The sequence below is a fragment of the Vanessa cardui genome, chromosome 1 (genome assembly GCF_905220365.1).
Source record: "Vanessa cardui chromosome 1, ilVanCard2.1, whole genome shotgun sequence".
NCBI lineage: Eukaryota > Metazoa > Arthropoda > Insecta > Lepidoptera > Nymphalidae > Vanessa > Vanessa cardui.
Window position 1 is genome coordinate 6,724,998 of NC_061123.1, and position 72,089 is coordinate 6,797,086.

Below are 72,089 nucleotides of genomic sequence, written 5' to 3' on the forward strand. Positions count from 1 at the left end.
TTTTTTATATAACATAATTTTATAAGGTAGATTTGCGAAGAAATGTCGTATTAAACTTATATTAGACTCATATTTGGAACTAAAGAAATGAATTCATATAAAGATATATTAATCAAGCACTGTTGCACTGTATTACTTAATATATTATATAGGTATAACTAAATACAATTGTTTTTAAATGTTAATTATTTACAACTATAATCTATGATATTGGTAGTAAGACTATCAAATAGCCCAACTTATGGTAAGTGGTCACTACTACTGCCCAAAAACATTGGCGTTGTAAGAAATATTGACCATTCCTCACAAAAGCAATGCGCCAACAACCTTGGAATCAAGACGTACCTTGTAGCTGTAATTATACTGGCTCACTCATCCTTAAAACTGGAATACAATAATACTAACGATAAGTTTTGCTATTTGCCGGTCAAATATCTGATGACTATGGTGGTACCTACTAAGACAGACTTGCACAAAACCCCACACGTTGATATTAAAAGAACGCAAATATAACTTAAAAATTATCCGACGGTCTCAGGTAGAAATAACTTTTTGCTGCAGTACAATTGTAATGTTATAATTATTCAAGTAAAACCGCTTTACCTTTTTGTAGTCGAATGTTTAAATTACTCGAAACACGTATGACTTTAAACGTAATGTATTTTAACAAAAGACATTAAGCGTTGCGCTCTCAAAAGCTATTATATATTATAGAATGATGCTTTCAGGTAAAGTTAAGTCTCTCGGTCCATTACCGGAGCCACCAGTCGACCCAGATATCATTGTGCGGAACGTGGAGGATAGCTCGGCCCTTTGTTGTCACTTTCGCGCTGACGAAGGGAACAATCTTTAGGACATACGTTATATTAACGTACAAAAATATTCACGTAAAACTAAATATAGTGCAATATTCTCAACAGAATAAGAAACGAATAACACTCACAATTTGATAGTATTATTAAAATGAATATAATTTTTTTATTTAAGGTATCACAGAGAAGCCAATTCTTTTGTTTAGCATTTTAAAGATAATTGAATATACTCCTCCACTATAAATTTTATTATAAGGGTTCAAAGTAGAATGCATTCATTAAAATTGAAAAGGAGACTTTGCCACAAGTAAAATAAATTATTACATAATTTTACTATATACCTTGTAAATATCAATCATCGTATATAAATTAAAGGTAAGGTAATAATAATCGTCAAACATGGCAGCCCGTTGAACTGTCATGTCATTGAATTTCATAAATTTAAATATCGAAATATCTCGATTTTCGATGTATCGATAGTAAGAAGGATTTTGCGAATATGTATTATCGACAAGAAATAATTACTTTTTTAATTCAGGATATGGTTCGACCGGGTCTATTGTGGACCTGCACGAAATTATTAATACAGATCTGACTGACTGACTTCATGTTTTAAGTATTTATTTTGTATATGTGTTGTGATTGTTGATTTATTGATGTATAATAAAAATGTTTGATATGGATACCTTGATTTACATTATGTTAAATATAACATGTGTAAATTTCATTCACTTGATCTGATGACAATTCTAACAAAAAAAGTGAAGGAAGTGACGCCATGTGAATCAAGTATTTTTCTTCAAATATATGAATTTGGAGCCTCTCGGAAACGGCGGCCGGGGTACTAGACACCGGAATGACACACGTCAATTCGTACTTTCTCTACGTTATATTGATGATAAACTGTTCAATCGTTGTAAAATATCAGTATTTTAGTAGGATTACAATTTAAACATCGAATTTATTTTAATTGTAGCATCACGAATGTCATTATGATAATCACATCACCGCTGAACTCCTGTTATATAAATTGTTTTTTGTTTTATACGTACACATCGTGTGCGTCAATTGAAAATGGTTTTGAGAATAGGTTCCCATAAGCGTCTATTGTTTGAAACCAATTTGTGTTGCGGAAGAGTACTTCCTTTAAGAATATAATTTTGTGTTGACAATATTTTCAGAATCGTGGATATTACATCATTGAAATAACTAACAATTTTTAAAATCTAATTTGTTAGCAACATAGATTATGTAAAAAATATTGGTTATCTGTGATACTTAGCATTGTTGTACAATATAACGAGTCTTAAAATCATTAATAATTTAATTCAATCACTAATAAATATAGAGTAAATAAATCCTCCTTGGAACAAGGAATTTGATTTTATAGAATTTATTCTTTAATATCTAATCACTGCTCCACAAATCTAGATTCCGAACCGGTTGTGACTTTACATTTTATTCATCTTGTTAAATAACGATTCCAATATTATTCTAAGTAAAGTTTATTTTTGATTCTATTGTGTTTTTCGGAGAGTAATTTATTTCTGTACATTAAAAAGTTGGAAGTAGTTCTTATAATAATATATAACTAATCTTTGATTTAATTTTATATGTTCCTTTCTGGTTTCATACATTTTCCTTATTAGAGGCAGTGAGCACGATTCCTTGTTCTTATAAGTTTCATTCTTTTAAGATCGAATTCGATAATTTTATCGATCGATCTATCATTTTATTCAAAAGTTAACCTTGCTATATCTTCTATTGACAATAAATGATTATCCGATTTAAGTGTCAAGTTGGTTATGAAAAATTAAATCGACTCACTCTTGAGAATTAACAAAATTACTTCCCGCACAACCTATTATCTGATAACGTTATTTACATAACCTTATGTTTATAATTTAACGTTACATTGGCTGAATGTAAGATGTCCGAGCCATAAATCTGTATAAAAATAAAAAGTTTACACATAAATAAGGAATAATGTTTAACGCTCTAATAATAGCATCGATTACGTGCGAATATTCAAAGTGGAAGGCGTCCCTTGATTGATATCCTGGAGGCACGCAGGAATCGCCATTATTGGTTTGTTACGCGTCATTAGCTATTAGCTGGATACCATTTATAACCATGTTTTAGAACTAAGTCATTGTATAAAATATTTATTTGCATGTGTATGTACATTCTAAAATATATTGAAAAGATAACTATTAATTTGGTTTTTTCGTCTCAAATCTAAGGTCTGACGATTGTGTTGTTGTCTTTGAAGTTTTGTATTGTATCGTATTGTTGTTATTATACCTTCCTCTTATATTTCCAGGCAATTTTATAATTACGGACATATAATACTACAAAACTCAGATGTGTGTCTTCATAATTATCAATCTTTTACGTGAAAATGATCTTCACGGGAAGGTATGTATAATCTGTAATGTTATATAACCAAATACATACGATAAGTTGAGGATAACTTAAAACAACAAAAAACATTTTTTTTTTATTCACGGTTTTTAATGGTCTATAACTGCATACGATTTTGACATTTATAATGATGTTATAAAAGGTTTGATTTAGTAATTTTTAAAAATATACGTGTTTTCAGGTAAATGAAATGTGCTTATTCCATTAGTAAATGGTGTTGAAAACTTTATCAAATACACTTTATTTGATAAAGATTTCAATACCATTTACTAAGACTTTCTTTATTTTTACGTATTACTGCAATGTATAAGAAATTAAAGTCATTTTATATATAACTTGCATTTTATTGTTTTAATAAATTATATGCCTCGTATAAAGGAAGTTATTGAAAGGAAACATAAAACTCATTGGCGGATGAAAGTCAGAAATGACCGTTGGATATTGCTTGTAAAGATTGAATCTTTCTTAACGTTGACTTATAATATTATATTATACTGGCTAATGACAGCCATGTGCTGCGACGGTGCTTTAATTTTTTTTTAAATAGATGTACAAAACGCCTCGCGTGCCACATATTATAAGGCCGATATTATGACAGAAATCGTCAAGAAAAAACAATTGTGCAAAGTTTCAAATGAATCGAATGAACGATACGTGAACTAAACGCATAGAATACTAACGAAAAATTGTTTATAGTTATTTTTATTATATTCATACAATTAAAAAAATAAATCGGCCAAAGTAACAATAGGTTTATTGTAGGTATTTTGTGATACATCTTTATTAAAAACAATACACATAGTGTAATCGAATTAGTGTGTTTTTTGTTGCAATCGGAAAATTATGCTGATTAATTAATTCGGTTCGACCTGTCGATTTATTAATATGAATGGTCTAGTAACGTCCACAAGAGGACAGTGGTCATCATCACACATAGAGCGACCACAGTAAGACCAGGACAGAAAGATTACCGGGAAGGAAGGAATCAGTGTGCCTGTAATAAAACTTCACGTTGAATCTGAAAGATACAAGCTGTGTTTGGTAATCTATCGTTAGTCGAACTTTTATTAAAACCTAAGATACTCATTTTATTTTATTTACTCTAAAACTGTGATTCCCAAAGCGGTCCAGGTGGATCCCCAGGAGTTCGTGGGAGTTATGATGGGGTCTACGTAGGGGTCCACGAAAATTTATCTGCTTTTGATAGTAAAGAGCAAAATTGTTATATACTTATATTGACGACCTCCATGGTCGAGTGGTGTGTACACCGGTTTTCATGGGTACGCCACTCTGAGGTCCCGGGTTCGATTCCCGGTCGAGTCGATGTAGATTACCATTAGTTTTCTACGTTGTCCTGGGTCTGGGTGTTTGTGGTACCGTCGTTACTTCTGATTTCCATAACACAAGTGCTTAAGCTACTTACATTGGGATCAGAGTAATGTATGTGATGTTGTCTCATATTTATTTATTATTTATTTTATTTACGTTATTAATTTTCTCATGTAGTCTATTCTTATTATAAGTAAAGTGTGAGAAAATGTACTTTTTTTCGTTTTCATTTTACGTATCGGAATATAGGGACAGAACTCAGAAGCGACACAATTTTTATTTTTTGGCGACTTTAAGAATATGGTAGAAATATCCACCGAAACAAATAAAATTTTGAAAGTGGTCCACGTGAAAAGTAAGTTTGGGAACTACTACTCTAAAATAAATAATAATAAAGAATAGCGATGAATATAAACAAATGCAATAATTGAATCTACTGTCTCTTTAATAAACGCCCCACTTCCTCTAGAGAGGGGTAAATATTAAATATCCTTCGGATATTACAATCCTCTAGACGACAATACGGTCTAGGGACCAGCCTATCTTAGAGGCCAGTAAAAGCATTTCCTTGTTACTATGTAATAACGTTATGAAAGGGTTACGCTAAAATCTTATTAGGCCTGAAACAGTGTAGATAATACTTTGGAAAAGTTAACAATTTAAATGAAAAAGATAATAAAATGCACAATTAATAAAATTAAGGACATAATTGCGATTCGATTTTTAAAATATATATAAGTATTAACGTGACTGTACCAATTGTTTTAAACCTGTAAACCTCGATAAGAACTTGTATTCATGTGTGAAATTTCTTTTTCGTTGAAGAAAAGTGCGAAAAGATTTTTCACGATGAATACTAAGCGTATATATAAGCATACATATGGCTAGATGAGTACGATGTACGCTATAAAATACACGAATACTCCGACATATAAGTACGCAGTCGAAAAAAGTACAATCACGACAGTCACTGACACTCACGCAACGATCAGGTAAACAAACAGTGTAGTACAGGAGATAACGGTAGATAGGACGTTCTTTTTATTGATAGACATAACTGGTAATTTAACGAAATTAGTTGTGGGTTTAAATATTTTAAATAATACTTTAGATTTTTAATATTTTAGTAAAAATATACGAAGTTTGCGACCGGTGTCCAAGGTATATATCATGTGTCATATTCAAGCGTCGAAAGCGAACAAATGAATTCGAGGTTTCTTTGTACTCTCTTAATACATTTAAGCATTCAATTAAAAGTAAAAAGTAAGTCTAATAAATGTAAACATTGATTGGCAGTCACTGGCCCCTAAGATACGGGGTCTCATCTCATCTTAGATGTACAGACCTTGTACCCCTAAACCTTTGATATATGTCATTTGATGTATCAACAATAAATATATCTGATATTTGTTTTGAAATTTGCATATTGCGCTAATATCTTATACATATTATGTCTAAAAATGATCAATTTGCTGCTTTGAAATAACAATACATGATTCATTACATCTACGACAGGAATTATGTTAAATTATAAATAACCGATAGCATCAAATGATTTTGTGTTTTCCAAAGCTGCCTCCCAGCCTTATTATGTCATTGATAAGAGAACGTTGCGACTCGAGAGATTGTTCGAAATAAGAGATAACTTCACTGACAGTGATGCTGTAAAAGTAGTGCAAGTTTAGACTTAAATGTGATGCAACGCTTGTTATCAGTAATCCCGTTGATAATACAATCTCGAGTTTGAGGAAGAGTTTAAGAAGAATCTCGAGGATTTATAGATTTGGGCTTTTTATGTGAAATATCTATTGACGCGATTTGGGTTTAAGACCGACTCGCAGCGTGTTTGCGTGATCGTGAAAGGCACGACAGACAGTAAGATATAATGTCATTTTTTTTATGTTATAGCGGGCAAACGAACAGGAGGCTTACCTGATGGAAAGTGATCACCACCGCCCATGGACATATGCAACGCCGGGGGGCTTGCAGATGTCCGGCTCTTAAGGAAGCAGTACGCCCTTTTTATGAAGATTCCCAAATCGTATCGGTTCGGAAAAAACACAGGCGAAGGCTGGCCACAGAGAGTTGTGGATTTTCGGACATCAAGGTGGTGGGGATGGAACAATATTTATTTATTTTCAATCTGTAATTATGTTAATTTATATCTACCGGGTAGATGACATTTCACGTTGTTTAAATCATTTTAATTTCACATTTTTAGGCTGAATATTTTAGTCTGTGCCAATTAATTAAAACTGTTGACATTATTGAATAACGTAAAATATTAGTTCTATTACTTAAATATTAGATGAAAATATATTCCTTTTACTGATATATTAAACATTTTAAATTTTTGATTTTATAACAATATAATTGTTTTTTTTTTTAATATACTCAAACACATTTTAAATCGATAAAAATGTATGATAATAAATATTCCCTGCATCATCTGTATCGCGTGATACTAGTTTTTCCTAGAAGTATTTATTTTAGATAAGAGTGAAAGTTTCACACTGTAGATAGAATCGAAAAGAATCTTATTCAACTATGACGCGATCAAGATAAACCAAAGATTAGCAATATGCACAGGGCTGCCAGAACGTATGGGACACATTAAGTAAATATAAAGTCATCTCTTGTCTGCATTTTGCATAAATTATTTTGTAAATAAATACAAAATTAAATACTCAAACATGAACATGATAATTATTACAATAGATTTTCGTAATTTGAAAGACTATAGTGAAAATATAAAAAAAAATGTCAATAACGTAATGACTGAAGTTTTTTTTTCTGAGTTAGTATAATAAGATTTGATTGTATATAATTTTAGTGACACGGCGTTATAAAATTAGTCGGCTCTACTGGCAACCCTAGATATGGATACAATACAGATAAAACTGGCACATAAATTGGAGTAGCGTTCTCCATTCTTAAAATACTTCAGTAACATTTTAAAAAAAATTGACATTGAAACACACCTGTAAATGTTACGTAGGGATTAGGGATTGGTTATTAATGTTGCCTCTTCTTCTGTTGTATGACATATCAATAATGATAAAGAGAGACAACAGTTTAAGACCTATTAAACAGTATGTTACCGAATGTGACACGAGAGTCGAAAAAATTGAAGAGTACTTACTTCGATGGAATATCTTGGATACCGTCGTTGGCAGCTATGTAAGGTATGGTCTTCATTTTGTATTGGCATAGAGCTCTAACGTTAGCTATAAGCTCCTATGCTCGCCTATCCATCCATTTTTATTACCTATTACTTCTTGTAAATGCGTCACAAATTTCTTTTTAATAATCTTTTATGAGCTTGACCTGTTTGTTTACAGTTTGATGGTAGGACTTTGTGGAAGCCTACCTGGGTAGATACGACCCACTCATCAGATATTCTATCGCCAAATAGCAGTACTTAGTATTTTTTTATTTTTAGGGCTGAGTGTAAATACAGGCACAATGGACAACATCTTAGCTCCCTAGGTTGGTGGCACACTGGTGTGATGTAAGGAATGGTAATTGACGGACTTCGTGTTCTTTTTGTGTACACCGGTTTTCATGGGTACGCCATTCCGAGGTCCTGGGTTCGATTCCTGTCAGAGTCGACGTGGTTATCATAAGTTTTCTATGTTGTCTTGGGTCTGAGTGTTTGAGGTACCGTCGTTACTACTGATTTTCCATAAAACAAGTGCTTTCGCTGCTTACATTGGGATCAGAGTAATGTATGTGATGTTGTCTCATATTTATTTATTATTATTATTATTTGACAACTTACCATTAGGTAGCGATTTCCAGTCCAACCTACCTTTTACGTACTTACAACAATCTCTAGACAATTTTAATTGAAAAAGAAGTAGAGATAAACAGGTCTTAGATTAACGTATTCCATTCGACAATAGCTCAGCTATTTTGTCCTCTAAGCAGACTTTAATGAATATCTTTATTTGTAATACAACACTATTCCTTTTAACTACTTATCCACTTTACGTAAAAAATAAATGTCAAAAATTTTATTTAAACTCCGTATCAAGTTAATTTGATGTAAAATTTTGTTATTTTATTATTTTATTTTGCTCTTGAGGTAATTAATCTGTTTCTTTCAACGTGATATATCACCTTCCGGATAAACTTGAAAATTGAAAAACGTATTAACAGCCAAAAAATAGTGTTTTTAAAAAATGTCCACTTATGCAAGACTACACTTTGGCCAGGGCGTCACGGTAGCATGCGTAAGCGATCCCGTGGCGCCCGCCGAAAGACGGAGAGGGTACCGGTGGTCCTGGGTGCACTCGGCGTCCAGGAAACTGGGGAGTCCCACACACCCCCCCACTTTCATCACGTGGTTCCCCCACGTAAGCGCGTAAAGCGTTATTCCAGCGAAAAAAAAAAAAGACTACACTTTGACAAAAAACCTAGTAATTGAAACTTGCCTATGTCCTCCTACCCACCTACTAGGAGGATAGTTCTCCTTGTACGTATCGGGAAAGATTTTTTAAACTATTATTTTTCTATTACGTACGATTTTTTCATTGTCTGTTTTTAAATACTTCCAATAAAACATATTTTATAATATTATGTTTTTATGTATATTACATTGAACCACATATGAATAGGTTGTTTCCTATTTGTGTAATTGCGTAGAAACTTAATTAAATTACTTAATTTCGGTAGTTTTGATTAATAATTAATTAAATCCTGGAAATCTATTTATAATTTATAATAACACTACACTATTTTTGTAGAAATAGGATATTAAATCGTTATTGCGACATTTGTTAAATGAGTACTGCCATCTCTTGATGACATTATATAATTCCAAAAGTCATAATTCCGTTGTATTAACGCCATCTATCAAGCAACTGACGTACTAGTTCTATTGCATGACACCTCTTAGTACAGATCGGCAAAACTCGATGTCTCTGCTCAACAGTAATTTAAAAGATAGTTTTTGGAAATAAATAATGATTTTAATTCTTGTACTATGAACTGCTTCCATCGGAAAATGGCAGGCAGGTTTTCGAATACATTATATCTGTTTTAAAAATATTATAATAATGATGTTCTATTTCTTGAAATGGTATTAATATAAAAGGTAGAAAGCTCACCTGACAGATAGTCACTACCACTACTCATTGACATTAGTAACTACGAGATATTTTGGGTACGTTGTTGCCCCTTATTTAAGGTCATAGTCATTAATACTTGTGTGTTAACACAGAATTTAATAAATAAATAAATAAGAGGAAATTAAAATCTTTACTTTTATTTCTCCGCCGCTGAATCAATTTAGATCAAATCTGGTATCGAGTTAAGTAATTTTAATTCTGAGCAGGCCTTGCCTTTTTTGATTGCGTTCTTGAGTGGGCAGTATAAAGGAGCAGGTTCAGCTGTCATCATCATTTTTATACACATACAATAAGGCTTAATGTTTGGAAGTAAAGTTAAAAGAGTACTTGGTGGTAGGCCTTTGTGCAAACCCGTCTGGGTAGGTACCACCCACTCATCAGTTATTCTACCGCCAAATAACAGTACTCAGTATTGTTGTGTTCCGGTTTGAAGGGTGAGTGAGCCAGTGTAACTATAGGCACAAGGGACATAACATCTTAGTTCCCCAGGTTGGTGGCACATTGACGATGCAAGGAATAGTTAATATTTCTTACAGCATCATTGCTTATGGGTCATGGTGACCATTTACCATCAGGTGGCCTATATGCTCGTCCGCCAACCTATACCATAAAAATAAGTTTAAAGAAAACCACACGTTATTTCAAGGACATTTTAAAACAATTTTAATTTCATAATTACAGTAAAATAAATGATATGTACAATAAAATAAGTTTTCAAGAATTTAATTCTACTAATAACAGTTTCTAATAAGCTTAAGCATATTAATTATTGAATCTTTATTAAATAATATTGGATATTATCATGCAGGTAGTCATTTTGAATCAGTTTTTCAATATGATATTTAAAAACAAATGAGCATTGAGCAAACATAATAAATATAGAAAAAATACAGAATTGATTGAAGTTGTTTTTTTTTTGTTTTTAGGGAATCATGAATAGGCATAAAAGTTATTATGTATAAAAATTCATATTGGAAACCATATTCCAAATGACTATAAAATTGTGTTTGATTCAAATTAATTTGTACAAAACATTTAAAAAAAATTAAGAATTTATATTTTCATAAAATTCTAATTTTGTTCTATTTTCGCCATTCGTCATTTTTGCTCTGTAATTACATATTTGATTGACATAATGTAGTGCTTTTTACTATATTGTATTCAAACCGACACAAACTATCACAGTAGGTAGTCAGATCATAATCACACTACACACATTTCATTACATGTAATTATTTGTTCTAATAGAGTGTTTAATATCTTATTGCATTTTGTGTTCACGATATTGTAATCTAATTACAAAACATTAACAATATATTTCTAATGGACACCGTCTACCCTCTACAAAAATTTAAAATTTTAACTATTATATAATTTAACATTAATCTTCATGAAGTTTAACAAAAACTGTTCAGAAAACTGTTAAGCAACAAAAAAGTTGTTCACAATTTTTTAATTTTTTTATAGACGTTGTCAATTGTTTTTGTTACTTTATTTTATTATTGGTATAACATAATAATTAAATATACAATTTGCATTGTAAATTATTAAACAGCACAGTCTTAAGACGCCCTAAAATTATTAGTAACTAACTGCATTTAAATATATTATTATTTAGAGAAAATATCGACTTTTTACAAATCGATATTTTCTGTAAATGCTAAAGGTTAAACGATAGTTACCTAATTTTATCTTTGGGATTAACCTTAATTACAATGTGCACGATGATTGAGCTTCTGTATTAAAAAAAATCAGGTACAGATAATGACGTACAATTTTGATACTACAGATTATAAATAATTGTTTATTGAGAGCGTGCTTTACAATATAAATGGCACAATTGATACATTTTTTTTAAATCTATTTATCAAATGTTCACATAATAGCTATATATAATTTGCATGTAACTACATAATGATTTTGCAACATTTGATTGAATTTCAAACTTAAATAATTTTATAAGCCTTTATTTTATTTCATATTTTAAAACGTGGCTCAAATTTTTGACTGAATTTTAAATCATTTACACCGAACAGATAAAATTGAATTTTTGCACACTCATTTTGACATCTGTGAAAATACAATTTACTTATGGCAGTAAGCATAATTGATTTATAATTCTTTCAAAATGGTGGTTCAAATGCTTGTCAAAAATGTATTCAGCTTATTATTTCACACGGAATGAAACGTCAAAAAATTAAGCTAGAATACTATTTGTAAGTATTAATCAAATACATTGATTCGAGTTACCATTAACTGTTGTTGAAATTAGATTCAATCGTCGTCATTAAGCAGATCTGTGCAGGATTTTGCTTTGGTAGACCTGAAAATACAAACAGAGGAATATGTTTAAAACATAATTATAATTATCATTAATTGTTCTATTTAATTGCTTAAAGGGTAATTTATATCGTTAAAGCAAAACAATGACTCCGATTTACTCCAATTATTTTCTTTTGTTGTGACATTATCGGCTATAATTTATATGATATAATTGCAAATGGTGTCATGACATATGATTATAGAATGTCGTTAAATGTTCAAGATACATTGTATTATTATAGATAAACAAAAAACGAACACATATTGCATTTTCACTTTATATTAGCTGTACCCGCGACCTTGTGCGCATTTGAATTTAAGAAAAAAGAAAAAATATTGTAGCTAAGTTGCTCCTTATTACGACAGTTATTTGCCAGTGAAAGTCCTGACAAAATCGGTCCCACCGTTCCTGACATGAGCCAGAACAAACAGACAGACAAAAATGGTAAAAAATATTATTTTGATATATGTACCGTGTATTATACATACATATGCAATGAGTAAAAAAGGGCTGTTATAATATTACAAACAGACATTCTAATTTTTTGTATAGATAGAATTTTTAAATTTCGAAATTAATACAAATATCTATATTTTAAAACACTCTATTTACGTACTGGCTCTTTACTCGGCGACAAACTCTCAGCTCTATGGGTCCTGTTCGCACAGCTTTGAATAGAGCAAGTGCTTCCACGTGAGCTAACTCATGACATGCTTGGCCGTTGACTGCTAACACCTCATCACCTGAAAATGAAAATTTAAAAGGGTCAGTGCGAAATTAACACTTTGGCAAAAATATATTTCCGTGAATGTTATACTTTATTTATTTTAGATTTAACTACTACATGGCAAGTGGTTACGGCCACCCATAGGTAACCTATACCTATACCAATGCATATAGGTATAGGTATAGGTTGTAAGAAATATTAACTGAATAAATATTCCTTATATCACCAATATGCGACAATCTTTGGAAACTAAGGTGTTATGTCTCCTGTGTCTGAAGTAACACTGTCACAACATTGTTTTTTGGCATTTGAAAAGGTAAAACGTGACTGCTTCCTACCAAGGTGGGTCAGCACAAAGCCAGTGTCATCAAATGGTAATCGAGTTGTGATGAATACATTTTTTTTTCTATAATCATTATCGAATACTAAATTTGTTACAAACGTTTTATCGCTAATGCGAATCGTAATCAAAATAGAACAGTCTTTTGTAATAGTACATTACGATTTTGATAACAAAGTGCGATCAAAAGTAGGTATCGATCTTAGTTTGACATTATAATAAAGTTTGGTGAGTTACCATACTTTCTTTTCATATTAATTTACATACTCGAATGAGTGCTCGGTAAACATTATATTTGAATTTACGCAATAAATAAATATTTTGCAACTTACCCGCTTTGAGTCTGCCATCGTCGATCGCTTGACCTTGGGGAAGGATGCTTTTTATAAAGATTCCCAAGGGGCCTCGGGGGGAATCACGTCCTCCTACTATTGTGAAACCGAGTGGTTTCTTACCATGTCCTTTTTCAAAAGTAATGGTGTGATACGTATGTGTTGGTGCACGCGGCCTTCGGGGAAGCGTGCAAAAATTATTGGTATTTTGGGTTTGAATATCACTTTCACCATCATTTTTTTCCGTAGTCCGTTCAACACCGTCCGGTACATCAACGTCAACAATATCGCCCGTACAACTGAGCGTTAGTCCGTCTTTATTTGCACCACCGTAACTCACGACCTGCCGACGCAATAACTTGTTGTTCATACTGCTATAGCTTGCGTTCTGACCTTTCAGGAAGCGAGTATGCGTGTCCGCGGGACCATCCGCTTCGTCCGTCGCTGATAACGAGGCGCGATTACACGAGGATTCGTCCTGGGTGTGACGTGGGTCTATCCTGATGTCATACTTATCATTACGTTTCTCTTTACCTAATATTATTGCATTTTCATAATCTACGGAACTTTCTCGCATTAACATGACGTTCTTCTGCGTGTGTTCTCTTTGTCTTGTTTCAAGTGCAATTTTTTCGCGCTGTCTACAAATTACTATGTCGATTTCCGATGATCCAGATCGTAATGCTTCCTTAGCTTCAGACATCGTAAGATCACGAAGTCTTCTACCATTCACGTTGAGGAGTTCATCTCCGATACGTAATGTTCCTTCCCTGAAATAGTTAAAAACATATTTTATAACGATTGAAAACCAATTAATCTTATAATGTTAAATAAACAAAAGCATTGAAACTTTTTTATTTTGAAGATTTAACAAACTTAACTTACCTATCAGCTAATCCACCAGGAACTACGTGTGCAACTAAATATCCAACATGGCCTTCATCAACGAGCTTTGTTTTAGCGATGAATATACCTAGCTCGTCACAGGGATTTTTTCTCATAATTCTGACAACTTTAAATTCTGATTGTACTTTATTAGAACTATTTTTAGCAGGTTTGCGACAAGGAGGTATAGGAGGTATCCCACAGTCTCCATGACTAGCGTCTCTTTGCCGCATCTTCTGTTTTTCAGTCAACTGTAAAAATTGGGGTTCAGCATGATCGGGATTTTTAGGCATTCGTCGAAGTATTTCTTTTCTATCCAAGGACAAAGCTCTTTGATTATGACGCAACCTAGGCTTAGGATTCTCTTTTTCTCTGCTTCTTCTGTTAGAAACACGTGCTTTTGTATATGTCTGATCTCCAGAAACACTTCTGTTGTGACATGATGCTTGTGGTACTGAATGGGAAGCAGAACTCTCACAGCGGGAAGATATTCTGTCACTATCAAATATTGATGATGCTGCTGATTCATTGACTAGAATACCCGAATCTGCGTCTTCACAGTCTTGTATTAAAACATTTTCATCATCACAGGAAACCTGATAAACATCATCATGAAATACAGAGTTATGACCTTTTTGGAATTCATCAAGGCCAGGCAAAGCTCCGTAGGAGAAGCTGCGTAGTTTTGCGCGTACTCCACCCCTTTTTTTCCTACTTTTACTTATTGCACTGGTTGACTTAACTATAGTATCATTTTCACCATGTGTAGTATGGTCGTCATCGCCAGCTTGTTTATATAGCTTGGAAAAAAATTTATTTGTCGAAGATTTCAGATATCTGTCCGACATAGCACGCAGTTTAGCTGAAAGACAAGAACTAGGTCCGATCGTATCTTTCTCGTCCTTATGTTGAAGTTTATCAGTCTTATTGTGGGAACTTAGGTTAATTGGTTTATTGTATTCTTCATAGTCGTCGTTAAATATTTGATCGCTCGATTTTGATAATTTCGTACCAGCTTTTGGTATGACATGGTATCTGTCACATTCTGATCCCGAACTGTAACACCTAGCACCTCTGTTAGTAAATGATTTGCCTTCTCGCCAGCTACATTCTACTGGGCTTTTCGCGAAGAAAACGTCGTCATCGTAATTCGGCATTTTGACCCAAGGATTGTGATTTTCAAATTCTGTGTGTTCTGGGTAATTTTCTACGTATCGGCAATTTGTTATCTCTTCAACGTGTCCGAATCCACTGCAATCACTTCCTGACGTCGAAGCTGCGTCGTCTCCGTGTCGCATCGGGGCGTTAGACTTGAAGCACGATAGTTTTGTATTTTTAACTTTATCGAGTAACGGATTTCGTTTTTCTCTATACACCACGTATTCTTTCTCTAAAGAGCCCCCGCGGTTTTTGCGACTAGTGTTGCAACTTTCTTGCGGTGAAGTGGGTCCATTTTGCAATGATATTCTACGTGTTACCGGTGTTTCGCAACTTCGATGGCATGGATGGGGAGATTTTTCGACAATTATTATTTGGTCACTCAAATTGTAAAAGTTTGTTTCCACGGAACTACTGCTACTTTTTCTATTGGGATAGCGCACCGGAGACATATCTGGAATAAAATTGATATTTATTGAGTAATTATGTAAATTATTGAAAATTATTCAATGTCTCAAACATTATTTACGATTGATTGATGCTGTTTACCTATTCTCGATCTTCGCGTAGATCTTGATTCAGCCTCCGGCGAGACAGCGAGCAGCCGCGGCGGCTCACCTTTCCTGAACCACCGCATCTTGCGTCGATCTAAACCATCTTCGATATGTTGACACTAAAACAAAATAAGACACATATTTTAATTAATCCCATTAAAAAAACAATTGACAGTCAATAATATCAAATGCAAAAAGTTTGCGAGCATATTAATGTAACTAAGCCTGTCATTGATTATAACTAAGAAGGCGACAACGAGCATAATGAATGAATATGCTGTTGACACATTGCAGTCCCAGTAAGTTCGTTAACTATCAGCAAGAGTAATGAAATGTCGTTCGTCTCCTTTAACGAGGTACTGAGCGATGTAATTGCTAAAAATATAACTTGAACAGAGTCACCTGTAGTCTCATAGCAGGTCGGTTTAAGTGCAAAAAATTAAGCAATCTTACAACCAGTTTGTCTAGTTGCAATTAGACGCAAAGTGTTGTAAGATGTTGATGTGATAGAGTGTACCTATATCGTTTTATTAAAATTTAATTCAATATATATTCGTTCTTTTACATAGCACGATATTAGCGAATAATATTGTATATTAAGTAGTTGTCATGTATTCGATTTTTATGAAACGGAATTATTTTTGGTGCATGATTTTTGCACATCTAAAACATAAATGGCAGATAAATAAGAAATAAAAAATATTTACTAAGTAACATTATTTATATTTATGGATGAACATATAGAATAATTAATTAGTATTAGAACTTCCGATATGAAGAAGTAACAGAGATCAATGTCTATACAAAATTCGTAACACTGAATAAGAGAGAACTGGCGACATATTCAGCAATAAAAAAAACTGTATATTAATAAAAACTTTTTACGACACATTCTCGTTAATATCGGCTGAATACAGTTTAAGTCATTGTAAAATTGCACTTAAAAAAAACTGTATCATGAAACAGGTCATAAGACAAGTTTATTTATAAATAATTTTAAATTCTGATCATCATTGTAATTAATTAAGATACGAGACTACTTTCCATTGTCGTAAGTATCGTACGCTCAATCACGTAACGATTCTTAGCCTTGCTCGTGACAAAAGCGAATTGTGTAATCGACTTTTTATATATGCAAAGCAATCGATATTTCGATAACGATATTTCTTATCACATACAAAGAGAACATCTAAATCAACTCATTATATTCAAGTGGAATTCATACGGCGAAGTGTTGTAATATTAAAAAATGATTATAAAAACACTAACGGATATTTTAATCAGACAAAATTAAAAGTAACATTAATGTTATCTACGGTTCCGTTTATTTGGAAGGTAATGGACCAATTTTTTGCACATTAATGGAATGCCACAGTGCCTTTTGATATCTACATCTGTATATATAAAAACATAGTTGGTTTTTTTAACGTGCATCAAGCAAAAACCGCGGAATGTTTTGTCATGAAATTTGTGCCTTTATAAAGAGCATGTTTCAGAGTGTTTTGGCTATGCATTGTCGTGTGTAGCCACAGGGACGCATGGTGGGATCTACTAGTAAATTATTAAAAATATATGTTAATTCGATTTGTTTAAAGTCTTGCAATTCAGATAGATTATACTGCCAGCGTCCTGGGTACCTACAAGGACAAACTTTTGGACGGCGCGTTTCTATTATAAATTTCTATATCGTGTCTTTATTTTACATTATACTTTAATCAATCAATATATCAATGCACAGTTATAAATGATTATTTTTTACGTATATATATTACGTATTAATTAAATATATTAATTAAATTAAATGTATTAAAATAATAATATCATAAAAATTAAGAAAAGTGTGCAGTTAATGGTAATAATCGATTACATAAAACAGATTAAATCAAATTGGCGCCAAGAGTTCGTCGACCTTTGATCCCATGAAATGAGTCGCTCCTCAGCATCATATGTGATAATTTATGCATCTTGCACAAACGTATATGCAACCACATCGTTAGGATCGAGACCGGGTTATCGAATGTCATGAGTATCGAAAGCCGTGCAATTTTAGCTTTTAGATTTCCTAATGAACAGTAATATGATATTCGAAAATATTTTCTACGCTCATTTGATACTTTTTACGCACAAATAATGTATATATGCCTTTAATTTTTTTTTTAACTTTGGACAACATCACGTACATTACTCTGATCCCAATGTAAGTAGCTAAAGCAGTTGTGTTATGGAAAATCAGAAGTAACGACGGTACCACAAATACCCAGACCCAAGACTACATAGAAAACTAATGATTTTTCTACATCGACTCGGCTGGGAATCGAACCTGTCTTGGGTTCGGAGTGGCTTACCCATGAAAACCGGTATTCACACTACTCGACCACGGAGGTCGTCTTTAATTCATAGTCCCTTCCAAATATTTTAACATTTGGAAGGGACAATTACTTTTCTTTAAACTAGAAAATAAATAGCAACATAATCTATAGCTAACACTTAAATATACAATACGTAATTCACATAAACAATATTTAAATACATAACATATTAGTCAGTATGAGTATTGGGCTTCGAAATTGAATTAATTTAATACCGAAGTTTCAAATAGCCCTAGTCAAGAACTAGCACATATTACCACATCCGTTTTATTTCAAAGAAACTTGAAAGGCAAGTGCGTTTGAAGAGACAAGCTAAGGGACACCCAGTACGGCGTAAACACTCTCACTAATGACATTCGGTATGCAGGTAATGATGTCCTTGCGTATTTTCCGTGTAAATTCCGGCCATACGAGTTAGGAAGCAAAATAAATAAATCACGTGAATACTTTCAATTCATTTGCGCAAAACTAAATATATTCTTTTATAAATGTATTAAAATTTTGAGTATGTGTAGTAGCTAGTAATATATGTTAGTATATTTATTACTGATTACTGTTTCCACCCGATTGAAAAAAAAATGTTTTGAGTACTTTTTTAAATCGTGTTGTTATAACTTGTCACTAGATGGCGCTGAATCGATAATAACAAATCTATTAGTATACAAACAAAGCAAGGCAAGCAAGCTGTTAATATATTTTAAGAGTGCTTGAATTGTTGTTCATTCATTTGAAAATATCTTGAATGACTTAGCTTGAAGATTATTTTGCAAAATTATACATAAAATAGAGGTAAACATATTATCGTGATAATCAAAAACCCTGCATTTAAATCCTTCTCAAATAGCGCAATCAGTTTAATACAATAATTTAATACAATAAATAGATATAAAAACAAAAGAAATACACATTGATTTAGCGATATTATATACTTTGTCTATTCTTCAATAACAGTATAACAACTTTTTTTACCCCGTGTCAAGACTTCGCACGTTACTAATATAATACTACATATAAAACGTATATAAATAATGTACATTCCATAATATAAAGAATTTTATCGACAATGATGCTATTGATATTTTTATTTATCAATACATGTGACTTACAGAGCATCAGACTTCTTTTGTAATCGAACAGAGAATTTATCTCATTGCCTTTAAGACACAAGGAACTAAGTATTTAGTATTTAATTACGTGTTTATGTAACAAAATGTCTAGAAGGGTATTCATGTTGTATTCTCATAGTGACTTTCAACTCACGGACGGACATTAAGGACCGCGGAAGAAGTTCGCTTCCGTGTATGTTTGTACATTATGAATCATCGCTCATAGTACTACGTCTTTGTGACAGGTGGCGTAATCTCTAATAACAATAAAATTAGCATTAGTTGTCTGTATTAAAATAGCATTATATCAAATCAAATCAAAATAAACTTTATTCAAGTGTGCTTTTACAAGCACTATTGAATCGTCATTTAACAATTAAGTGAAGCTACCACCGGTTCGGAAAGAAGATTCTACCGAGAAGAACCGGCAAGAAATTCGGTAGTTACTCTTTTTCAGCATTTAAAAAAATACAGTCATGTTAGTTAATACAATTATTTAAATTAATATATCCTGCCTGGAATTCAACAATATAATCGATTTAAAAAAAATGTACATTTGAAATTAATTGAGCATTTGAAGTGAGCTAAGATAGCTCAGTGGTTGGAATAAATTAATTTGAAATGATAATTGTAGGTTCGAATGCAGGCAAGTAAAATTGAATTTGTAAATATCGTGAGAACTGCATGTGTCGGAATTTTGTCACGTAAACATCCAATGTCATATTTCAGCAACGCGAAGTAAGCTTAACTTCCTCAAATAGGAAACGAGGCTTTTGTTCAGCGGCGGGGCATTAATATTGTTACTTAATTTTTTTATGCTTAAGTTCGCAAATATCAAGCTGTAATCCAGACTCGTAGCTAATAGGACTATGTTTTTTTTATGGTATAGGATGGACGAGCACATGGGCCACCTTTTGGTAAGTGGTCACTATCACCCATAGACAATGACAATGTGAGAAATATTAATTATTCCTTACATCGTCAATGTGCCACCAACCTTGGGAACTAAGATGGTTATGTCCCTTGTGCCTGTAGTTACACTGGCTCACTTCAAACCGTAATACAACAATACTGAGTACTGTTATTTGGCGGTAGAATAACTGATGAGTCGGTGTTACCTACCCAGACGGGCTTGCACACAGCCCTACCACCAAGTAAAAGTATAAGTAAAAAGTATCAAGCTGTATTATGCAGATTCGTAGCTAATACTAACAGGAACGACGTGGGCTTTAGGTTGTAGGTATAAGTATATTGTATAATCGTTAAAGCACCACAAGTAACACTAGCACAATGCTCGCATCACAAAACCCATTATCAACTGCAACCGGAGATGATAAGAACGTTTGAGTAAGCTTAACGATACAAGATAGTGCGTGGGCAAATATTTTACATCCAAGATAATACAGTATTGATACTTGCAACACCATTGATCAAGATATGTATCGTGTGTAATATTCGTTTCTAAAGATAAATATAAGCGTGTCAAATATAATAATAATTTCGGCATTGAAAATAGTTATACGATCACTGATATCTATAAAAAATTGGCGTTTAACCAACATTCTTCGATGCGGAAATCTTGTTTCTCATTCGCAAATATTATACACCTATAACATGGTTTTGTCATTTGCATATTTAATCGATTAATTATATTTACATAATTATGTGAAATTCATCTGAATTAATATAATAATCACGTCGTATACAAGTTATAATATTATCGTTGATTATAAATAATCGTTTCATAATATTGATTTATAATATGTATTTTGAAAGAAATATTATCTATGTATATTAATATAATAAATGTGAAAGTAACTCTGTCTGTTATCTCGCTCTTTCACGACCACACGCTGAACCGATTTGATAACATTTGGAATGAAGCAAACTTAAACTTCAAGACATAGGCTCCTTTGCCTGACACATGATAACCAACTCTGAGCGAAGCCGCTGGCGACTACTAGTACGTCATATAAAATTGATCTTTTGATTTTGACGCTGTTTGACGTCATGTCGTGGGAGTATGTGTTTTTGACAATTTCAAGAACAAGAATGTTTATTTATATAAACTTCTGAACTTTACTTTATGAAAGGACTTTGGAACTACTAACTCGGCACATATCCTACCTTTACAGAGAAATATTTAGTGTGGTTGTATCCCGGTTTCAAAGGTAAGACTGTATTATTACAGGCGCAACAAATATATAATTTTATATCCCAGTATATGTTTCTTATAGAGCTAATGTGTATATGTAATGGATATTATTTATTATCAATTAAAATAAAATATATCGTCCAATCGATCGCTATGGCATTTAGTATGCATTTGAGCACAGAAAATATATTAGCACAATTCGTATAACATACTTTATATCGGGAATTAGCCATAATATAGATTTATATTAATTTATATCAAAGTGTGTTTCTTATTTAATTTATATGTAAGTTTAACTTTTTACGTTAGTGTGAGTCATAAATACAAGTATAAAATGAAAAATAAAAATTCTAATTATAGGTACTCAGCGGTCATTAACCCTTTTATGTTCGAAGACACATTTAATTTTCTTGTTATTTCATAAAATTTACAAAGTAATGACTGTCATAATAAAAATGAGTCGGTAACATCTACGCTGGTGGTCGTAAATGGATTGATTATGATTCGTATATCAGCAAAATAAATTATAAGCATCTGTATTACGAACTGGAGTAACTGATGGAGTTACGAAATACTATCGTATATGACACATGCATTACTCACGGTTGATTTTTAAATGACTAATCACAATTCGAAATCCAATCCATCGAAATGCTCGGTACAATAGCAAGTTCACTTATAAACACTGTTGAGGGAAAATTATTAAACAATTTAGTCATACTACGAATCTTATTTTAAAGTAAATCAGTATTTAATCATTCCATAGTACAAAACAAAGTCGCTTACCACTATCTGTCCCTATGTATACTTAGGTGTTTAATATTACACAACGGATTTTGATGGTTTTTTTTAGTAGATATTGATTCGAGAGGATGTTTTTGTATATAATACATGCACAAAATTTAGTACAAAAACACTGACAATTTTAGTTTCATAAACAAATTCTGTAGTAGTACATTTAGCATCAGCATTGTCTGTGCGTAGCCGGGCCGGGTCGCTAGTAATGTATATAAATATGTTTTATAGGTTTCCGTTATATTGTTAGAACAGTTTCTATCACCGGCTAATTTGCAAAACTGTCAACCTGTACTATATTTCGAATTACATTTTAACGGTCTCCGCATTACACGAACTACACGTTTGCTATAAAATATTAAATAAATCACCGTTTAATTTAGCTATTAGTTCATTGACAGCTTGTTATAGTCAGAAATTATTTATGTACGAAAAAACTTGGATTTGACTCAAAAGTTAAATTTAAGCGAGAGTCGACTTTATACGGTTATTATGGACCTAATTTAAAATCAATTTAATTTCGCACGCGTTCAATGGATAATAGTATTAACTTAAGTATCGTCTGTAGTTTAATCGTATATATTACTTATAAGTCCCTTATTTTCAGTACTTTGTCACTTTTGAATGACTTTGATAATGATTATAATTTCTCTCATTTTGTAACTAATACGAAAAAATACAACTTTTTTTTCTGATATATTGATAGGTTGTAAGTGGTCACTAACGGTCATAAATATAAAAATGCACAAACAACACAAACCATTCCATACTAATGCACACATGGAAACTGTGCATGTAGTTTCACTGGCTCATTCACCCTTCAAGCCGAAAAACAACAACATAAGTAATCATTGTTGTTTGGCGATGGAATATTTAGAGCTCCATCACGTAAAACTTTTTAGGGAATATTTTTTAAGGAATAACTTTTTTTGAAATAAGAACATAATTCGATTTATGATGGGTTATAAATTATTGTGATATAAATTGAGTATCAAAAGTCATATTTAAAATACTTATTCCAACTCTATATCCTTTTCTGTTATTGAGTAATGTAATTTCAAAATGGCGCCGCGCTGTTTTTAATGATGTAAAATATATTTTAGGAATTTTGAAATACTTCTTATGACTCTTTATTGTAAAGGCTAAATATAATATAGACTCAACATACTTTCTTCAACTAGCTTAGGGTACTTTGGTTGTAAATAAATTGGTAATTCACAAGAATACAGCTCCTATCGCATGCCATTAATCATCGTTTAATTTTTGCTCGAAGCGGATAGTATTTGCATTTGTATCCTTCGTTTGGCTTTATTCCAGGACATAAGGCTGCGTCCACACACAGTATGCTATTTCAAAAACGCTGAGCAATACGGCACTGAATATGGAAATTTTGTTTGGCCTTTCCTTAACATAAAATTTATAGACATATCTTACATAACACGTATTTTTATTTTGTTCGTGTATTATCCTTGTGTATGTGTGTGTTTTTAAAATTTGTATGATATAGGTATATAATGATATTTATTGCATCGTAATTCAACAAAAATAAACGCTATATTGAAGTTTAAACACTTGTCAGCTCGTAAGTTGAGTTTAAGTGACTTTAAAGAAGCAAATAAACAGCTGTTAAGTAAAAGGAACTATTAAAAATAGTAATTATAGCAATAAATGCGGCTTTTAGTGTCCAAAGTAAAAAGAATCGTCTTCATAAAGAAGGTAGGACTGCCATTTGATAGAAGTCCACGTTGCAAACAAGTACCTACATCCAGCACATGCAGGTTTTCTCAAGAAAATTTTCTATACCACCAAGAATTCAAAAGCTTGAATGTTGCGTTGAACGCAACGCTGCTCCAATGCGGTTTGGTGGTGTCATTTTTTTTTTAAATGAGACACGTGCAGGTTTCCTCAAGAAGTTATCCTTCTTCGCCGAGCACGAGATGAATTATAAACACAAATTAAGCACATGAAAATTCAGTGGTGCTTGGTTCGGTTTGAATCCGAAGTCATCGGTTAGGATGTACGCTAAACACAGGGCTATCGCGTCTCAAAATGTACATGGAGCTTAATATGAGTAAATGTTTGTTACTTTCCAAGCCAATTGTCTGTGTTTAACGCAAGTAATGTTCTCATATTTATAGCGAATTTATTAGCATTCAACAAGATGATATATTTCAATCATAAATCGTGATTAACTTTTCTCCCTCGTGGAAACTTTAATGGCTGCGTTCGAGTTTATGTCCTGTATACATTTACTAAGGAACACTTCGTATTTTATCATCCATAAGTAATTTGTATGCGAAATTATTAATTGGCAAAGCACTTGATATTTCGAAATAATTCTATAAAAATTTATAGTAAATTGAGTTTGATTATTTTTAAGTAAAATTATTTGTTAATTTTATAAAAAATGTCGTGTGCGTAACTTCGAATTTTCTTTAAAACAATAAAACTTGATATTACCTTGTGTGTAATAAAGTCTTAATTTTCCTTATATAAATTAATAGGTATACTAGCTGTTACCGTCAGCTTCCCGTGTATCAAATAAAAGAGGAAAAGATTAACAGAATCAATAAAAATCAGAACGATTCTGCGTCGATTGCTCATAATTCACAATCAGTAGGTTTTATGTGATAGCCAAACGAAACAGAACATTATATATATTAATATAGAATATAAATTACAATAATGATAACGTTTTCATAAGAGGGGGTCAGTAAAAAGACGTATTCAATTAAGTATACTTTAGCCAGTGCAAGTGTCTGCATTTTAATGTAGGTAGGTTTTTCTTGGACAAATAAGGTTCCGTTTTACTCGGAAAATAAAAGATATCCCTAAGGACGGTAAAAATTTATACGTTTGACCTTTGTATATGTGTCGTTTTGTTTCTTTAGTCCAAACGACGGATTTCAAAAGGCTCGAGAGCTCTTATGTTAGATTTTAATAATATATTATGTGTTTTGTTTTTGATAACTTAAGCATTATTTAGTTTAAAATACTTTTTAGTTAGTTTAGTTTTAATAGACAATTCGATTACAGATATTAAGTTGACATTATTGCTTAGTATTTTAATCTTACACGATTCAGTACTATATAATAAATTTTGCGTTTTTACACAGTTTTGTTTTATTGTGTTATTATTATTCTTCCTAGATTTAAAGTTAAAAAAGATACTTTAGTCAAAAGTACAGCTATAATTCTAATTCTATCCTTTTCTACGAAAAAAAAAGTTCACACATCAATTTCAACACAGTGTATGTTTGTTGGGAATATTAATTTATTATTTATTTTCATTCTTAACAAGAAAGGGAAGAGAAACTTCCTTGTACGGTATAGATCACGTATGCACGTGATCAGTATTTACGTCGCGATGAGGTACGATTTCGAATACAAACGTGTAAAAAATACGGATGTTTAAACAAAGACGCATCGCCGTATATAGCTTTATCCGCGGTATTTGTTAATGTTACAGCGAACTAGGAAATATATTTATGGTAGAAGTTGTTTGTATGTATTTGACAAATCGAAAATATGCCTTATTATATCTTTCGAGGACGTAAAATCTTAGATTTTATTTTTAAATACTAAAAAAAGAATGATGGATTGATATATCTTTAGAGCGACTTATTGTATTTTACCATTAATTAAGAAATAAATAATAATATAGACTATAAATAAATATTATAAATGCAAAAGAAGCCCTAATACTTCACGCTTAATTCGATGAACGGATTCAGAGGAAATTTGGCATGGAGATAAGTCTCGGGGAGGTACACAACTTATATACATTATTATATACAATAATATATAAATTAAAATAAATTAATGTAATCATATATGTAGGATATAAATATATAATAATAAATTTGAATATAAATTTTAAATTAGCAATTAACATAACTCGTAAAGCCGCACGAATGTACAATTCTTTGGAGATTGAATAACAATTAAAAAGTTGACATTGCCGTCCACAGAGATTGGTATTTGAGAAATTTCAACTATTCCTTACATTGGCACCGCTAATTATTTTAGCAAAGGCTTTAATTACACTGGTTCTCGTCCAATTAAACCATAACAGAGGAATACAGAGTATTTGCGTCTGACATTAGAAGAATTGTGGGCTATGCAGAGTGTGTTTGAGAATATTTGTCGTCCTTTCTCTCTTCCGAAGTAACACAGGCTACTAACGAATTCTACTAATTCTTAGACAAAACAGTGTGTGTGGCTTCCCCTCAAACAAGGGAAGCCAATTTATTTTATAATGTTGTCAAAATAGGCCTTCGGCGGCGACTAGAATCAAATCACGTCACTTCTAAATATAAAAGTTGATAAGTCATACGTCATGATCAAAATAAAAAAAATTAGACTGTCTATGAACGGTAAACGAATAAATAATATAATTAAATTAATCGATAAATAATCGAACACTATCGTTTTCGATATCTATGAATTCAATAATTCAATTCTATAATGCAAATAATTGCTTTATTCTGCGGTCACTATTTTATTTGCTTCTTGTGATAAAATTGTCGTATTACAATTTGCAATACTAAACTTTTTAAGTCGGCCTTATTCACAAAAATATCTTTGAATTCGTTTTTTATGAAATTTCGTGTTATCTGAGAGTTAAGATAATCATGATATCTTACAAATAACTTATTTGACAGTTTATGATTTTAATTGTTATCTATTAAATAAGAATAATTCCCACTTTCACACGAAGATTTTAATGCAAATTCTGAATAGTTCAAGAGATGTATTCAGGTCGCTTAATCCGTTACAGTCTTTTAGCATTAAACTATTGAGTTGTATGGCAACACTGTACATTCAACGTGGGTTGAATTCCTAAGATCTATAATGCGGTGATCAACCGCAGCATTACTAACCAATGTCCGGTATCATTTATCTTTTAGTATAAATAAGAATTCCTTGATTATGTGTTTTATTTTACATCAGAGTTCTATTATCATCCGCCTGTCCTTATCCCAATTCTACTTGGGATTTTCTTTTTCCTTTCTTCTCTGTCTGCTGTCATCCCACAAGTAACATTCTTTCCAGCCTTATCGTCTTTCACAATCATCATCCATCCTTTCTTTGTTTGTTTCCTCTATATCCATCCACGTCCATTCTCATGACCTTCCTTACAATATGGTCCTAATTCCTTCGCATAAGATGCCCATACCATGACAGCCGGCTTCCACATGACTTCCTGGCTATTGGCACTTTCAAACTTTTAAAATATTTATCGTGGCGTATGGATCTGAAGGTAAGTGACTAATGCCATAGTCACTGGCATCTTGAACCTCTAATATGGTCAATGCACCCTCAACCTTGTGCAATTCATGTAATGTTTCTTCTGTCTGTAGTTCCTCAGAACTCAAAAGTTCTATATTTTGCTGTTTGAAGATTTAATACCACGTGGTAAAATAACGATTGCCTTATATTTCATTATGTAAGACCTAAATTAGGGTATCACCTTTCCATTCGCGTCACCTTTTCATAAGAATTTCGTTAAGCAAAGAGAAAAAAATGAAATGGAATTCTTTTCGTTGACTGTATTTTATAAGTGTTCGGTGCTATTACAATATAACGAGTTAGTTAAATCGTGACCGTGCAGAGGTCAGCTGGCGTGACGTTAGCATCGAGGATGGCTGAGATTAGCGATGACTCATCGAATCCAAGCTTCGTGTCAATTTATTTATCAAATACCAGGTAATGTATGATGCTTACACTTTCGATATTGGATATTCCGAGCCTTAAAACGAACAAAATAAAAAGATACATTTACGAAATAAATGATTTTGATTGGGGCAATACTACGCTTCGAAAAGATTAGACATTGCGCAAAGTCTCTGGGCCAGATTTATTATATTATAAGCTAAACTTTTAAAGGCGATTTTGTGACTTTTTCCAAACTTTGTCCAATTTTGTTTAAATGCGATGAGAAGTAAATGTTTTTTTAACAATGAGCATATTCTCAACCCTGGTCTGCCCGGATTAAAAAGCTTTACTTAATAAATCTTCATATAATAATGTTAATGAGAAAATATGATGGATTTGCATGAAAACGCAAAGTCACGTGACTATGACGTAACGATAATGCATGCTAGTCGTTATTTATAGTCTTTAGTTTGTCATTTTAGTAATTCGATCTGCATGCATGACCAGAAAGCAGTGATTATGTACACTGTGATGCATTTCCTACGAAACGGTTGGCGTCTTTTAATGTAGCAATAGTTTATAATCTATTGGAAAGTCTTTAAAAAGACTCTTGACCCTGACACGTGTTGCCAGTACAAATATTGCTGTTATGTTATGATCTTGAACTTTACGTTGCGTGTTAAAAAAACAATGCTTCAATTAAAAAGAAAAACATACAGACTAGCAAAAACACCAAAATTTCAGAAAACATTGCAGCTCTTTTAAATAGTCATAAAACGGATATTAAAAATATGTTCCAAATTTTAAAAAATAGGCATTTCTTTACTACTTTCGTTATTTCTTAGACCGACCCGTTTAGACTGTATGTTGCATATAGTCACGTTATTTTAAATATATTTGCAGTTATTCAAGCAACGATGAATTACAAATAGCAGATGAATGAAAGGGTAGAGCAATTAAATATAAATCAATGGGAACAAACGGGTATACTTTTCAATAAGCAGATTGGAGTTCTGTATTATTCGCCAATGCGGTTGCTGTCTTTATTACTGAATCGGGTTAGGCTTTCACGCAGTAGAACTGTGCCTTTTTCTTACCTTCGGCTCAAAGCGGGAGCATTTCTATTGAGGGTCGGGCTCACATAATGCCTTAGATTCAATGAATTGCAAGCTGACGGTTAATAAAACGAGCCAGTATTTTCTTTGAGACTTAAAGGAATTCCAACTGGATTTCAATAAGGTTTATTGCATAAAACACTTTACGAATTATTTAATATTGTTTTTGGGAGAGGTTTTGAGAATGACTATATTGTAACCAATAGCAATATTTCATTAATAAACGATACAGTTACGGATTTGACAGTTTTCAGTTATTTTGATAATAAAAAAGAGCTTCGTATCTCGACCGTTCCGACTTCGTATGAGTATTTATCCGAAGTCATACTTCTCAAGGAAGTGGTATGGTTATAATTTCCAAATATTATCTAATTAGTGGCGTCTGTTATAAAATAAATCCTTGTTCCAATTTTCATTATATTTGGTAGCGCGTTGATAATCAGTCAGGATAATCGTATTATAAATGACGAATGTATCAAATTACTGCAAAATTCATGGCCCTGTTTCTAGATAATTGTTTTGTCTAAGCTCGGCTAGTAACAACGTAACGTCCTAAAAATAGGAGCCATTATAACAGTAATAGTAGATATAATATTAAGTGTTATTATTGAAGATACAATGTTATGGTCGTTTAATAAATAACCTCAATAAAAACACAAGGGTTATAAACATTAAAATGATTTACTGTAAAATTTTACCTTTAACACGTAATAAGATTTTAGGTTGTAAAGTCACCAAATTAATTTCGTTAACGATGGCGTCAATGTTATAAAATACTATAAAACCTTAAGGGTTTATTAAAAGTATCCATAAAATACGGTAAAAGTTATTTTCCAGTATATCAACAAAATACCAGTGGCTATCCCGCGGAACTTTATCTTTTTTTAAAAAAAATTAAGGACATTTTTTCTTCTTTAATTTTCTGCACATCTATGTCTAGAGCTCTTCAAATGGAACCATAGCCGATTTTTGTGTATGTGCAGAAAATGTATTGCCCCATAATCACTGGGTCAAAAATCGGCTTACGATATTAATGTATCAGATAAACTAAGAATGGGTTTCGCAAAAGATTGCACCGTGGATGATTTCGGTCACGGAAGCAAGGAATCTTATGGGAAACCAACAAACTTTACGGGACATAATGAAGAGCATAATGGATGTGCAAACACAGGTACCCTGTCTTAATGGGAAGGCAAATGTGGCACGACTGGAAAGAGTTCAGGCACAGAACTAACGGATTATTCTTTTTGAGGCACGGGTACACTTCCAACATTCAGACTTCGAGCTATTACTGTAAAATTTTCGATAGAAAAAACCCGATATCTTTTTTAACCCGACCTGGTATTTGATCCTAAGCCTCGTGATCTCTGACCTCATATCAAGTCACTAGTGAATAGACCAACGATGCAGTCAGTGTCAGTCAGTGTCGATCAAGGTGCAGTGGATACACACTGCGTTTAAGATGATCTTACCCACTTATTCAATATATTGGTAATGGGCATTGTTTTTTGATTCGCTAATATTCCTTGTTGTTGTATCCTTGTGGTTGTAAAACTTGATATTTTTCTGTCATCGTGTCTATAAAGTTGTATTGTTAATGTCGAAGTAAAAATGTTAAAAAAGATTCGGAAGATATTCCCACCACATTGTTCTAATACAGTGTATATACTATATGAAGTAGAATTGAATCCATCATTCCTCAAGTTGCTTTCCTTCCCCGTCAAAGACAGAATATTGTATAAGCACAAATTACACAAACTGCACACTAGTTTTATATAGTTAGGCGGTACTGTTTTCCTTTTATGCGTATATAATTCAAATAATACAAAAATTTTGAAATTGATAGAATTTTTATGAAGACTAAGTACTTACTTAATTATTGTTGTTCTACCCATTTGCTCATCTTGACTCTTAAAGGTAATCGTTATTCATTGTAAACCTATAAGTGTTTACGAGTTAGTAGCGCTTATAACACAGTTGACCGACTGTTACTTCAGGTTAAATGACATGTTGTAATGAATATTCATTGTTTCGCAACGTTTTTGTTTAGTAAATAACTTTTGAGTTCCAGTGAAATTGTCAAAGGCGACTAAATCATGAAATATTCACAAGGCGCTTTGTCTTACAATATTGTAAACCACAACCGTAAATATGGACATTTTAAACATAAAGCATAATATATTTACAACAATATACAAAGTTAGAGTAATTTGTAACGTAATAAAGAATACTCTGTTTTACTAAGATAATATTTCAAAAGGTCAAAGCAACTAACTCAACTCAGACGCTTATTACAAAAACGCATAGAATTATTACAAAAACAATTACAGGTATATGAGATATTTATTGCGGTATCATGGCTTTCAATAAATAACATAATGTCAATACTCATTGCAATAAATTCTCTTTTGAAATTAATGAAATGTTAGTTTAGTTGGGACTCAATGAAATACAGCTGATACCCGCTAATCCCGTATCAGCGAGTCGGAAATAATGTGAAATGAATGGCCATCGGCAAAGTTCAGTGATCTCTATCTTCCCACCGGCACGGTAGGTAACGTCGTTCTAAATGGTACAATAGCTTGCTCACTATTAAGTGAGCACCAGGAAATACCTAGAATATAAGTGTAAGCTATCTGACCAGTAACAATAATACTAAAAATTGTGACTTTTTTTTAATATTTTTACTTGTGACAACATTAGTTTTGTATTAAAAAAGTTTAATGAATGTTTGAAATTAATGTTAAGTTGAGAATTTGTTAGCGAGTATGATTTTGATTTGTTAAGCTTATCTATTCGAGTGTCAAAACTTGTAACGTCTGTTAAATTAGAATTTACATCAGACTAAAATAGGGTTGCCAGTTTCAAATATTGGAAATGTTTTAGTCGAAAAACAGACGCTTTGAGTATAATTATAAAACGTATAAGAGTTATACAGATAATTTTAGTTTATAAAATTTTAATCAAAGTATTGGTCGGTTTTGACTGTGTGATTTCCTGATTCCCCCCAAAACTATGATATGACGCGTACTAAAATAGTTTAAGGAAGTGATGTTGCATTTTTTTTAAACGTTGCCTATCATTTTTAAATTATAACAGATCCAAGAAAACGATTCAAGTATTGTTTTTAAATGCCTATCAAAAGTATTGCTTGGCATCTTATCATGTAAGAAAATGAAACGAGATAATTATTTTAATAAATTTAAACGGCTACATTAACAAAATACAATTTATAAACAAAGGACGCTCCTAATAATATCATGAATTTCAAAGCCAAAATTTCTAGGGAAAATTAGACGGCTGGAAATCTTAAACGATTGTTTTTTATAACAAAATATAAACCTCTTTATCAGAACCTTTTTTTTGTTTTGGTCTGACTTTATTATAATATGAAATTTCAAAAATAGAATTGCGTAAAAAAAAGTATCGAATGGCTTGTCATTAATTATGGTCGTTCAAATAGTAAGCGAATGTCATATCCATTTAATTAATTGAAAACCAGTGATATTACATTCTTGGGCCTTGTAACTAGTTTCAAAGCAAACATTTCGACACCTGACCGCACACCTGGGTACACGGCTATAGAAAATACACATCAACAACATAGCTCATAAAATATTTAACAGCAAAAAAAATCATGAGAATTCTTCACAAAAACAAAAAAGTCAGACAGTTATAATTATTTTCAATTTTACACATAATTTATTATAATTGTAATTAATTATTCATGAAATTAAATACTTGTGAATTAAATTAAAGTCAAACTTAATACTTGTTACTAAGCGCGACTATAAAGAGCTTTTCTTTCTGATGACACATTAAACCTTAGTTTTAATACCACAAAGCATATTCAACTTTGTGGAGGACTTGGTGTAATCCTGTCTGTTGGTACCACCCACAAATCATATATTCTAACAACAACAACAACAACAGCCTGTAAATTCCTGCTGGGCTAAAGGCCTGCTCTCCCTTTGAGGAGAAGGTTTTTAACATATTCCACCACGCTGTTCCAATGCGGGTTGGTGGAATACACATGTGGCAGAATTTCTATGAAATTTGTCACATGCAGGTTTCCTCACGATGTTTTCCTTCACCGCTGAGCACGAGATGAATTATAAAGACAAATTAAGCGCATGAAACAGGGGTGCTTGCCTGGGTTTGAACCCGCAATCATCGGTTAAGATGCACGCGTTCTAACCACTGGGCCATCTCGACTCATTACACATATTCTAACACCTATCAGCATTGCTGTATATTGATGTTTATGGTGATTATTGTGCTCCGGTTTCAAATGTGAGTGACCCAAGGACCCAACAGGTGCAAGAGATGTAACATCTTTCCTAGGTGGCACATTGATAATGGAAAGGATGGTTAATAATTCTTACAGCACCAAGGTATACAGGAGTCCACATACAACCAGGTAGCTCGTTACAATGTGTAGAAGAATTTCATCAACGAATGTAGGTTTCCTGGCGATGCTTACCTTCCTCGTCGAAAACAATTTTTTTTAAACCCAAATTGCACACTAGTTTTACGTAGTTCAGCGGTATCGCTTTTCATTATACCTGTAAAGTTCAAATACATGACACTAAAACTTTAAAATTGATGTAACTCTTTCATGAAAAAAAAGTAGTTGTCTTCGTTTTTATATATTTTCTTAAAAACAATTTTCATTAAGACTAGTCAATTAATATTATTCTAAACACAGACTCACTACGTATAGAGTATACACATAAGTACGTACGTACTATAAACATTTGAAAGTAAAGATATCGAAAGAATAGAGTTATCTGTAGACATGATGATTATATCTAGATTACAATTATCTAATAAGATGATTTTACAGAACCGCACGATCATAACGACTTCGATTAGATACGATACGGATTGTGTTCCTGTAATACTAGTCGTGATGTGTGCCCAGTGAAAGTAATGGCTTAGTCGTACTTGTAACTGTCGGATTATATTAATGACAATATAATACGTACCTATCTCACGGTGAAATATGATGTGGGTCTTACGTGAGTCTGAGTTGTTTAATCGAATATGAAAATTCAACTGTGGTAGGATTACCTTACCTTGCAAGGACGTCTACTGAAAATAGATGGGTTGTTTGTACTGATAGAATTCTCATATAAGGACTTAAGTCTTGATATATATTTTTTAATATGTGGGTAGTTTAACACATGTGGAATTGTATTGGCGGGTCGTTTTTTTTTTTAATTTAGAATGCATTTATCACGTAATAATTTTATTTTACTCATTGCAAGTATATATACTGTTCTTAGAAATCTGATCGCAGTATTATTATTAAAGATATTTATTTATAAAATAAACAAATCTCATACCTGCATCGTATCCGTAATCGTTTGAACGTTTCGTAATAATAATCCATTGTCTTTATAAATATTTATTGGATTTCGCAAAACTGAACTCATTTTTGGATTAATGTCTAATTTGAAAACCAGATGTTTGACAAAACCCGTTTCGTATACAGAAACAAATTTATACACGGAATTAATAGTTTAATATAATTCCTTAACAAAAATCTCTATGATTTCGAATAGGGAAATATACTCTTTATCATAACGAGTTTGAGTTAATGATGAATATGTACAAGACGTAAAGAATATGTCATGTATGTTGTCATGCAAGGCCAGTTTTATTAGCGATTTAATAAATTACAAACCTACGAAGTATATTTTAACGACTTATAAATCTTTAAATAACTAAGCTCACTGCTTTGATTAAAAATTAATGAAGGTATATATTAGACCTTACTAATCAATCTAAAGCCGAGCGGTACTAAAAATTGAAGTTTTGCTGAATATTTTAGCTCTCGTGTATATTTGAAAGGCAGTCTGTCTATGCATTGAAAAGTTATTCAGGTTGAATATTAATGATTTTTAACAAAAGGGGAAAAGCATCTGTGTTTGTACAAAAAAATCTGAATACATAGACCTCGTTGATTGTAAATCCGAAATAAAAAAGAAATCTATTAAAATGACATAGACGGAATACCTACCAATATCATTATAACCATAGATAAAAATGATAAGCGTTCGATTTTCAAACTTATAAAAATTCAAATAACTTGACAAGAACCTTTGAATCGAGTTTTAGCAAATATTATACAATCAAATTGTTTTTGTAATTCCAAATTTAAAATATTTGTAATTATAATAAAAATGCAGTGCTTAGAACGGACAACCGCATTGTTTGTTTATGATTATTATTTTAATTTAATGAATCATATGTCGGTATGTATAGATGTGTCGCAGCCTTCATTGTTTCGTATTCTAATTTAAGACTTCTCGGACGAAAAAATATTTATATCATAACTAATTGAAAAACAAATATATAAATTATATCTGAATATATTTAGCATTTAATTATAATCGTACCTAAGGTTTTTTTTCTCTTAAGTTTAACAACTTAATCATATTCATTAATATAACTTTAATTTAACACAACTATTTAAATAATAATAAAACAAACCTTTTTTGTTCTTAAGCGTTGCTCCAAAAATTGATTCTATTAAAATAACTCACACTGTGTACCGTTTATTTATAATCGTAATATAATCACTAATCAGATCAGAATTATTTTTATAAATATATCGCTCAGAAATGTAACCGCGTTCACTCGACAGGAACGCCGAACTCGACTGAAGTAATACGGCATCGTATGCCCTGCACGTGAGACGCTTTCCTGATACAAGTATCGATAACTTTTTCATTCATTTCCTTCTCGCCTTGACTTACGACTATATATTTGCTCATCTCCGCCGCTATGGATATCATCTTTGCATTTATAAACGCGCAAGAAACGTTACTTACGAGCTAAAGTCAAGCGGGATTTCTCGCACGTAAACAAATTCGATACAAAAATGAGATTATAATACCCAGGTGAAATTGTCGAAGCGTGTATATCCCTGTGGTTACATCCCGTGTAAATTGTGGGAAATATTTTTGAAATTGCTTTTAAATTTATATCTTCCCATCATACTTAAATAATTCATCTCGAACGTTCTACGAGAGTACGCTTAAGTTAAGATAATCTCGCATTCATTAAACCACAGATTGACGTTGGATATTATTTTATTCTGTATTATGTAATATGTAAGTTAACATTTATGATCTATCGACGATTTGTTATAAACTCTACAGTCATTTATATATATAATAAATCATCGATAAAAATCTCAAGATTGCTTTATTTTTGTATTTTTATAAGTTTTAGGTATATATTATCATTTTTTGTCATGTGCAAATGATTGAAAAAATCCATAAAATGTAAAATTACGTCAAAATGCAAATGGCTAACTATTATTATATTAATCCGACGTGTGGAATACGTGACCAATACGTGAGAAAAGAAGACACGGCAGACAAATAAACATATCAACTTAGCAGCGCAAATTGCTAACACAACTCCCCAATTGTTTTTCTTAATCATTTGTACGTTCTAAGAAACTGGTCAAGATGTAACATAGCAGTATCTTGTTTTATTTAGCGATCCTAACTTGTTAATTGTCTTCAAACAAGGTATTATTAGATACTGAACACAAATTGTATGTCAATTTCAAAAGTATTCTTTATTTAAATATTTGAAATGAAAATCCGTTACGTTTTATTTTAAATTTAGAAGTTTAATTTATGAAGGTTTTAAGCTTTGTAAATATCGCATTTTTAACCTAATCGCACACGTTCTTTTTCCAGGTACATCGTGTTCATTTCCAGAGAGGAAATATGGAGCGAATGAAGGCAAAAATAAAGGTTCATTGAGTTTGCTCGTTGATTAAGCTGGGTCACTTCCGGGCATGGCGGGGGAATGGCTAGGAATCCGATTACCTATAACACAGTGTTTATTCTTCCATTCAGGACTGAACTGCTTTCGTTTCTTTTGTGCAATTAATACAATCGCTTGTTTCCATAATCGTATGTAAATGTTATAAAACATTTAATTCCAATAAAAAAATTCTATTTATGTGTTTAGTTAGCCTAGTAGCTAGCTGTAAAACTATAAATTTGATGTTCTGGGTTTGACAAATATAAAATATCTAGGCTTCATATTAAGAAAAGATCAGTAGCTGTCTGGAGTAAGGAAGTAAACAATGGTTAAACTTGTACGCTGCACTAATGTAATGACGAATTTGTCATACCAAAAAAACCTTGCAATGTTTGCATAGTTGGTCTTGAGAACAGCAGATGTGACCAAAACTAGAACAAAAAGTAGTCTTTTTTTTCTTTTGAAGCTTGTTCAATCTGATTCAGCCACAGCTGATTCAATCTAGATAATAATTATCTGTGTGAAATGGAAAAGAAATACTTCTCTATCTAATTATTAAAGCTCAGTGTTGCCATAAAATTTAGCAAAAAGAAACCTATTTTCCTGACTTGTCTCCATTCGTTTAACACAACACGTTTTGTTTATTTAATGAGTTTCGGAACCACGATGTCTATGAAGAAGCGTTGATACCACCATTGTAGCTTGAAACGTATCTGACTCTTTAGCACATGAGACTCCGGGGTCAAGTAATAAAGGTATATAGCCTTTTATCTTACGTCACCGAAAGTAGGTTGTAATATTAAGTCTTTTGGAATTTTTTAAATGATGCGCAAGCGTCTTTCATAATAGTAATTGATGATTTCTTTTTTTTTTAATCGTCAGTATTCACAACTTAATAGTTATTGGTAAGTATTAGGATACCTACCAAGCACTAATGAAATAAGAAATGTTTTAATAGGCCCTATTTTCTTAACTTAAACGTAACGTAAACGTAAACGTTACGTTAGCATAGGTGTTAGCTTACTATATATTTAATTATAAAGAGGCATAAGCTTTCATTTTCCTCCCCTTCATTGCAAAGGACTTCGTTTCCTAATTTGTTTTGTCGTAGATAAACAATGGAAGTTGATGGAAATACAAAATCCATAGATATATATACAAAAGACGCAAAAGACTTGATGTATTGCCAACTCAAATAATCAATTACTATTTACTTTATAAATGCGACACCTCACGTTTTTATCTTCCAATATTAAAGTATTTTTATAGCGAATTAAATAATTAATATATTAAAAGCAAAAATTTATAAAAGTATTACAACGTAAATTCAATCACATTCAAGAGATACCTTAAATATTGTAAATGTAATCTATTTTCGGGATTCCGGCCAATTTTCAAACCTAAGCGAATTTGACCCTCGGCCCTTTAAGTCAATAGGGCTACAAAAATGTCATCAAATATTGTATAGAATATATTGACTCTTTTTTGTAATTTTTTGAAGAGAAAGAATCAAAAATCCGAGCCGGTGGTATGTTTATATAAAAAATATTTTTTTAAGAGTATTTAATGGCATACTTGAATAGATTTAGATTTAAACAGAAATAACAGACAGTATTGATATGAATTTTCATATCATGATTTTTTTATAGTTTTAGGACTAGCACAAGTTATCTCTATTATTTTAGATACAGCTCATTATGCGAACGCAGTTAGAGAGAAAATTGTCAGTCTGCATGATTTCCAATTGAAAGTTGTGAAACTATAGCACATAGGCCAAAACTTCGGGTTAGAAATTTTCGTACACATAGAAAAATCTGTGATTTCCATAAATTAATTAATAGCATCTTACTATATTTATACTACACAAAAATTGTCAAACTCATTTTGACTTCGCTGGGAAATTTTTATATTGACGTTTTGTAAAGTTAAGTAAAGTGCTGTCGCTTAGCTAATAAATAAATTCATTGAAGTTATTTATACCAACAATTGGTATTACATGGGATTACATTTACAAATTGTTCAATTTTGAGAATTATTCTATTTACAAACTATTGTTACCAAGTGCACAACTATTGGTCAGTTTGTGAACTAGCTTATTTGAAAATACAAGACATTGTCACATTTCTACTACTACTAAGTTAGGTACATGGAAATAAGGTTACTATTTACATGTTACCTAGTCATACAAATGCTATTATTCAGCTAACGAAGTTAAAAGCTTGCAACTATATATATATATATATATATATATATATATATATATATATATATATATATATATATATATGGGTATAAGTTTTCCTGCTCAATTAGTTAAATGTTTGCTAAGTAGTTAAGTACTAGCAGTAGTAACAAGAATTTGCACGTACAGACGCACGTGTGATATAAAACCGAGCTGATTACGTAAAAGGGAAAGCCTGGTAAGTTTACTTACACTAATAATATGTCGTTATATATATGTTGTACATGTCATATGTATTTAAGAGATCTTATCTGATTCATCTATTCACATGAAAGGGATCTAGCTTTTAGCAAAAATGGAATTGAGGATAATCTAATCAAACTCATCCAAACCTATAATAAGGATGCTCTGCTATTACAAGAAATTCTCTTAAAACATTACAGACTTCAAAACTTATTTAAGTAAGTTTAATTAGATTTAATAAACACTATACATCGAAGACATTTCAGAAAATCTTTTGTATTTATATTCTATGATTTTTTTTATGGTATAGGTTGGCGGACGAGCATATGGGCCACCTTATGGTAAGTGGTCACCATCACCCATATAAAAAGACGCAGTAAGAAATATTAACTATTCCTTACATTGTCAATGTGCCACCAATCTTGGGAACTACGATGTTATGTCCCTTGTGCCTGTAGTTACACTGGCTCACTCACCGTTCAAACCGGAACATAACAATACTGACTACTGTTATTTGGCGGTAGAATAACTGATGAGTGGGTGGGACCTACCCAGACGGGTATTAAGTACGGGATTTAAGTAAGGTTTTATCATTTTAATAATAACATAAATAATATTTTGAAATTTTTATATTCCAATCAATTTGTGTAATAATAAACTTCAAAGGAACGGTAAGAGAGTGGTATACAATTTAATTTGTTAACATTTTAGTGAAGTTTGTCAAGTTAATTGAATTTTTGTAATAGCTAATATAAATAATCAAGACTTCAGTTTATCCAAAAGTGCCAACACAATCTTATACAAGAGTGTTTCAAAGAATTGAGTTATATTCGGCCCATCATGTTTTGACACCTGTTCCTCGTTCCAAGTTGAATTATTAAGCGTCTAAAATATCTGAAAATAGATATATCTCATCAACAGCAAGAAACGCTCTTAGCGCTGTCACCGCGTTTCTTCCAAAAGCTCTTAATGAAGACTCCGATTGATAAATATTTTTCTTTTCAACAATCAACTGTTTCATTTCTAAATTTATGATCGAGTATCAAGATGTATGAGTGACACTTATATCATTAGTAATTATTTAAATAATCAAAAATGGTAGTAGGTGTAATTTTGTGTGCTTGTAGTCGAACAAGGTGCATACCTTGTTTTAAAACGCAATTTTTGGGTACACGTTCATAAATATATGGCAAAATAGCTTTCGATTGATATTCGATTCAAAAAGATCTTTGATATTAAAATAAAGGTAATTATTCAAAATAAAACAAGAAATAATAACACTAATAACTCTCAAAATATCATACCTATTTAACTCCATATATTTAGAACTTATCTATTTTAATGATAACAATATTAGGTAGTATTATAATTGGTTAGTATGCCGTAAGAGTCTCAGAGACACAAAACTAGCATTACCATATAAGTAATAAATTTAGTTTTATGGTAAGAGATCTTGTAACAGATGATCGTGAAGAAACCGCTGCGGTGACGAATAGGTCCGAGTTTCTTGACCCCTCAAGGTTATGTACCAACTTAATAGTGTCGAACATCAAGTCAGAATTCATCGTTGTACAATCACAAACCAATTCATTTCAAATTTGGATGAGGAATGCTCATTGTTACGTGGTATTGCGGCGGGCGTCTGTCTACAAAACGCTGCGGATGTTGACATAGATTTTTATTACATTATTGACACCGATTTATTTGATTCGTAATTCAATGTGACATATATATGTCAAGTTTAACGTAACGATCTAACATTCTTTTATTTTAATGATTGTTACTTTTATGACTTCATCTAAGTCCAGTTTTGAAATTACGATCACAATTCTCTTCATACAATAATAAAGTAATTAAATAAAGGAATAAACGTCGAAACGACATTGATAGTAAATTGAATTAGTAATATATTTAGTGTTTAGCATTATTTTAATTATTTAATTTAATTATCGTATCAATGATCGAAATACGAAAGGTGGGCTACGAATGTTTGTTAGTCAATGACGTCTGCGGTTACCGGTCAATAATAAATTACATAGAAGACCGTTATGTCACAATAAAGGCTCTGAAAAGACTGAACAAATTTTTTTTTGTGGGAATTCCTTTGCCTATACATACCTACCCACACATCATGTGCGGAAAACGCGTCAAGGCGTTTTTTCATAGAAAATAAATCACAAAACAGTACATCCAGATTTAAAATTGTATAAATAAATATAACATCAGGTAACAAACATCTCGTAAATACAATAAACTATAAAAAAAAGTTTTAATGCCTTTTGTCTCGTACAACATTTGTCACTTAGAAAGCATATATATTATACTACGCCCGCATGAAAGTAGTAATTAGTGTGAAAATCCCTTAACAAGAGTCTCAGTGCTTACAGAGCGCCCTACAGGGGTAGCGAGTTGGTCTTCAACACAACGCGTACCGCCTCTAATGACAGCTATTTATTTTCAAAAGCCTGATGTCAAGAGATATACTCAGCTTTGCAGTGGACAAGATTAATTTTTACGTACTTAAACTGGTTTACTCCTAATGCGCCTTTTTAATATAGCTCATTCTTTTTCAAATTAATTAATATTTATTATGGTAATAATAATCCATATAAAAAAAAAACATGTTGTGTGTATTCGATCAGATATGTTTGTCTTATGTCAAATGAGTTAGTGATCATAAATCTCTTTGAGTACTAAACAGTATTACAGTTCCAATGGTTTGGTCGGTTTGAATGTTGTTAAAGAATTTATCGTCTATCATCTCCATAAAAACGAAATTTAGGCAAATCGTTCATTTACAATAAAACGACCTTGAAATTATATCCCCTATGTACTAAAGATTAAGTACTATACAAATATTCAGTTACATTAGACCATTGCCTTTTATATACCTATTCTATTTAACTTACTCACATACATAGTAATTTCGTTTTAGAACTTAAATATCCCCATATAAAACGGTTTAGTTGTTGAAGTAACTGGTTTAATGTTACTGTTAAACTAATAAAAACAGTAGAACACAGGCTTAGGTATGCAAATAAGTTAGCGAAGCTTAAATGCCTCGGTCCCAGAGCGAATTGCTTGCTCTTAAGATTCTTAGTAGGGCTACACTAGCCAACTATTTGTCTACATACATGTAGTATGAGCCGATATGGCCCAGTGGATATGTGTTGATTTGTATTTATAGTTCATCTCGTGCTCGGCGGCGAAGGAAAATATTGTGTGGAAATCTGCATGTGTTTTTCATAGAAATTCTGCCACATGTGTATTCCACCAACCCGCATTGGAACAGCGTGGTGTTGTTGTTTCAATGTTCCAAACCTCCTCAAAGGGAGAGGAGGCCTTAGCCCAGCAGTAGGAAATTTACAGGTTGTTATTGTACTTGTATTATTTAAACTAAACAACCATTATATACACATATAACAAATGACGTATAAATACAATAAATAAATCATTTAAAATCTCTCATTGTATTTACTTCCATTTATGTTTTATCATAACCCATCGTACGGCGTGTATATGGAAATTTTGTTATATAATAAAAAAAACAAGTTCTCGAACATTTGGCTTTCGTTTTTAAGAAGGTAGTAACTGCTTACATCATCAGTGTTAACTTTACCATTTTCGTTCCCAGAGAAAATCACAAGGTTCTATTCTACGGCATGTGTTATTGTTCTGAATAAGATTACCGTTACGAAATAATATAACTACAACATATAATTAATCTACTTAGTTTGTATTACTTGGTGATAAACTCAAATTTCTCAAATTCTCAAATTACTCAAATTCCTCCACCTCCACCTCCACTCCGGCTCCAAATATACCAATAACTATAACTACGTTATATAATCGTAAATCGACTTTTAAGTAGTCTAATATTTTTCATTTCATTTAACTTAGGAAGACTCTAAAAATATGTTGAATACGCAATTATTTTTATTACTTTTTCGTGCATATTCATTTGTTTTAAAATAGTGTTTTGTTTGAAGTCGGTTTTTCTTTTTGTTAAAATTTTTATTTATTTTGTATGTAGTTAACTACATAATTTTAGGAATTCTTAGGTATTTAAATGAATCCAAGAAGGTATACCTCCTTATTTATACGGAACTATTAAAATCAATTAAATCCCGTTACTGTTGTTGTTTTTAATATCAACAACAATTTAGTATTAAAATGTGTTTATAATTTATAAATAGTGGAACTCATTTTTAATTAAGGATCAATCACACTTGTGCGACCAAGCGAAGCGAATGCGATCGCGACGCGGAAACATCTGTAATGCTACGGTTATACCTGCCTAGCCATGCGATATGGTATAAGAAAGTGACTCTGCTGTTGTTGACCGCACAACAGGGACCTATAAGTTCGTTGTGCATCGCTTTAAAGCCCAATCGCATACCAGTGTTATTTTAGATCTTCCTCATATGGGTTATTTTATACGAACTACACAGAAAGGTTCAACCGAGGACAGTACTTATAGTAAAAGGATGAGTAATCTGGAATATGACGAAATTGCTATATTTGCCACCCCTCCAACATGCCAGACTTTGTCCGTGAAGTTAAAATGATAAAATTCAAGAGAAGTTAAAGTCACGATTATAAATATCCTACGGGTCGGTATGAAGGCTACTTCGTCACAAAGGTTGGTGGATATACGTGTCGAACATTGTCATCTGATACATGGAGGTTTACACAAACTTTACTTTCATTAGCACGTAAAGAATAAACACAAATTGAACGTGACAATTCAACGGTGCTTAGCATTGAACGCAGTGTAACCATTAGGTAAGATTCACGATTTCTAACCACTGGACCAACTCGCATTTGATTTAAACAAAAAAAAATATAATATTACTTACTTGGTGGTAGGGCTTTGTGCAAGCCCGCCTGGGTAGGTTACCACTACCCATTCATCAGATATTCTACCGCTAAATAACAGTACGCTGTATTGTTGTCTTCCGGTTTGAAGGGTGAGTGAGCAAGTACTACAGGCACAAAAGACATAGCATCTTAGTTCCCAAGGTTGGTGGCGCATTGAAGATGTAAGAAATACATAGTTAATATTTCTTACAGTTTCATTGTCTATGGGTGATGGTGACTACTTACCATCAGGTGGCCCATACGCTCGTCCGCCAACTTATTCCATAAAAATAAAAATTCGCCGTCAAAGTTACACCAAGTAATTATCTTTGGATATACAATTATCCCAAAGTAGACAAATTTGACGTCGAGATATTCATGTCTCTAAGTTATATTCTCAGCGTAAAGCGATTATAGCGTGATCTTATACTTTATTACTTAGATGACTTGCTAAACATAGGTTAAAATTTAATTCAGCTTGATGTTCAAAGCGCTTTTTGAAGCGTAAAGAATAAAAGGATAAAACGATCCCACGGTGTAATAAAATGATAATAAAACTTACATTCGTAGAAGATAATTTCTAGATTATTCCAGCGAATGTAATCGTAGTAAAAACTTACCTTTATAATTCTCACAGATATATCAGTATTTCAAAGTTAATGACAGATGTTTAAAATATCAAGCATGTAGCAGACAATTGATAGAATTAGACGGTACCTGTGAATTAGTAACATTCCTATATAATTGTGCTATTGACTTATACAAATTGGTCGATATAATAGAAAGATGAGATGTCCAGTGTACTGTGACCGGTTATATTTGATGTTGTAAGCATCAAAATCTGAGCAAACATTGCTGAGTTTTATAATGGGCAAATGAAGAACCAAGTCCATTGTAATCCAAAATGACTTGTAGTTTTATTTAGTTAATATCTGCTTTTAATTCACCCCATACCCAAAGGTTAAGGAGAACATAGTAAGGCAATCAAATCACCATTACAGTCTAAGAACTGATTGGGAAAATAGCCTCAATGGATCATTAGTTAGGACTTTATTTTAATTCACAAAGATAAACTTATAATCGTACTTACTTTAAAAATTAGCTTTGTTAGTATTTTTTGAGTTTCGAGTTTCGTTCTTACAGAATAATTACTCAATTACGTAATTTAGAAAATTTTACAAAGGCAAGACTTTAATTGGTGTTGTTATTCTTGTTTGTCTTAAATTTAAATTTAGTTATATTAAAATTCAAATAAAATAACATGTTAATAAATAAAAAGAAGTTTTCGAAAAACAGTTAAAAAAACAAGTTTTCGAAATTATTCAATGTCTATCCTTTTTATTACGTGCAATGGAACGTTTTTCTTAGAAAATATACTGTCTTATCATTAAAACGTATGGAACATTTGTATGGAGTTCGCATATACCTAAATTTCTTACTACAAAACAGTGAACGCGTCTATTATTTCACCTTCCTGGAAATGTCATGATTGCGTCACTTGAATTTTGAATAATAGCATCATCAATGTAACAAATAACAATTAAAAATGTTCCCATCTTTTAGCCCAGTTTTTAAATGTCTTAAGTGTTATGTTAAGAATAATACAACATGTCATAAGCGCGTGATTTCTATCTTGAAACTATAAACGTTCGGAACTAATAGCTGTGTGAGTGAACCTCAGGTGTGGGGAAGGAAACCTCGACAGTCGGCAAAGTTCACTGCTCCTTCAGACGCTCTTCAGAGTAACGACAATGTGAATTCTACTCTATTACGTAACAGTTAGTTTGCTTTTTGTTAAACGATTTTTTTTATTCGTGCAATCTTTAAAACTGATGGATCGAGACCACCATCAACGATTAGTTATTAAGGACGTAGTTAATACTATCGAGGACACGTTAATAGGCATAAGATAATTAGGGTCTAACTTACTTAGGACGAGATCATTACAGTAGTAGTAATTTGATCTATAGTTCACTGTGACATATAGTGGATTATATTAAATGAATCAATACATTGTGACGCAGTAGTTTTTTCAATGAATCACAGTTTTATTTTTTATTTAATGAAAGTCAAAGCAACGGGCCAACGGGCTCTGGAGTATTTGTCGGACATTTTAAGAAGATGTTTCAACAAACTGTTTAAACAAACAATATGTAGATTTGTTTGAGGCCATTTCTGAATCAATTTGTACAGTAATTAGTAAGTTATACTCTAATATCGTTTATGTAAAAAAATACTAAATTAGAATGAAACGCATGTTACACTAATTATAACGAGCAGATAAAGTAAAAACATGTTATGTAATATAATTTTGTCATTAATATATTGATTTAAGATTGTTTTCTTGTTCGTGTTAAAGATGATGCTTTGTGATGTCTGGTTTGCTTATAAGTAATTTTTTTTTCGTTAATTAAGAATAATGTTGACACTGACAGCAAAGTTATGATCTGAGACATTGTTTTAAATACATTGTATTTATTTGTAGATGGTGAGTATTAACTATTTTCATCGCTTTGTTACCGAAACAACTGTTTTCAATGCGACCGGTAGCACTCCCACGCTTGCGCCTGCGCCGTTAAATTAGCACATTATTTATAACTTCTACCCCCCCAGACTGTAGAAACTTGCTTTATGTAAGCTAATTGAACAAATTTTATTAGTGTAAAGTTGCATTTTGCGTGCAATTTACTTGAACTCGATATTTACCATTTTACTGAATAATTTTGTTCGTTCATTGAATGTGACTTAGCTTTAAGCATTACTAAGCAATTTGTCTATTTTATAAGCAAATACAATTATGTTTTTAATTGAATATGGTTACTGTTAAAATTGAATACGAAGCTTTTTAATTAAGGTCAAAACTAGTTAGAAAAATATACGCGTGGTGAATGTCAGTTATGATATTCATAGCAGATCTTAAATAATTCATGTTATATGTGCCGAAAGAAATAAGGGTAAAGTTACATGTAAAATATGATATTTTAATGGCGACCAGACGGGACATGAACTCAAATGTCTCCACCCCAAAGGGATGTTGTCGCCTACAAGCGTTATATAGACTAGACACATACTAGTCTGGGGACGATTTTACTCAACAATTAATCAAGCTGTTTGACGAGTTACATGGGAATTTACGAGACTTCCATACTTATATTATAAAGAGAAAAAAATGTCAGGAACTAACGATACAATTTAAAAAAAACATAGTAGGACGCTACATTGTTTCGTGTTTTAAGATATGAATTCTATAATATTTTTTTTATTGAAAATTGCACCTGTACGCTGCTGGGCGAGTCAGGCTATTGTCTACCTGAACCACATCAGAGGAATTAAATTAATATTCAAATCGTCTAAAATTGTATCGTTCATTAGCCATTTTTATGATAGTCTAGCTTTTTTTTTGAGGAATAGGTCATTTGACAATGCGAAAAATAAAGTGTCAATTATTCTAATCAGTATATATTATGAGTTTAAAAATGGTTATTTATTAACGAAAGTTGAAAATAATTAATTCAAAATTCCATAAATAAAGATGCATGCGTTCCTAATTAGTCGGGTTTATAATGACGTCACTTGCTTGTTAACCTCGTTTGCCTACTGTATGTGCATTATATGTACCACAGATTACAATACAGGCAAGTGATGTCATCGACCCCATTGCAGTGCGATATCGAAATTTTAATTTGATATTTTTTGTATGTACTGGAAATAAAAAAAACAACAAAATTTACTTTTACTCCGAGTTTTTTATCACCGAGTTTAAAGACAAAAGACGTTCATCCAATATCATTAGAGTTTTGGCTAGACTAGACAATGTTTAAAGTAATTTCGTTGATTTAGTAAATAGTTGATGATATCTCCTTATTTTGCTACGGACAAATTATTTTTGCTGAGGTTTAAGATTAAATGAAAACAAAGCAAAATGGAAGCGTGGCGTGTAAACGGTCATAATAAGCGAAATTGGTTGAGTATATTTGCTGTCTCGTTCCGATTATATGCGCGCGTGTTTTGGTACAATGTTTTTAGGTTGTCGTTACATTTAACTGTTTCGTTGACTTTGGCATAAATCTGCTGACTATTGAACGACATGTAACACTAAAAAAATATATACAGACGAATTGATAACCTCCTCATGATGAACACAACATTTGACGGCAAATTGAAGCGATTTCATTGGTCGATAACTTGAATAATCTATGATATTCACTATGGATTTACGACGAGTTTTTCTATGAAATTTTAGAAGTAAAATTATTGTCGAAATAAGTAGTTAAGTGATGTATTATAAATAAATACAAATAAATCATAATCTCTTAGTGGTTCACATGCATTGCATGAAATACCTAAATCGAAGATTGTTTTTTTTCCAAATTCCATTTGAATAGGATATAGGTACATAAGTACTCTAGTCAGGGTTTTCAATTATATTCCAATCCAATGATTGCATTTATAGAATAAGTTTAACTTGGTGGTAGGGCTTTGTGCAAACCCGTCTGGGTAGATACCACCCACTCATCAGTTATTCTACCGCCAAATAACAGTACTCAGTATTGTTGTGTTCCGGTTTGCAGGGTGAGCGAGCCAGTGTAACTACAGGCACAAGGGACATAACATCTTAGTTCCCAAGGTTGGTGGCACATCGACGATGTAAGGAATAGTTAATAGTTCTTACAGCGTCATTATCTATGGGTGAAGGTGACTTACCATCAGGTGGCATATGCTCGTCCACCAACCTATAGCACAAAAAAGTACATGGCGTAACTGCAATGGTTACGTTTCGATTCGATTGCGATAAGAATTGGGTCCCTGCAGTGCGATTTTGTAAAACTTCACCTTTTATATCTCTCATGAAATTTTGACAGCCGACTTACGTTGATACACCAATTTGATGTTTTTAAACATTATTATTGTAGTCGATATCATATTTTCAGCGATGACATTCCATTCGAGTTCCTTGTTACAGAATAGTCATGTTTATTGCTAGGCAATCATTTACTATTGGAGAGTACCCTGGAGTATCCTACAATTCGTATATTTTACATATGCTATAGTATAGCTATGTTGATTTTGCTTAGACTTTACCGAATGTGTGGCGTGGCTTTTATGTCTGTTGTTGAAAATTACATACATTATTATTCTCAAATAGGGGGAATAATATTAATTTATAGTTTTATATCCATAGAATAAATTTATTACATTATTTTGATAGTTTTTGTATTCATAAGGACGTCGTTAAAATAGCAAATGTTATGTAGCGAACGTAAAAATAACGATAAAAATAGATTTTTATATCATTATTGTATCTATATTTGTCATATACAGCTCTTATAGCGTGTACATAATAAATGTGAATTATTTTAAGCAAATAATAAGCGAACGTCACTATTAATTCATAATTATAATAAAAATAGTGTTGTTAATCAACTCGTTTACTTTTAATGTTGCCATTTATTATTATTGACATTGATTATTTTACGCAGTTATAATTTAACTATACTCTATTCGATTCAACAGAAAAAAAACCCCAAATGAACAACATTGAATGGCAAATTGATGCGAAATTATTGGTTAAATCTATTCACTATGGTATTGAGAAAAAAAATTGAATCTGTAATCATAAATTTGGAAGCGAAATTAAAGTAGAAATCAGTGGTTTAGAGCATATAGTTTTTTTTATGAATAAAGACATATTAATTGTAAACACTTATTAATGCAATTACGAAAATTGAAGGTTTGTTTATATTTTTTCCTACTTCCATTGGAATAAGCTATATTCGTCCCGGTCTAATTAAATATGTCATGAATATGACCCCTGTGCAAGTAGAAACACTGGTTCACCCTACCAATTAACAACCGGATCAATAATAAGTATTGATTTGGCGGTATAATATTTCATTAGACAAACGAAATTAAAATGCAATCAAATTAAAGATACTATTTTTATTTTACTAATTATCGTACGCTTTTCATTTTGATACTTTTTGTTTGTTAATTATTCGTAGTATAACTCGTAAAAAATATTAATCGTTAAATTTAAATCCTTTACAAATTATATTACTCTAAACGTTTATTACATTAGTATTGTGATTACAAGAAATCAAAGTTTATTGAGAGTAATACCTAATTATTTGATTAGGTAACTCAATGCTTTTTATTATTATTAGAATTGTGTAATATTAAAATTAACTGCTATTGAACGTTCCATAAAATTCTACTAAAGTTTAATTAGCGTTTTATAAAACATGACTGGACTTAATTTAGTAGCTGTTTTTTATTACTTGGTGGTAGGGTTTTGTGCAAGTCCATGGCCACCACATTTTGTACCGACAAACAACATTACTTAATACGTTTAAAGGGCTCAAGTTAATGGGTGAGTGAGTCAGTATAACTATTGGCACAGGGGACATAACATTTCAGTTTCCAAGGTCCTGATCCTTAAATCATTAATGTAGGCCTTTACCCATCAGGGGACTGTTTGCCAGTTAATTGCCGGGATATTTCTTCCTTCCTTCCATTTTCAAGTAATGTTATAAATTGAATTAGTTAATATCTGGTAAGTAAACGCCAAACTGCTCGTTTGTTATCAAGTACCAGTAAACGCGATCTAAGCAGGCTGTAGGTACACTCTCATAAAGGACATTACCCTGCCTTATCAAGGCTTTCTCTTGCGTTCTTGTCGCGACGTAATTTGTTATATTTATTATTTCCTCTGCCGTAAATAGCCTTCGAATAACATATCACTAGTAAATATCGTCAATACTTTAGATAGCGCGCTTTGTTTACTCTAGATAGTTTTGATTTATAATTCCGGTAGGCATTTGTAGATATGCCATGAATTGTGTTTGGTCGAAAACGTGTTATGCCGGTCTCGTTTTCAGCCGAAATTTTGAACTTACTAAATATTTTTGGATTTACTACGAGTGTAAAGCTTTTTTCATTGTAGTTGTGATATTGAGAGGCTATTTTTAGTAGACCGTTTTTGGAGAACCTTAGAATGTTTATTTAATCATATTATCATAGTTAATATCTGTTAATTTATTTGTTTTTGTAACCGTTCCGTCAAATATCGGACGGCATAAAGCAAGTATCGAAAATGAAATAAATATACGACTTATCTTAGCACCTATTGAGTATTTGTGTTAATTTATTGAGACAATTTTGAAGCAAATTTAGTTAGCGATAAAAAATGTTATGAAAGTATTTCCTTCGATGTCAAAATGTAAAATAATTTAATGTCGATGTCCGATTTCTTATCTTAAATCGAACCGATCGCCGGAGTGAAGACAGAATTTTAATTGATTCGAGTTGATAGTCCCGGCTCGGGTAATTAATTCAAGCTATCCATGGGGACAAAATCGAGTTCCTCGATGTTTTAATTTGTTGATAAATCCCTGGGAACGAGAACTAAATATCTGTATAACTACATGGAGCTATGTGAAAGAAATAGGTAGTACAGTATGATGATGTTCTTTTGCGAAGTTAATATAAAAATATAACTAAGTACTTCTGTTGGATTTCGGCCAGGGCGACATCTCAAGGAGAACTATACAACTGCCAGGATATATCATAGGACACATGTGAATGCCTAACACTAGTACTGTATTCCCTCTCTCTCATATTCATATGAATCGACAAGAACGACATGATTAGAAGATCAGGCTCAGAAATCATGTCTTCAAGTCCTTTTAATGCATCATTATGTATAAAGTCATCTTTCTGATTCCAGATTTATCTGAGAAATTTTCGATGATTTTTTTTTATTGATCCAAAAAAAGGGTTTAATAGGATCTGCGGCATAATAAGCTATCCCTACGTGGCGATATATTATGCTCAAATAACGATAAGCCTAGATGAAATGTAATGAAACTCAAATTCGATAACTTTTTTAACACACGGGCAAAAGGGCTTACTTAAGCTCCTTATAAGGTACTTGTTGGAAATTTAAGTAATGCTAATGTCTTTGAATTGACCATAATCAGCCATCAGGTGGCTCATTAGGGCACCATTCCACGATATCTATCCTTATACAACTATTTACAAAAAAATGCCGTAATAATCGAATGGGGCAACTCTATTTATTAATATGCTCATGAGTTGGTAATATTTCAGTGTAGAATTATAATTAAATCCTTTATTCTTTTTGTATATTATCCGAAGATTATAGGTTAAAGTTGCACTGAATTTTAATGTATTCGAGTTGTGTTTTTAAATCATCCCTTGCTCGGTGGCTCGTACATATGTCTCCAGCAATCCGTACAGGAGCGATACGGCGAAAACTAATCAGTGAGACATTTCCAGGCTGTTACTTTCAGTCAGTCAGTTATTATAACTAATGTGTATCGCCGTAATATAGCGAAAGCGTAGACACCGTTTCGTATTTTACGACATTCCTTAAAGATATTTCCATAAATATAAAAAGTAGTTATGTAAACGATCGAATCAAAACCGAAGATAATGTTTTCGTAATATCTCTTCATAGCTATGAGCTAAAAAAGTTATAATTAATGCAATTAATTATCATTACGTCAAAAATTATATTTGTAAATAGTAAAATTGAACAAAATTATCGTAAGCCGTTATGCAACAATCGAAGCGTGTAGGGTGTACCTTCTCGCCCCACTTGTTACGTCGATATTATGATGGTGTTTCGAATTTTCGACACTTAAAGCGCAGTAACAGCGCGAACCCAGTTTTATGAACGCTTTAAAACTTTTTATAGGTCGCCAAAAGCGCTGATATTATTCAGAATAGCGTACCGCACTTTAAGCAAACAATAGGGGGTTACATTGCGGATCTTTTTAACAAGTTACAACACACAGGTTGCGGGTATTCAATGGAATTCTCGAGTTATTTTTATTGTCTATTGTATTGAACTTATTATCAATTTATACATCCTTTATATATTCCCATCGCATCAACAATCAGCAAGGGTTAGGAGTAATAGTTGGTTTTTTAATGGGATTGGTATCCGTAGGGCCTGGTCGGCAAAAAATAATAACAAACTATCATATGAACGAAAACTGGTTTGAACGGCGGATGAGGCCGCTTTATAGGAATAATACGAGACGCTTCCTTTTTATTGCGTGTTGAACATAAATAAATTTTTATTGATATTTATAAACTGATGGACTTCGGTTCCCATAACTAACTAAATTAACATTGTAACTTATTTAACAAAACATAAAATAACATTTAAATACAATATAATATGTAATAGCTGTACGTATATATAATAAAACTGAATATAAGTGTTAGTATTGTAAAGCGCTGAATTTTGTGAGTAAATAAAATTCGAACTAAAATAACTTTGGTTACCTCCGCAAACAGCAATTAGTGCACCGGCAAACAAACGGGGCCGCCGAAAACAAATTCAAGCTCCTTTCGAACAGTTACGGTACAAACAACACTTTTATTATATATATCTTGTATAATTGTTCGTATGTCGTGTTTTATTGACAAGTTTCACTCCACTTACTGTCACAATGTACGACGAAGAGAATAAACTTAGCAGCGTGAACGAAACGTAAGCACCGTTCGCTCGTTCGTTTCCGACTGGCTGTTTGAGCATTGAGCTCTTTCGGTCATTCGGTGTTCGCGCGACGCCATTGCTCGTGTTTGCATCACGAAGCCCTAACTAAGCTCGATAGGGTGGCGAACTTAGCAACTTTTTAGCCGCACACCCTTGCACGCCCCCTACCGATTGTTTAATTGTTCCATCTGTTTATTCGGGTGCATGTCTAATTAACTGTTTTTTTTTTCGTAACTGTCTAACTGCCACAACTGTCAAATTTCGGTTGAACATTTTTGTATCTTTATCATAATCTATACTAGTATTATAAATGTGAAAGCAACTCTGTATGTCTGACGTTATTTAACAACCAAACCACTGAACTGAATTTGATAAAATTTGTTATGATGAAAACTTAAACTCCCTGGAAGGATATAGGCTATTTTTTTTTACCCAACATTACTACTACATTAACGGGCAACAACTAGTAATAAATACTGTACACCATAAATACAGATAAGAAAGAAAAAAAACTGCATAGTGATAACGAATCCTAAAATACCAATAAGATTAATAAAAATGTGTTGTCATAGAAATATAATAATGCAATCATTAACGATTATTTTAAGTACGTTAATGATAATCATTATATTACAATAATATCAATGTTAGCAGTAAATTAATGCAATAAAAGTACAAAATAACATAAGTGCTATTTAAAAGCATAGCGTGTGGTTGTAAAGCTTTGCTTGCGCCGGATGCCGCACATGTGCACGTTGCACGTAAAGAGTGTACGCAAAACCTTTGTTGTGACGTCACTACCCATGTGCGACAGACAATAAATGCATCCATCAATGTCAGACAGAGCAAAAAGTTTTTATTCTCTATTTTATTTGTGTATTAACTCTGTCCGACTGTGAATGGACAAAGTGAATGTAAAAATACGACGTGTTAGATAAATACTTTTTTGCAATTTTTACAGTAAAAAAAGAAACTTTTTTTGTTGACCGTACTTCCTTTGGCGTATTCTTGAATCGAACTTTGCAAATTAACCCTGTTAATTAAGTTTCGTTTAGCTTAGTTATAAGGACCACTAAGTTTAATTTCAGAAAAGGAAGACAATCAGTGTCATTTAATGAACCGGTAGGTCAAAATGTACAAGAATTTCAAACACCCGAGACAGTTTCCGTCATCTAATTTAAATATTTAATTTAAAAATTCAATGATAATTAATCTTTAAATATTTTTTGTTTTACAAACGATCTATCAGTTTCGTTTGCATCAGTAATCTATAAAGATAAATTATTATAGATTATAAAATATAAAATTTAATAATAACAATTAAATGGGAAAGTAATTATATTTGTCCGTCAGTTTTACGCTTTTACGACAAAATCACAAGCTTGAACCATAAGGAAGGTTACTTTTTCCATATCTTACACCTGATGATCAATCCATCAACACGAGCAAAGATGTAGTCGTCAACTAGTATTATACACATATGATATAAAAGGATACTCATTATCATAACTACAAACTCCAAAAAATTCGGTCAATGAGTCAAATACGTGCAAAAATCTTAAAAATCTTTGGCTTGACCAAAGCCTAAAATTGGTCATGAGGCCATTTTTGAGTGATCGTGTTGAAACTATATTAAGTAAATAATATTATACTTCTTAAAAGCTATTTGCATTGCATTAGCCACTATATAAGAAACCTCGTTTGATGTAAGTACCTACTTACTTTTATAATATTAATGTCATGACATTTTTTAAATTTAGTGATGTGCTTTGTTGACAAAACTAGTATCGACAGAAGTTATCGCTTATCATTTATGAAATCAAATCTAATTTACATTTTTCGAGTAGCCAATTTTAACTTCTTCCACCAACCCGTATTGGAACAGCGTGGTGGAATATGTTCCAAACCTTCTTCTCAAAGGGAGAGGAGGCCTTTAGCCCAGCAGTGGGAATTTACAGGCCGTTGTTGTTGTTGTTGTTGTTGAGTAACCAATTTTTACTTCACTACATACATAGTATGAAACAAAGTCGCTTTCTCTGTCTATGTATGCTTAAATCTTTGAAACTACGCAACGGATTTTGATGCGGTATTTTTTTAATATATAGAGTGATTCGAAGATAATGTTTTTATATATAATACATGGACAATATAGTATAGAAACACTGATAATTTTAGAAGTTTCTAATGTGATATCATATCATTGTACCTGTGCGAAGCCGCCACTGGTCGCTAGTTTTTATTAAACTTGTCTCTATCGCCGGTTGGAAATGTAGATTCTATCGAGAGCAATCGGCAACTCGGTGTACAAGTTAGACCTATAAATAATGTTTTAGCAACTATTCTTATCGAACTGTTATCTCTGCGCTATCATACCTGTATAACCGCTGAATCGGGTCAAGTCTAATTTCGCTTATGTAGGTCACAATACAATAATAAAAATATGTTCATTTTATCGCCTATCAATAATTTCATGGATGGCGTATGATAGTTTGTTATCATGATAAATATTGGGAACATTGACGTTTCAATATGTTTGTGTTTATTTGAATCATTAAACAAAACATTTTTTATCAGATAATAATGAGATAAATATTTCATTCCAAATAGTTAATTACTGGAATTTCATGAAATTTCATGTAGCTGAGATGGCCCAGTGGTTATTGCGGGTTCAAACCCAGGCAAGCACCACTATATATTAGTATATATATATATGTGCTTAATTTGTGTTTATAATTCATCTCGTGCTCGGCGGTCTAGGAATATATCGTAAGGAAACCTGCATGTGTCTACTTTCTTTGAAATTCTGCCACATGTGCATTCCACCAACTCGCATTGGAACAGCGTGGTGGAATATGTTCCAAACCCTCTTCTTAATGGAAGAAGAGGCCTTATCCCAGCAGTGGGAAATTTACAGGCTGTTGCTTTGCTTTATTTCATGAAAGTTTCCGAATAATAATAAGTTGAACATTGGAAGTATAAAATGTTTGTGATTTGAGTGCTTTGTTTGAATTGCACTCGACAGTTTATCTAAGCCCATTAGGAAATCTTTGGTACCAGAGTGCGTGTAATAATCTTTGTAATTAAATATGGTTTAGTTCTTGGTTATATGTTAGACATTGTTCAGAAAGCGTTGAAAAGAAAACCTTTAATGGAACGTGCCGGGGAAACTGGATAGCCCATTTGCAATGTGTGTTTAAATAAATGCGTAATTTTTTGAGTTTTAAATCCTTATTATTTTATAACATGAACTACATTTTATTTACTTATTTATTTGAATTAATGCAAAACATGTACACATCCTCCAAATAACAATAAGACGACATATTGAAAGTAAATATCTGCATATTAAAGAAATACTTGGTGGTAGGGCTTTGTGCAAGCCCGCCTGGGTAGGTACCACCCATTCATCAGATATTCTACCGCTAAACAACAGTACGCAGTATTGTTGTGTTCCGGTTGTTGTGAAGGGTGAACGAGCCAGTGTAACTACAGGAACAAGGAACACAGCATCTTAGTTTCCAAGGTTGGTTGCGCATTGACGATGTAATGAATAGCTAATATTTCTTACAGCGTCATTTTCGTTGGGTGATGGTGGCCACTTACCATGAGGTGGCCCATATGCTCGTCCGCCAACCTATAACATAAAAAATATACTTTAGCCGATTGTTCAAATAAGGATCTAAGTACTCCGACCACATATCAAGAAATCAGAAGACGATCGAGTGTATGTTAATACAGGGCTATATTAGAAGGAGAAGACCTAAAGAATGCTCATCTAACCGAAAGATGAAAATATTAAACACTGACGAAAATAACAGTGTATGAATGCTCCCGCAGTGCTAAATCCGGCTAACATGAAGAAGTGTCGCAATTTAAATGGGAGGGAGTGAGATTAAGTACCAAATAACTCAATTCGCAACCACGATCATTTTCTGAAGAATATGCAAGTGTACAATCTCTGTAACATATTGTAACAGCCCACTTCTTGCTGGTACCATCAATTCTAGCTATATATACGTGCTTTCTGTTGATTTACATCCTATCACGGTAACAGCAAAGCAAATATTAGTTGCTGATTGATATTATAGCAAATAAAATAAACTCAAATAAAAACAAAATTAAGGATCTATAGACTAGCATAATACTTCATAATATATACTAATATTTTAAATGTGAAAGTAACTGTGTCTGTCTATCTGTCGTTTGGTAGTGTAAGAGCAATAGATAGTTCTATCGATCGAACCACTGAAACGAATTTGATGAAATTTGGTATGAAACTTTAAACTTGAACGTCGGGGGAGGACATAGAGTACTTGTTGTTAAAACGAGCGAAAATCAATATCAAAATATAATTCATTCAAGTGGGCATTTACAAGCACTTTTGAAGCGTCAATTAACAATTAAGTGAAGCTTCTACCGAGAAGAACCGGCAAGAAACTCAGTAGTTACTCTTTTTCAAAAGCCGAAGCCGCGGGCGATAACTAGTAGGTACTGATATGTTATGGACTGCAAAATTTGTCAATTCACAACAAATATTTGACATCAACAGTTAGTATGCTATAACCGTCATAACCCTGAAGTTTGAAGGGTAAGTCAGTTCAAGAAGTAAAGACACAACCACGCTCCTTCAATGATTGGTAGAAGAGAGAAAAATATACGTATAGTTTAAACCTATCTTGTGTATTGTTCTGTGTTTTATAAAACGGATAATTGAATACATAATGGAACCATCATGTTTTGGGTCTCTGGTAAAGACATAAAATATATCACCACTTTTCTTAATAATGGTAAACAAAAGTACAGTACAGAATGTAACGATATCTATTGGTGCTTGGTTTTTATAATGAATTATCAATCCTTATCAGAGTAAATGACGACTTTAATGGTTTTAAATAAGTAATAATACGATTTGAACTTTCTATTCACTAATCAGGAGAAATACATTCAAAAACTTACCGTATATTTAGAAAAAATGCATACAAAACTGAAACGCAGTGCTTCGCAATAAGGTGCACTTTATATTTTTAATTTTTATCTCGAGATAATTAATAGTACAACCAAATTAATTAGACACTTGGGAGCAGCCATTGGCATAATTAAGCTGAAGTCGAGACTTGTATCCAGTTATCAATCAATTGAAAAAAATGTCATATGAGCATCATATTTAATGAGAATTTTACTTAATTATAATAACAAGTAAAAATTCTGAATTGTGTATGTGCAATATGTAGCTATCATTTCTTCATAAGAAATTTGACTAGCCATATCTAGCGATCTCTTTGAAAATCCTATATAACGATTGTCTGTTAGATATTATAAATAAATTAATATTGGACAGCATTACGTACATTACTCTGATCCCAATGTAAGTAGCTAAAGCACTTGTGTTATGGAAAAACAGACGTAACGACGGTACCACAAACATCCAGACCCAAATCAACGTAGAAAAGTAATGAACTTTTTCTACATCAACTCGGCCGGGAATCGAACCCGGGACCCCGGAGTGGCGTACCCATGAAACCGGTGTACACACTACTCGACCATGGAGATCGTCAAATATAAAAAAAATAACTAAGTAGGCGATTTATGAGAAATGTGCGCTCTTAAATGAGAGCTTAGGTTAACACAATGTCTAAGTCTGTGTTAATATTAATTGTGCTTCAAACTCAACTGAAAATTGTTACATTTTTTCAAGCGGCTTGCCATTGTAAATTTTGGTGTCAAGTACATAAAACTTTTAATAACATAAAAACTTATTTCGTAAAACCTTTTTGTTCTTGACCAACACTTTGGGAACTAAAACAAATGTATTGTTCTAATTTGACATACATTGATAGGCATTTCGCTATCTGTACATTTTTCGGGTTTGTGGTAGATTAGTTCTGTTACCATTGTTTTTTTAGAAGACAATGAGCAAATAGTTCCAATAGACTATGAGTGTTCGTCTTCGATCTTGGTATTCTAAGAAATATATATTGGATCTATACTTGCCAGTGGTGAATTTGCAAATTTGCCGCAAGTAGGCTTTTCAATTTTTGCCGCCCCTACTGACTGTTGAAATTCAATACGTTAGTATTTAGTTCATAATCATATTGATTAAGTTTATTCTGAAATTGCAGCTTTATGATTTGTGTTCTATCGTCCTCATTACATCGGCTTTCTCCCATTATAATTAGTATGATTATGAACTAAGTTATATTTCTGTCAGTTACCAGATTATTTTCCAACCCGCTATGTAGTGACGAGTTATTACGGACGTAATGTGTATAAATATGATTTTAATTTTTTTTTATTTCTGTAAAATAATAAAAGATTTCGGCTAAATTTGCCGCCCCTCTAAATCTACTTATCCTATTGGTAAATCCGCCACTGATACTTGCACTGGTTCTGGTTCAATCACTATTCAAAAAGAGACACAGGAATACATAGAGTTCTTTGCGGCAGAATAACTAGACTTTGTATGGGTGGTACCAATCCAGGTGGCTATATAAGGCTAAGGCAAATTTGATTGCTAAATTTTAATATCCTGAATTCGAATCGCAAAGCCGATTATTATTTCATCTAGCGACATTATCCAGCCTTACGTGAAGACTTTCAAAGGATAGTGATAATTTGGATTAAAGATGAAATAGAAATGAATTATCACTAATCCTAATTGAATTACTCGGTACGAGTTGAGTCAACAGTAATACAGAGACACGATCTCATTAAAGTTTTATCTCACATACGTGTATACCCAGGTCTTGTTCGGTTCGACACGTTTCTAGCAAGGGTAAAACAAATATTTTATCAGTCAAATGCTTTGATGTATCAAAGAGATTATTAATATCCTTTTCAAGGTAGGTTTTGCATGATGGATAATATGTAAAAGATTCATACTGATACATGGTACTGGTTTGACAAAATGTAATTATTACTATTAATAATTAGGTAATTGTTACGTGACGTATTACTGTTGTAACAAATTGCTTCTTCTTCTCATACGAGTGACACCAACCGTTATAAGCGAAGCTGACCATTGCCCAGAGCATGAACTTTCCAAAAAAACAAAAACTATTATATTAAATTTGTGTAATATTTTTTTATGCCAATTCTATATACACTCTTTGTTTGACAAAAAAAAAAAAAACAAACTATAAACGTGCTTGTAATTATCTCTCTTGTTCGGTTCGTGTTGTTACTTTGTTCGAATTTTAAATAATAATGAAATAATTATCTTTTAAAATCAAATGAGGTTTTACTATACACTGTAGTCAACATTATCGGGTAACTTTTCCTTATCATAGAGGACAAAAGGCTAATATAGTTTGCAAAGAATAGAAGTATAAAAAGACGGATGTTACGAGCGAATCGTCTAGAATAATTATTTATAGATGGTACTGGCATTGATTATGATTTGTCATCGACACAGTAACATTAATTATTTAGTGTTGTTATTTATGGGTAAAGTTGGTTATATAAATGCAACATGTAACTATTATAACGAATAAGGTATTAAATGGTAAAATGTTCGACGAAGCGATTATAAGTCCGTATGGGTAGATATCACTCACTCATCATATATTCCATCAGCAAACAGCAATACATAGGGTTGTTGTTCCGGTTTGAATTTGAGTAAACAGTGTATAGGCATAAGGAACTTACCGATCTCACTTTTAACCGATCATCAGGTCAACTTTTTTTAATTAAGCCTCTTTTCTATCCTCAGAGTATTCTAACGAGAAGAATGGGCAATAAAATCAGTTCTCTTTTTCAATGTCAAAACAAATATACAGGGTTATTGGTAATTATACATCATCCACTAGGAGGTGATAAAATCAGTTCTCTTTTTCAATGTTAAAACAAATATACAGGGTTATTGGTAATTACACATCATCCACTAGGAGGTGATAGGGGGTAACTATTTTCAATAATTGTAACCTCCATATGCATGATCCAAAAGTGAGTGAATTATTAGATTTTTTAGCTTTTTTCAAAATTTAACTTCAAAATTTTATTTAGAAAAAAATAAAATCAATTTTTTATTCTGATTTATAAAAACGAATAAACACTGGATATTTGTGAATATTTAGACAATAATTATCAGCCCAAATTAAAAAATGGAAGTCGGAAAACGATATTATTTTAAATTTTTTTCCTCAAAAATGTCTTAAAAATTAAAAAAAATATTATGAAACTAGTTCTACAGATTATTTCAAAAACATTACCGCTTGTAAAATAATCTGCAGCTTAACTTTTAGCTTTCCAAAAATGTATAAAAACTAGGTATTTATTTCAAAGCAACCGAAATAAAATGACCAGAAAGGACGCTGGTAGGAATTCGTACTAAAGGTCGCTCTTTAAAATTCCTACAAAATGAATTAAAAATAATATCCAATGTAAAAAATCTTACTTTTACTTAATACAAGTTTAAAATAAAAATTTGAAACAGAAACAGTTCAATAGCTAAGTTATAAGGAAGACATTTTGTAATATAGCCTAATTAAAGTTTTATTAAGCGAGTCCTCTCTAAAAAACTAAAACTCTACAACAGAGCACAGCACACACAGCATGTTCTACGGTGCATCATGCAGGATTCTATCCTTATCATTATCCTCACGAAGAAATTGAAATTACAGTTATTTTTTGATATTGAAATTCGTATTATAATAATTGTATAATCTGTTATTCGCAATTTCGTCTTCTGCGAATGGTTAACAAATATATTTTAATTTTAATATTATTCTTAATTGAGCCGGATGATGCTCAGTGCAATTAAAACAATAACACTTATAGGCTCAAACCAAAATGACATCATATTACGTATAACAGCAATTCTAGCCATAGAAACGTAGGTGTGATTTTGCAATGCTTACAAAATATCAACGACCGTCTCACTTTAGGTATCAATCATATGCACAGCGCATTGCTTAAATACAATTCGACATTGGCCTAAAATATAACTTTTATTATATACAATTTTCGTTGCAGTGATCCGGTTTATTTAATTAATGCACTGTGCATGCAAAAATAATAACCACATTCATTGCAGTTATTTTATTTATTAATCTACATAAGTGGTTATTGAAATTTGATTATTGTTAATTTATTCATTTGATAATGATCATGGACATCGTTCAAACATTTTAACAACGTGATACGAGTGACGGTATTTAATTGAATAATTTCTCATTTAGAAACGGGATATTAGGCTTTGCGGTTGTAGAGGTAGTCTCAAGGTTCCTCCGTTTAGGTAGTACTAGGTAGTCTAGGTACGTCAAATTTTAATAAATAGTTTCGACTCAGCCGAATATTTTATTGTTTATCTGATAAGCTAAAAAGTAAAGTAATGTAACCAATTTAAACTACGTTAATCGCTTGTAAGGCCTATGTAGAGCTAGGACACAAAATAGTTTTAACTATGTTTCTAATTTGGACCTATCCAGAAAATGCCTTACTCAGGTATGCCTGCCTTAAGTATATCTGATAGATTAATCAGACCATTTAAGTACACGGAACACCTAGATAATACTAACTCTCCTGCCCGGGTGGAATGAGCTACAGTAAGGGTATCGTTACAGCTTTTAGATAAATAGAAGAATTAGAGATAAAACAAAAAATATAGTACTTTTCCGGCTAGAAAAAGACTTACTCTTGACTTTTCTCTTTTAAATTTCTCTTGAAAGATTTTTCTCAGTTCTCTGAGTATTGGTAAAATCCTCAGTAAAATTCGTTGCGTAGTTTAAATATGCCAGCGTTCAGAAAACAGGAAGAGACTTTTATACAATGTTTTTATACATAAAAAGTAATACATCTCAATAAATTAAGATGATATTACGGGTATAACAATTGCTTAATTCGTCGTTTGCTTTCCTAAAATCTAAATTGTATCCTAAAATCATAATTATACTGGGTGTATTTAGTCTACCCACGCTATGATCCCACTTGACGCCCTTGGAGAACTAGTGCAGTTTAAATATACATTCATATTTATAACTTAAACTAAATAAGGTCATTTTGATATTCGTTTGGATATAATGTAAAGATCGTGTCTGTACAATAAAGTTTGTAAATAAATATTTACTTTGCCTTTAATATTTTGTCCACAGTAACTTATCAAGAAAAAATAAAGTCTTGCTGAGTAAAGATCCCTCTTCTCTTAAACATTCTCTATTAAGTTGTTCTAATGTTAGTTGGTAGATAAGCAAGTAGCAGAATTTTATCTAACGCTTTCTTACAAAGTTTGGTATATGGGACTCTCAAAGTGCCTACTACACACTTTAAATGAGTAGCATCTAGTAGAGTACAACTGGTTGGATATGACGGTTATGAAGGTGTGCATAGTGCCATCCTTTTCCCTCGATCCTTTAGGGCAAAGCTGAAACAAGAACGTAACTTAATATTAATCACAAATAATCTTAAAGCAAAACTTTAGTTCTAAATTTAAAATTAAAAGGAATATTATTACAAAATAGGATATAATTTGTAACCATATAATTGTTGACCATATAATTTGTAAGTAAATTTGATAAGGTAGATATAAGAACGGGATTTTATATAACGCGTATATTGTATTGACAGTTCATTTTACTGAGGGTATCAAACAGTGTGTCTGTTGAGTGTCAGCAACAGTTACATATATCGTAGACATCATCGACGTTGAGAAATTGTTTATTTATGAGTAACCTTTATAGGCTAGACATTTGTTAAGACGTCTACTACGAGAATACATAAACAACGCAACGTGATTTGAACGCCAACCCAAATAAAATCTAAGCAATATCTATGAAGAGAAAGTGATGTATCGTTGGTAGTAGCTATTATGCAACCAAAACGTGCTCTTAAGGATGTTATTGACCGAGGCTATTACATAAGTGGTCTAATTTAATCTTTCGTTTATTTAGTTCGATTCTGTTTGCAATTGATTTATTCGCATCGATTCGTAAAGATCGCAATGAATCGATTTTTTATCATCGTCGATTGTGTAAATTTTGTCCTGATTTTGGATGATGTAAATGTTATTATGTTAGTGCTTTCGATTGTATTAATATCACTTACACGTTTAGTTTTTATTATTTTACTAAGTTGTCTAAAAAGTTCGTGAATCAGCATATGTGAAATTATTATATGTATACGTAAATATGTTTATTAAATTGAAAAGTTTTCATGACGGTTTCTATCATCGTTTAATAAAAAGCAAAAACATACTTTTTTATGTAATAAAGAAAATATAAATTATTCTTGGAAACAAAATGATTCGGATGTGTCTTTTTGTTTAATTGTAGTTTCTTTAGTCACGTACATATACAATTGAAATAGTTGATTAACAATTTATAGACTTCATGTCATTTATTTTTATGAAAATTATTTGAAATAGGAACTATTTTCTTTGTCAAACATTATGCCAGTAAAGTTTTCATAACTTAATCAATAATCATATTTAAAAAAATATTACAAAACTTATAACAACTTAGAGAACAACAATGTTTTATAAAACTTAAAAAGAACTTTATAGAATTAATTATTTTATATTATGCTTGTATAATTCTATAGACATAATTGTAAATATATACATAGTTTGACGACTCGTGTTGTTTATATTTCAAATAAATATTTCTAATTCAATAAAAAAATATGAATATTCATAGTATAAATCATTTAAATAAGAACTTTTTCCATCGAATCGGAGCATGGGACACAGCAGCTATGTCAATGCGGGGGCCTCGTCGACATCAAAGGCTTATAGCCGTCTCAAACAAGTAGCAGACAGAAACCTCGCACTTGAGTCAATACAGGGGTTCAAGCACCTTCTCGCTATGGCTTCAGGACTGAGCGATACTAGAAACTCATTCCTTCAACGCGTTCAAAAGGATCACTTTAATACCGGGGCGTACTGAATTTACTACACGTATATCCATTCATATTGAGAAATTGGCCGATAAAATTGGTGACGTCACTCCTATAACATGTATATTCTCTCATAAGAGTAGTAGGCTCAGTAATTGTTTGTCCAATCTATCTTGAACCGCAAGTTAAAACATCAATGCTGGATGGAAGAATAAAATTGAGTGGGTAGCGACTAGCCCAGACGGGTTTTCACCTACTCCTAGGTAAACGTTAATTTTGAAATAATGTTAAGTTATTCAATAATTTAACTTTTACATATTAATTGTATCAATTAAAAGGGTATTTTAATTTGGTAATTTTTTCTCCACTTGTTGCTTTATTATTTTCGCTTCGCAGTCGTCGAGTACTGATTGATATTCTCTCTTCAGATATCATGATAGCTCTTCCTATTGATTGTCATTTTAGTATACTTTTGTAATGCCTATACAACAACAGCCTGTAAATTCCCACTGCTGGGCTAAAGGTCTCCTCTCCCTTTGAGGAGAAGGTTTGGAACATATTCCACCACGCTGTTCCAATGCGGGTTGGTGGAATACACATGTGGCAGAATTTCTATGAAATTTGTCACATGCAGGTTTCCTCACGATGTTTTCCTTCACCGCAGAGCACGAGATGAATTATAAAGACAAATTAAGCACATGAAACAGCGGTGCTTGCCTGGGTTTGAACCCGCAATCATCGGTTAAGATGCACGCGTTCTAACCACTGGGTCATCCCGACTCTGTAATGCCTATAGCATATATAATTTAGTTAGATTTGCGGTGGATGTTTTCCGACCGCGAGGTTCCCTTTAACTATGCCTGCATTATTTACAAATGTAAAAATTTCTCATCATGATCATCAGGTCAGATCTGTTTTATTCCACTGCTAGATGTAAGCCTCTCACAAGACGCGCGCTACTGGGCCCGATCTTTGGCCCTTCATCACATGGATGAGATGGATGAAAATTTATATTATATTACAATCAATTACATTCATAATATCTATATTTTACTCAAAAACAACTTTACTCTTGGTTTAATAGTAAGAAAATGGTAACGTTCCAGTTACATTGTAATAATTGTTATTAGTAAGATAATAACTTATAATTTTTAAGGCGTGTCGCCAATATTAAGACCGTGAAATATTAGCCAGTCAATTTTGGTAGGTCATCAGATAATATAAGAGGCGATATCTTCTTACGTTTATCTTGATAGCTCGAGTAATAAGGTTTTGGCAAAATCTTTGTCTTAATATTGTAAGTTACAGCATCAGAATTACGTTGGTACATCTTATGCGCTATTACTCGGATCGTTGAATGCGTCACGTAATCAAAATTATGTTTTATACCTCAGTAGGTAAACGAATTATGGAAAATCTTTACATAATGAACACAATACTTTGAACCTCATACGTGCCTCATGTCAAGGACAATTGATTAGAGAGATAACAAAGAGAGATAGAAATAAGAATAAAACAGACAATATTAGGAAAATATATATTGAGTGTAACTTATATGAAACTAAAATTAGAATTTTTTTCTTAAGATATATCATTAATTATTTTTTTTTTTTTTTTTTTTATGGAATAGGTGGCAAACGAGCAGGAGGCTCACCTGATGGAAAGTGACTACCACCGCCCATGGACATCTGCAACACCAGGGGGCTTGCAGGTGCGTTGCCGGCCTTTGAGAAAGGAATAGGCTCTTTTCTTGAAGGTTCCCATGTCGTATCGGTTCGGAAAAACCGCCGGCGACAGCTGGTTCCACAGAGTGGTTGTGCGAGGCAGAAAATGTCTAAGAAATCGCGCTGTTGTGGATTTTCGGACATCAAGATGGTGCGGGTGAAACTTAGAATTTTGACGAGATGTCCGAAGGTGAAATTCAGCAGCCGGGATTAATCCGAACAATTCCTCGGAACATTCCCCGTGAAAAATTCGGTAGAAGATGCAGAGTGATCCAACATCTCTACGCAAAGCCAAAGGATCAAGGAGATCGGAAAGGGCTTGATCGTCGATAACCCGAGCCGCTCTACGTTGGATGCGGTCAAATGGAAGGAGCTGGTACTGGGGAGCACCCGCCCAGAGGTGAGCGCAGTACTCCATGTGAGGCCGAATTTGCGCCTTGTAAAGTTTTAGGCGATGGGCCGACGTGAAGTACTGTCTCGCCTTGCTGAGCACACCGAGCTTCTTTGAAGCCAATTTGGCTTTGCCTTCCAATTGACCGCGGAACTGAACGAGGCTCGAAATATCAACGCCAAGTATTCCGATACTACCTGTAGCGGCTATCGGGATGTTCTCAAATCGTGGAGATACGACAAATGGTGTTTTTTTAGCGGTTAACGCGCAAACTTGCGTCTTTTTGGGGTTGAAATGGACTAAATTTAGCCGGCCCCAGTTCGAGACTTCGTTTAACGAAGACTCGATTTCAGACACAAGTTTGTTCCGGTTTTCTTCGACGTTTTCCCGAGAAATATTAGCGCGGCCGGTGTATAAGGTGTCAACGGTACTGTCGTCTGCATAGCAATGAATGTTCCCGATTTGCAACAAATCATTGATATGCAGAAGAAACAGAGTGGGTGATAGAACGCAGCCTTGTGGAACACCAGCATTGACGAATTTTAAGTCAGAGCATGCACCGTCGACAACGACCTTGATGCTCCGATCTGCCAAAAAGCTGGTAATCCAATTGCATAATTTCCCGGGAAGCCCATAAGAAGGAAGCTTCGAAAGAAGCGCTTTGTGCCATACACGATCGAAGGCCTTCGCTATGTCCAAGCTGGCTGCTAATGCCTCCCCCTTGCTCTCAACTGCTTCAGCCCACCTGTGAGTAAGGTAAACTAGAAGATCACCGGCTGAGCGACCCCGACGGAAACCGTACTGGCGGTCACTAATCAGCTGATTCTCCTCTAGGTACCGCAGGAGCTGGCAGTTAATAAGGGACTCCATTATCTTGGAGAGCAAGGAGGTGATGGCTATAGGCCTATAATTGGACGGATCTGAGCGGTTGCCTTTTTTAGGGATCGGATGCACCAAAGCAGTCTTCCAGGAGTTCGGGACGACGCCTAATGCGTAGGATTGCCGGAAAAGACGCGTTAAGACCGGTGCCAACTCGGGAGCACATGTCCGTAGCACGATTGGAGGGATGCCATCGGGTCCACTCGACTTGTGAATGTCCAAGGAAAGAAGTGCTTTCCGAACTGCACTTTGCCGAAATTTAACCTCCGGCATCGTCGTATCACATCGCGGGATTGATGGAGGTGACTTTCCTTGGTCATCCAGAGTCGAGTTCGACGCGAAGAGAGACCCTAAAAGATCGGCCTTCTCCTTCGCGGTATGGGCCAATGACTCACCGTCCCTGTGCAAAGATGGAAAAGAAGGCTGACAGAAATTCCCTAGGACAGCCTTAGCGAGAGACCAGAACGCACGTGTTCCTGATGGGAAGCGCACCAGTCTCTCGCCAATTCTGCCAATGTACTTCGACTTCGCCTCAGCTATCACGTTTTTGAAGGACCTGGAGGCAGAGTTATATTCCTTTCTGAATGTGCTGGTGTTTGTATCACGAGACGCCGATGCGTTAGCCCAGTCTTGGTAGCGTTCCCATTTTCGGCGTGAAGCCGTCTTACAGAGGCGACCAAACCAGGGCTGGGACTTGCCACCAATGGGCACCGCAGAATATGGAATGAATAGTTCCATACCCTGAAGCACCACATCGGCGACAGAGTCAGCAACAACGCTCGGATCATCCATCGAGAAACAAACTCGCCCCCATGGGTAAGATGCAAAGAAGGACCGCATCCCATCCCAATCTGCTGACTTGTAGTGCCACACGCGACGACAGCCCGCGAAACGAGGTCGTGAGTATCGTGTAACTGGCACTGTACTCCGAACGAGACAGTGGTCCGACGAGCCCAGAGGGGGATCGACGACAATCTTATAGCCGTCCGGATGCGAAGTCAGCAGAAGGTCCAACAGGGAAGGTGTATGATCCTCCACGTCCGGTATTCGCGTTGGCGAGGTGACCAGTTGTGTCAAATCATAAGCCAAAGCGAAGTCGAGAACAGATCTACCCGCATGATCAGTGGTGCGTGATCCAAGCCACTCTGTATGATGAGCATTGAAATCGCCCAGAATAATGATCTCTGCGGATGGAGTCTGCTGCAGCACGGAATCTGTAGCCAATTGGACGTGCTCAACCAGTCGGTCAGTTTCGGCATTACCGCTATGGGACCTATAAAGGCACGCGTAGATTCGCGGATGATCGTCGCAGTCTACGCGCAGCCAGATAATTGATAGGTCCTGCCCTTCAAGGCTGCCGAGGCGTCGAGAGCAGATATCATCTCTGACGTAAACGCACACCCCAGCTCGTGGCACAAAAGTATGCTCCAATTTGTACCCGGGGTAAGAGAGAAAAGACGTATCGGCAGGAGAAGATATCTGGGTCTCGGTAAGAAAGAGCAAGGCCGGCTTCGCCGTCTCAAGGTGAAAGTGAACGGCATTCAAGTTGGAGTTGAGTCCCCTTATGTTGCAGAAGTCCACAGCGAGTGTGGTAGGGGTTGCCTTATGATGCCTGCTCCGCTTGCCCCGAACAGTGGCGAGCGCAAAATTGCCCCCCCCAGAATTCGGAGGGCAGCCTGGGCATCCCTGCTCAGGCGGTGTACGTCCTGAGCATGGATGCCCAGAGAGGGATTCTCCATCGCAGTCGCTGATGGTACCCTCCTGGGGTAATGTCACCAAATTCTGCACAACCATGTTTTGGGGGGAGAGGGATCGGGCCTCCGGAACTCTCACTTACCGGGCGAAACGCGGTAGCATAGCTACCACTTCACGCCGATTTTAAGTGAGAGAGTGGTACTTCCCCGGGCGTGCCGGCCCATTCGACTGCAACCGAGAGGTATGCAGTGTGGCACTACCACTTGAATTATATACAGGAGCAAGAAATTCACGATGTGCATTTAATATTCTATAAAATAATTTCGCGCAGGTCCTAGGATTCACCCGATCGAAATCTATCTACAATAATCGTTAAAAAGTGTTATTTTTTTAAGGGTGAGTGAGCCATTGTAACTACAGGCACAAGGGACATAACATCTTAGTTCCCAAGGTTAGTGGCACATTGCCAATGTAAGGAATAGTTAATATTTCTTACAGCGTCATTGTCTATGGGCGATGGTGACCACTTACCTTGAGGTTGCCCATATGATCGTCCGCCAACCTATACCATAAAAAAAAATTCAATCGATTACATTTTGCAAAATTCATATAATCGAGATATTTCGGTATTAACTCCACGAATTTCAATGACTTGACAGTTTTACAGGCCATGTTTGACTTTTACGGGTGCGTTCATAAAGTGTGTTCAAATAATAATTTCGTGCAGTATACATTTTACCCGAATGAAGCCTAGTTTTTTATCTAATATTCTATATTTAAAAAGGATTTTAATAAGAGATAATAAGCGAATCGCAGCATAATACAATAATATTAAAGCGATTGAAGCTTCTCCGAAACAGACGGTTGCTTTTGATATATTTTTTACTATAATAGTTTAGTAGTTTTTCAGTTACACTTTACAGCAAGGTTTACGTTTTTAATAAATATAATAATAAGTATTTACTGAATATTCATTCTGCAAGAAAATAAATTGATAAAGAGACCCCCATTTTTTTAACGACCCGCAGATATAAATGACAGATTATCTTTTGTAAACAAGCAACTATTAACAAAGAACATTATCAGCTTATAAGTCTCATGGCTATATAAATTATTCCTATTTAAACATTCAATGTAGCTTTAATAATGTTCAGTAAGTTACTGCTTCGTTCGTCTTGCGTTTAGTTCATATTGTCGTGTCAAATTACGGTCCGGCCACTATAACGTTAGTACCCATCACTATATACATATACTATTACTACAGTTTTTGTTATAGCGTTTTGTTGATATACATTATCCGTGAAAGTTTCAACTGTCTTAGTATCAAAGTTCATGATTTTTTTTTCGGGTAATTTTCCTATCACGGCAGGTGCTATTCTATCCAAACGATTATAATATACATATAACATACAAAGCTTAGATATTTATTGATTTTTGCTTATTGACTTTATTTATTGTTATTCATCAAATATATAGAGGGTTATTGCTAATTCGTTTTTTAAAATAATATCGTTTTTCGTCTCGCATTTTTTAATTTGTGTTTGATCATTTTTATAAAACAAAAGAAAAAAAGTGTTTTTATTTGATACTTTTTTTTAAATACACTTTTGAAGTTGCATTTTTGGCCAATTTTGAAAAAGCTAAGAAACGTGATAACTCAAAAATGGTTCACTTTTGGATTATGAATATGGGGGTTAAAATTATCGCAAATGATCAACCCTATAACCTTCTAACGGATATACGTCGAATTACCAA

At 33.0% G+C, this 72,089-nt stretch overlaps 1 protein-coding gene across 2 annotated transcripts; it reads right to left on the reverse strand.

The window, feature by feature from the left end:
* Window positions 1-10,381: 10,381 nt before the first annotated feature.
* On the reverse strand, window positions 10,382-53,852 carry LOC124530022. Of its 2 annotated transcripts, none has more exons than XM_047104007.1 (6): window positions 53,606-53,852; window positions 16,012-16,135; window positions 14,305-15,916; window positions 13,420-14,189; window positions 12,637-12,763; window positions 10,382-12,020 (listed from the first exon to the last, which is right to left on the reverse strand). In XM_047104007.1, the coding sequence occupies exons 2-6, from the start codon at window positions 16,097-16,099 to the stop codon at window positions 11,972-11,974; spliced, it is 2,646 nt and encodes an 881-aa protein (XP_046959963.1). In that variant the 5' UTR covers window positions 16,100-16,135; window positions 53,606-53,852; the 3' UTR covers window positions 10,382-11,971. The 2 variants fall into 2 exon arrangements, with proteins under 2 accessions (XP_046959963.1, XP_046959954.1); XM_047103998.1 differs by lacking the exon at window positions 53,606-53,852 and adding an exon at window positions 35,713-35,867.
* Window positions 53,853-72,089: the final 18,237 nt, after the last annotated feature.

Coding starts and splice junctions, on each gene's coding strand:
- LOC124530022 (XM_047104007.1), bottom strand. CDS start 16,099: ATGCGGTGGTTCAGGAAAGGTGAGCCGCCGCGGCTGCTCGCTGTCTCG. Junction 15,917..16,011: donor TACGCGAAGATCGAGAATAG/GTAAACAGCATC, acceptor ATTTTATTCCAG/ATATGTCTCCGGTGCGCTAT. Junction 12,764..13,419: donor CGATGGCAGACTCAAAGCGG/GTAAGTTGCAAA, acceptor TTTCATTTTCAG/GTGATGAGGTGTTAGCAGTC.